Genomic DNA, 72,089 nt, shown 5'->3' on the forward strand with positions numbered 1-72,089 from the left:
GCATGTCCTACCTTATACTTACAATGCACCCTGCCCTTGGGCCTACCATAGGGGTATCTAATATGAAGCAAAGGGAAGGTTTAGGGACTGGCAAGTGGGTGCACTTGCCAAGTCGACATGACAGTACTAGACTGCACACAGGCCTTGCAATGGCACGCCTGAGAAACACTTTACAAGCTGCTTCTGTGGATGGCATAACCAGTGCTACAAGCCCACCAGCAGCATTTGATTTACAAGCCCTGGGCACACATGGTGCACTGTACTAGGGGCTGACAGGTAAATCAAATAACTCAATCATGGAATCACCAATTAGTACATCAATTTAATATAGGGAGCACTTGCACTGTGGCATGAATAACAGTGGCCCAGTGCCCAAAGCATATAACCAGCAAAAACATATCAAAATAGATGAGCAATCCATCAAAATGGAAGGGAGACTCACGCCAATGATGCCAGGTCTAACAATTAACATAAAAAGGAACATGTTGACAAGAAAAATATCTTTTCTGCTTGTCACTTTACAGCTAGAAAAACAGAGCAGAAGAAAGAAAAGCAATGTTTTGTTTTTGTTCTTCAACCAGCTACTTTAGTTATGCTTCATGACTTGCCTTGCCTTTCCTCTCAGCGGGTGGCTGTGACAGCAGGTATTATTACATCAGAACTGTACTAAAATGTTACAGTTGAATTCTGATGTAGTTTCTTTCTTATAGTGGACTAGGTACTTAGGAAGTCGTTCACTATAAATAAGTTAGAGAATATTTTTTAATACTGGGGTTGCAGAATCACTTGTACTATAAAAAGTATTTATCAATATTCATCCTATTTGGTTTACCGATGTCTTATTACATTTCTGCCTTTTACTTTAATGGGAGTAATCTGCTTTTTACCAGTGAATGACACACAAATTGAATCAGAAATATTGTTCTATATAAATATTGTATCAAAATGTCATGACTACAAAAATATCGAGAAACAGAATTGAGAAAGTAAGAATATAATTTTTTCTGTATTGTTTTGAAAATGATTTTTGTACATAATAGCATTTACTTTAATATAGTTGTATCAATCATCATTTTTAAATTAATTTAATATTAATTAGTTAGATGTATTTTAAGTGTTAATAATGTAATTGTTTTAAATTATGTTAAGTATAGTTTGTAATTTTTAATGTATAAGTATTTTTTTAATTAGTCATTTAATATCTAGTAGCTTGCTGTCAGCTTTGCAGTGGAATAAGGTGGGAAATTATTTCATTACAAATTATTGTTTTTTTATTTTTTGATCCATTTCTTTTGGTAATTCATTTTTTAATAGGTGATTAATTGTGTAAATTGTTACATTGATTCATTTATAAATTACTTAAGGGTATTGTGAGACTTGGCCCTTTCCCCAAAATTTTTCGCCTTTTTATTTCCCTTTTAAATCAGAATGCCCTCATGGTAACAACAATGTATAGGCCTTGTGTAGTGAGGAAAGCCCTGTGTACTGTGAAACTGATGTTAAGATGCAGGTGTCTTATACCCCTAACATGGCTGCCACTGACCACTGCTGCTGCAGCGGGGTTTAGTGGGCGCATTCTAGTGGCTAGGGCCTGGCTGGAACCCTCCAAACAATGTATCAACTTAGCCTGCCAGCCTGCCCACAGGTAGAATGGTGGAACCTCCTAGAACCCCCTGGAACCTTCTGGAACAGGTGAGGTGACACCAACTGCCACTGCCAACTGTCAACTGGCACTGTATAAGGAAAGGAAGGTAAACTTTCCTGTCAGAGGGACTAAGGGGAGACCTGGGGAAGTACCTACGCAGGAGGATAGGCAGTGGGGGTCAGGCCAGGGTCTTATGATGCTGGAATGACAGGGCCTAGTGTGCTGCTTTACAAGTATTGAGGCATCCTGTACCCCCCCCCCACTGACCTAACCCCGCGGCAGGGAACCCCCAGGGACCACTTGAAGGGATTGGCTGAGAAGAACTTGGAACACCAGCCACCAAACTATTCCCCCCTTCAAGGAACAAGAAACCAAGCAACAAAACTAAGGGCGTAAGGAACATCACACCAACAAGAAACTAAGCTTCTATTTACAAGGGCGCAAGAAACATCACGCCAACAAGAAACTAAGCCTCTATTTACAAGGGCGCAAGAAACCTAAAGCGCTAAGAAGAAATTAAATCATCACAGGACTTTTGAAGAAGCAAACAGGTATTGTCGCGGTACTGACCCTGCATTTCCTGATGTCACCTGGGGTCTCCCTTGCTAACCTGCTACTGGGGTGTCACCTGTCCTGTATATCTAGCGCTGCCCTTGCTGACCCTGTGAAGAGCGCTGAAGTAATGGAGGGAGTTGCTGCCTTCTGAAGCGCTATATTTGCCTGAACTGCAGCACCCTGAACTGAATGTTATTAGACCTGCTGGTCTTGCCCCCACCTCGTGTGGGCCAAAGCGCTATAGCCCTGCACCCTGCTGTCTGTGAAGCGCTAGAATCCTGGGCGTGATTCCTGCCTGAAGCGCTATATTCTGTGGTGCCCTTCAGCAGCGCTGCCTGGAATGAACTGTCTGCCCAGCGCTACCTCTGCTGTGAATTGCCTGCTATATCGTAGCGCTGTGAATCCTGAAAAGCGCTATCCCCCTGAAGCGCTGTGTCACCAAGAACTTCTGTGGCTCTAGAAGTTGCTGCCTTCTGAAGCGCTGACTCCCTGCTCCCCCAACGCTCCTTTGCTGTCCCTGTGAAGAGTGCTGAGGTACTGAAGGGGGTTGCTGCCTTGTGAAGTGCTGTACCTGCAGGGTGCTATTATCTAAACCTGATTGCCTGCTGAAGCGCTGTCCCCAGCATTGCCTGTGGCCAAGCGCTGTCATGTGAGGAACTGAGGTAGTGCCCAGGGAAGCGCTGTAATTTCACTCCAAGCGCTTTCTTGAATGTCCCATAGAAGCGCTGTAATTGTGCCTCCAAGCGCTCTCTTGTAGGCCCCAGAGAAACGCTGTATTTTTGACCTTAAGTGCCCACCTGTTGGCCCCTATGTGCCTCTAGTGACGTGGAGGCCATTAAGTTACTGTTTATGCCTGAGGACAGGCTTGCCATTCATGAACTGTTTGGGCCCTGGTTCCGGCGTAGGCCTAAAGACATACTGAGTTCATCTGCGATGGCTTAGCCCTGCATAGGGGAGTCCAAGGCATAGTAAAATGCTCATTGAGAATGCTTTACTGAATTGCTTATTGAAATGTTCACCTTAATTAACAGAAATGTTTTACTAATCTAAAGCAAGGCCTGTGCTTACTTAATGAGATGTTGCTCTCTAGCAATGAGTAATGTTCTATTTATAAGTTACTTAATGAAATGCCTATGCCTAATTCCTTCCCTGTAATGTTTACTCCTGATTAGGGGGATGTTACCTATGATTGGGGAAGAGTTTTGAAGTGGTTATTCCTGCTTGGAACCAGGATTATTCTGAACTATAGAAGTTTTATTACACCCCTGCCCCAGTGTTATAACCTCTACTTATTTACAGGATTACTCTTGGGTGCTGAAAGGTTTATGCCTGCTTAATGTAGGAATTAGAATGTTGATCCTGGCCTGGGGGTGGCAACGCCAACAGCTGCATAATGAACTGTGTCTGCTGACTAATGAAACATTTATTCATGTTGGTTGAAAGGTGGAGCACATGCCCACAGTTATGGAGTGAGGTGCTCCTTGCTTTAAAAGAAATGTTTACATTTACTAAAAGGCTTTACATGCATAAACCAAGTCTTCTAAGCTCAGGCTTGCCTGTTAAAAATGGTTCTCTGCCTTGAAGAGTTGTTAACTGTTGATTGCTGAGTAGGGGAACGTTAATGCTATAAGGATATAGTTACACTGCCTAATGAGATGTTTTATCCGCAGTGGCGTGTTTTTATTCCTGCCATAGGAGTTTCATTCCTGCCTAAGGAAATGGTTAATGAAATGTTTTACCCTCAGTGAAGTGTTTTACTTCTGCTAAACTGATTATCTCTATTGCAGGAAATGTTTTACCTGTAAGCTCCTGATTAATAGGGGGAAGGCCCTGCCTGTTCAGGCATCAGGTAATAGGATGGTGTGTGATGCCTAAAGGAATACTTTATGCCTAATGAAAGGTGTTGACCTCATTTGAGGCAATGTTTACTCCTGCCCAGGGAAGGGTCTCATACCCCTGCTATAACAGAGATCTACTTACACCTGCTCAATGTAGGGATTTCTACTTCCATGATGGAATGTTGGTGTAGCCCTGATACAGTTAAACCTGCACAAGGGGATGGTTACCTAGATTGCAATGTTTTCTCCTAGTTAGTGCTGGCTAATGCAATGGTTAGCTGGGCCCAATGAGAAGTTCTCCCAAAGGGATGCCCAACCTTGTTATATGGAATAATTATTCTTAATGAAATGTTTAATTCCTATTACAGGAGGAGAGTTACGTCCACATACTTTTGTGGCAAATGAAATGTTTCATATTTAAGGAAATGTTTGAACTACACTTAACGAATTGTTTATTCCTACAGCGGGGAGATGTTTCTGTTATGGAACTGTCCCTTTGTTTACCTGAGGAAATGGATATTGATGCTTAATGCAGTGTTGTTCTTATGACTTTGAGATGTATTCCTTTCAGGTACTGACCAAGAAGCAAGGCGTAGGTCGGGCCTGTGTCCCACTAAAAATGTATTTAACTATTTATTGATCCAATATTTAATATTTATTGCAGAACGGATATTTATTCATCTAATATTGATCGCAAGTTTTGAGACACATGTATTTTAAATGAATTTATGATTTCCCTGATCCTGCTCTATCTATCTGATTATTTATCTTAATACAAATCACTTGTTTTTCTACAAGCTCTGGAGTGGAGTCATTTATTGCGTGCCCAGGTTTCTGTCTCAGTGTGAGTGTGTGCTGCATGATCGCTTAACACATGTGCTTTCGGATGCCTACCCGCTCGTGCCATGCTACCCTAGGGGACTGGTGACCCCAGTTCCAACAGGTATTTTGTGATTTTTAATATATGAATGATATGTAGCAACAAAAGAAAAACAAAGGTTAAAGCCTACTTATAGTAAGGAAAAATGTTTATTCTTTATATACAAAACCAATTTAAACTACACAAACCTTACAAATGCTACATATATATTTATAACTGACACTTATAACTTGTGCCCTGTCTGAAACATCTTATAACTCACATTTGTGCACAGTGTTGTGGAGTAGAGTGTCGTAAAGTGGAATGGCATAGAATGGAGTGTCATACAGTGATGTAGAGTGGGGTAAAGTGTCATATAGTGGAGAAGAGTGGAGCGAAGTAAATTAAAGTGGTATAGCATAAGGTGGATTAAAGTGTCTTAGAATGGAGTGGCGCATCATAGAGTAGTATGGAGTGTACTAGAATAGAGTGGCGTAGCATAGAGCTGAGAAAAGTGTCATAAATTGGAATGGTGTATCGTACAATAGAGGGGAGTGGCATGTTAGAGAGTGTTTCAAAGTGTTGTAGAATGGGGTAGAGTGGCGTGGCTTAGAGTGAAGCCGAGTGTTGCAGAGTGGAGTGGCGTAGAGTAGAGTATTGTAGAGTGTGGTAGAGTGGAGTGGCATAAAGTGTCATAGACTCTTGTGGCATACAGTGGTGTAGAGTCGAGTGGATTACAATGGAGTAATGGAGTAGAGTGGGGTAAAGTGAGGAGGAGTAGCATAGAGTGAGTTGTGTAGAGTGTTATAGAGTGTCGTAGAAAGGCATATGTGGAGTAGAGTGTCATTGCCATAGAGTGGAGTAGAGTGTTGTTGAATGGAGTGGCAATGAGTGGAGTAGAGTGTCATAGAGTGAGTGTTGTTGAGTGGAGTGTCGTACAGTAGAGTGGAGGAGAGTATTGTAAAGTGTAGTGTTGTAGAGTGAAGTGCCACAGTGTGGTGTGTCGTACAGTGGTAGAGTGGAGTAGAGTGGCATATATTAGAGGGGCATACAGTGGAGTAGAATGTTCTAGAGATGAGTGACATGTTGTAAAGTACACTGGAGAGTTGAGTGTCATTGAGTGGAGTGTCATACAGTGTCATACAGTAGAGTGGGCAGTGGAATGTCATAGAGAGCAGTATCATTGAGGGGAGTGTCTTCAAGAGGAGTGTCAAGTTAAGTGTTGTACAATGGCATAGAGTGGAGTAGTGTTGTAGTGTGGAGTGTCATAGAGTGGAGTAGGGTAGAGTAGAGTGGAGGAGAGTGCTGTAGAGTAGAGTGCCTTGTCAAACAGTGAAGTGGTGTGTAGTATAGATGAATGGAGTGGCGTGTCATAGAGTGTCATACAGTGTAGTAGAGTGGAAGGGCATAGAGTGGAGTAGAGTGTCAATGAGTATCATAGAGTGTAGTAGAGTGTTATATAGAGTGGAGTAGAGTGCCATAAAGTGGAGGGATGTAGAGTGGAATGTCATACAGTGGCGTTGAGTTGGGGTAAAGAGTCATACAGTTGAGTGAGTGTCATAAATTACAGTGGTGTGTCATACAGTAGAGTACAGTGGCATGTAGTAGAGTGTTTGAAAGTGTCATGGTGTGGAGTAGAGTGCAGTGACATAGAGTCGAGTAGAGTGTTGTAGAGTGGGTTGATGTAAATTAAAGTGTTGTAGAGTGTGGTAGAGTGAAGCGGCATAAAGTGTCATAGAGTCGAGTGGCATAGAGTGGAGTGGTGTACAGTGGAGAAGTGGACTAGAGCGTTGTAGAATGGAGTAGTGTGTCATAGAGTGGAGTGTCATACATGTTTCATTCAGTGGAATGTCATACAGCGGCGTGTCATAGAGTCTCATACAGTGTAGTAGAGTGGAAGGGCATAGAGTGGAGTAGAGTGTCAAAGAGTGTCATAGAGTGTAGTAGAGTGGTATAGAGTGGAGTAGAGTGCCATAAAGTGGAGGGATGTAGACTGGAATGTCATACAGTGGCGTAGAGTGGGGTAAAGTGTCATACAGTAGAGTGTAGAGGAATAGCCTTCAGTGGAGTATTTGTCATAGAGTGGAGCAGTGTATAGTGGATTATTATAGTGGAGTGTGTAGTGGAGTAGAGTTGAATGGCATAGCATAGAGTCGAGTGAGTGTCATAAATTACACTGTTGTGTCATACAGTAGAGTACAGTGGCATGTAGTAGAGTGTTTGAAAGTGTCATGGGGTGGAGTAGAGTGGAGTGACATAGAGTGGAGTAGATTGTTGTAGAGTGGGTTTATGTCAATTAAAGTATTGTAGAGTGTGGTAGAGTGAAGCAGCATAAAGTGTCATAGAGTCGAGTGGCATAGAGTGGAGTGGTGTACAGTGGAGAAGTGGACTAGAGTGTTGTAGAATGGAGTAGTGTGTCATAGAGTGGAGTGTCATACATGGGTCATTCAGTGGAATGTCATACAGCGGCGCATCATTCAGAGTAGTGTCATTAAAGGGAAAGTCATCGATGGAGTGTTGTCAAGTAGAGTGTTGTTCAGTGGCATAGAGGGGATTTAAGTGGTGTGGAATGGCATAGAGTGAGTTGCGTAGAAGTACATTGTCATAAAGTGGCATAGGGTGGAGTAGAGTTTCATACATTGGCATTGGGTGGAGTAGAGTGTTGTAAAGTGGAATATTGGAGCATAGATTGGAGTACAGTTTCAGAGTGTTACACAGAGTGGAGTAGAGTGTCATAGAGTGGAAAAGTATAGAGTGTTGTATCGTACAATGAGGTAAAGTGGGAATGGCATACAGTGGAGTAGAGTGGAGTTGAGTGGAGTGGTGTTGTCCTTTAGGAGTTCCGAACATTCAAGTCAATGCACGTTTCAGTGGGAATAGCAATTATCTCCACCTTCATCAGGACCACCCATGTGACTAATGGGCGGTCCTGATGAAAGAGGAAGATAATTGCTATTCCCGCTGAAACATGCTTTGACCTAAATGTTCGGAACTCCTAAAGGACAACAGCAGTGCGGATCATCTTTGAAGTGTTCTCTCCGCTATTCTCATTGGTGTTTGTTATGTTAGGATGGGTAGTTCCATTTGTGAGATACAAATGTGTGAGTATGTTGTGGTTCAGAATGACTGCTGTGTGGTTGATCTTATAGGGGGAGCACCATATGAATTTGAAGTTCTTACTGCTATTGGCATCTTTTCTTATGTTTAGTTTGCAGATTTGTCTCAGCACAATAGATAGAAATTTGCTATGTATCTCAATGAAGACTATTTATGTCTCAGCATAGATGAACATTATGTGCTTTTTTCAACTTCTTTTTAACTTTGTATAATCATCTATTTCTCCGTTTTATTACAATATGAAGTGCATTTTTTTTCTCTCTTCTATTTATAAAAAAAGTTTATATATAAACAATAAAAAACAATAAAATGACTGTATCCATGTTCCTGTCTTAAAATTTTCATGATGGACAGCCCCCAGGGCTTCCTATAGCACCAAAAAAAGCATAAATATAGGTCAGGCGGGAGCATTGTTTAGTGATTTTTGTTTTCTATCCCACTGGCTCCTGGACCTAAAAGTATTTTTAGGGGGCACCTTTGCATATATATGATCAACAGAAAAGGTGCCAAAGATGTCTGCTGAAAAAGAAATATCCATGAAGCAGTCATCTGGGAGTCTCTCCTCTTCTTACTATTCTGTAGCTAGTTCTTTGACATAGCAGATGGAAGATCCATCTTCCTAAGAGATGTGAAAGAGACTTCCCCACAACAAAGATGTGTGCTTCTGAAATGCCCTACTTTTCATATTTCCAATCAACTCAAGAGGTTATAGGCTTAAAGAAATTAAGTATATGACTCATCTTTTCAGAATAAATTACCTATACTTTACAAGTTAACGTTAAATAACCCTTTTCTATCACGTTATGTGAGTTAGGTGTAAAAGGTTTAAAAGTATTTTACAATCTCACTTTATGTTTATTTGTAGAGGGGTAAGACATGCCATTCTCTTTACCAGGATATATCTACACAATGTTCAACTGCATGGGATCCCTGCACACAGACATTTCAAGTATGAGACTGTAACATATGGGAATAAAATGTTTGGACATATAAATGGCACATATGTAGCTCAGATCTTGTCAGCAGGCCATAGCCACCGGATATCTAGAGCAAACTGAAAGGGAATTTACATATCAATTCACCACAATAGGAAAATTATATTTTGCCGTCCATGGGCCTCATCCCTGGAACGTTTTCCTAGCTAATTTGCTGGAGACTTAACCTTATGACCACTGGAGCACATACTTCAAATCCTCTTATTGGAAGAGACTTTCACAAACTTCCACTTGTTACTAGAATCTGCTTTACACATTTACACAGTTGCATGTTGTATGTCTAGTGACCCATCCAAAGCAAACACAAGGAGATGATGGACAGAGCACTGAAATGTTTCAGACACTCACCCCAAGCAACAGATCTGGGTTGAATCCATCATAATTTTTTAGCTCACTTCCTCACCCAGTTCAGACCCCGCCATGTGCAATCTCAGTCTTTACTCTGTTCCTCTTGGAAACAGTCCAGCACCAACTGCCAAGCCAGATCTTCCTGAGACCAGAAACAAGCATTCTGGGACCGGCTTTGGAGGGAACACCCCCTCATCAGCCAGGCTAGTTTGATCCATTGGCAAAGTGAATAAGGGACCCTCGTCTGGGCATACCCTGCCAACTTAGGGCTAACAAATCAAACACAAGGAGACAATGGCCAGAGCACTGAAATGTTTCAGACACTCACTCCCAGTCACAGATCTGGATTGCATCCATCATCATTCTTTAGCTCACTTCTCCACCCGAGTTCAGACCCAGCCATATGTAAATCAGTCTTAACCATGGGAACAGTGCAGCCCAACCTGCCAAGCCAGGTCTTCCCTGGACTAGAAACAAGCATCCGGGGACGGGTTTCGAGGTAACACCCCTCATCAGCCAGTCTAGCTTGAATCCGGTGGGAAAGTGAGCAAGAGACCCACGTCTGGTCATACCATGCCAACTCAGGGCTAACAACGCACTCATTCCATATCTGGTTTTCAATATTTCTGTACATCCTTATTAATCTTCATTGCAATACATTCATTTGAGGGTGCACTCATAAAGCACCTTCATTTAGCAAAATGTGCATTAAACACTTCTCAAACTATACCCATTGTTCTGTAAATTCGAATTCAAATGTTGTACTCATTAAATCCTTGACATCTCTGGTCATACCTAAAAACAGCAAACTGTAATTCTTATAATTTTTTTATAAGTGGAAGCCTGTTTAACACCAACTTTATTCATATAACACTGATTTCAAGTACTTTACAGACCAATATCAATAGTACTAACATCACGTGGTTGCTGCAGCCAAATGATAGTCTGAAATGGGTGACCGAAATGTAAAAATCTTCAAGAGAAAGACAATAGACCATGCAAAGATATTAGTCGGTTCATCAGGATAGATGCTGTTAGTATTTCAAATCACCATTTTACTTGCCAATAAATACCATTTTGTATCAACTGCAATATCTAAAGTATTTGAGTTTTGATATCAGGGTGAAGGGAGGGAGATTGTGTTAGAGAAAGCTAAACAGTGGAATCCATTAGAATCTCAAATCACTCAACCTAATGAGCATCCTGGGTTTTCACAGTGGGCATTGGGCTACTATTCAGATTGGCAGAAAAGTTCAGTGGACTTCTATGACCATGACCATGGCTAGCGCTGTGATTCCTCTACATTACAGGCCGAGGCCCAATGCAGAAATCTAAAAGTATGTTAAAAATCCAAACTAATTTCTTCACTACAAATGATACTGATAAGTAAATAACCACTACGAGTCAGCATCTTTGACACATTTTTCCTGCCTTCTAATCCTCTTCGACCTCTGATAATGTCAAACATGAGAATCTCCTGGACCTTCTGGAATGTAGTATGGGGTTCTCTGTCTCAGTGTTAAAATGGTTTGCATTGTTTCTCCACAATAGAACACAAAGATTTAAAGTCAATCAAACCCTCTCCAATTCCAGTCCTTTCATTCTTGGGGTTTCCCAGGGGTCATCTCTCTCACCCACACTCTTCAATTTATTCATGGAGCCACTTACTGAAATCCTCAAAACATCTAACATCCATTATCACATGTATCCGGATGACACCCAATTGTACCTGAAAATTTCATCACCTGAAGATATCATGGCATCACCTGAAGATATCATGGCACTCAACATAATCCTGCACAAAACCCAAAATTGTCTTACCTCCATCCATCTCAAACTTAATGCACTCAAAACTGAATTCCTCCTATTCTCTTCTCCCAAGCAAGTCCCTATTATGGAAACATATTTGAAAAATCTAACTGCTCTCATCTGCACACCACACATCATAGACTCTATGAGATCTCTGGGGATAGTACTGGATAGAAACTTGAACATGCAGGATCACATCAGCGCAACTACCAAAGGAGCGAACTTCCAACTGAGCATCCTAAGGAAAATATAACCCTTCCTCTCCCGATGACTTCAAGTCCGCTGTGCAAGCATTAGTCATCTCAAAGTTGGAATATGGTAGTGCAACCCTTTGCAGTCTACCTAGGTACAGATTGCCGCCTCTTAGGGTTTCTTTGAACACCGCTGCCAGGCTCATGACAGGTTCACAAAACAGCAACCACATCTCTCCGGATTTGATATCTCTATATTTGTTCCCTTATGAGGCAAGGATACAACTAAAAAATTGCCTGCATGACCCATAAAACCCTTCATTTTAACACCACTCTGTACCTTGCACAAAAGCTAAATCTATCTTTCTGGTGGTGCCTGATCCTCCAAGATCTCCAGTGCCCTGCTGCTTAACACCCAAAAAATTAAAGTGAAAACTTATGTCAGACCTTCTTGGGTATTGCCCCGAGAATCTGGAACTCCCTGCCCAGGGAAACCAGACTGAATCCTTCAATAGTGCCCTTCAAAAAGGAAGTAAATGCCTGAGTGATGAATACTTTTCTGAATTTGACTTTAGCCACAGCCTACTGTCTCGTCAACCTGGCCCTGTCAGGACTTTCTAACTCAATGGGCTTTGCTACATACTATATTATTCCGAATCATTTTGCTGTATTCAACACCCATGTTCTTTTGCTTACTTATTCGTGTTCATTTGCTTACTTATGGTATTTTGTATTATTGTTATACTGGTCCCCTCCATTTGTTCGGAGGTGCTTGCCTGGATAGGTTATGACCATTTTGCTGTTTTACCTTATCTCCTCACATGTGCTCCGCAATTCCCTGTAAAGGGTTCTGATACCCTCTCGGGACATGTTCACGCTGTATACAACTTTTAAATAAATAAAAATGAATACACTAAAAACAATATTGTGTATGTACAGAGCTATAGTCATTTTCTCAATACCTTTGTGAATGGCAAGAGAAAAAAACTAATGCTGAGGTAATTCTTATTAGGTAATCCCCAGAGAAAGCTTTTGCTTTTTCAAACAGACTCAGATAATATGAAAAACCATTAATAAAAATATATACATATGTATATGTATGTACATTTTGGGTACAATTATTGATATCTACAAAAGTATGTTGCCCTTACCCATGGATAATCAATTGTAATTGTTTCTTTTCTCTTTTTATGCACTTTTGCACTTTAAAAATGGAGGTAGGACTGACAACAGATTCCGTGTCTGAACCGAAACGCGCTGATGCTTGACGCTCCTTTTTTAGTCCTCATTTGCCTCTTTAAAAAGAACACCCTTCCACTTGCACATTTGGATGGAATGTCCTGCCCTTATGTGCTGGAAACAAAAAAGAGAGAATTGGGAGGTTTCGCTCATTGCCGCCCTCAGATTTGACCTCCCTCTTCCATAGTTCACTTTTTATCTCTCTCCGCCCGCCCTCAATTATCTGAAAAAGAGCAACGAGGAGGCAGAGAAGGCTTAATCATCTGACCTCTGTTTTTATTTACTTATCTTGTTGCTCACACCATTCAAGCATAGGAAGCCAAAAATCGTGATTTCAAAATACCAAAGGCATGGCAAAATCTTTGAATCTTGGGTTAAATTTCTGTAGGGCCCTGGCAGGTTTCTACGAGGCACCAGAAGCTAGAGTCTTGATCAACGGCTCCTTAACTGACCCTGTACGTGTTACTTGGGGTATGAGGAAGGGTTGCCACTTATCACCACTCCTTTTGAACCTCTATATAGAGCCTCTAGCTAGGAAAATCAGGGAGGATTCTGATATTATACCTTTTAAATACGGCAATTGGAGCAAGAAACTGGGTTTATAGGCGGATGACATTCTCATTTACACTACTAATCTGCAAGACAGCCTGACTCGTATTATGATTTTGATGGCCGACTTCGGAAAGATCTCGGGTTATGACATCAACATGGGCAAGATGGAGATTATGACCTAGAATTTAGACGCAGGAGGTGATGCTAGAAGAGGGGAAATTAGATATTTGGGAGTCATGATATTACAGGATGTCAATAAAATAACTAAAGTTAACTTTGAGAAAGTTAAGAAAGAGATCTGTAGACTTAAAACATTCTGGTCTCTTCTTCAGCTATCTCTTTTGGGACGTGTAAATTTAGTTAAAATGATAGTCCTCCCGAAGCTCATTTTTCTTTTTGATACTATACCCCTGCCTTTTGAGAAGGAATGGTTAAAGAAGATGCAAAGTCAGATCAGTACTTTTATTTGGTCAAGTAAAGGCCGAAGGATAGCATGGAAAAAACTGAGAAGGAGGGTGGAGAAAGGAGGTCTAGCACTTCCAGATTTGTTGTTTTACTAATGGGCCTTTTTATTGAAGAACAGGAGAATGTTGTTTAACACACCAAGACCAACCGAGACTGGGGGCATGTGGGCCATGATGGTGAGTCTAAAGGCACGGGGCAAACAAGGGTTTCTGTTTAAATATGCAGATCCCAAGTATTTTAAAAAGGTCAGGCTAAAGATTTTGAAGGGGCTGGCTGAGACTTGGTACAAGATCAGGAAAGATTTAAAATTACCATATTACAGTCCACTGGCTCCTACCTGGGACTCACCTGGCTCTCCGGAATGGACAAAAGATGCTCTTGCAGTACCATTATTAAAGGCGGGTTTTACACGATGGGAGCATATAATTCAAGATGATCACCTGGTCACTTAGGAAATGTGTAAACAACAAACAGACCATAAAGTATCCAGATTCAAATACCTTCAAATGTGGAGCTGGTATCAAGCCCCAGAAACAATAATAGGGTAACAAAATGAGCTGGAAGTTTGACTAATGCATGAGACATTAGTTAAGAAGGAGATGGCTGTCATCTATTGGTTGGTGGTTGAACTGGAGGATGGAGCTTTTACTTTGCCAACGGAACTGTGGGGAAGATGCTTGCCGGAGGCATCATTGCAACATCAATGGCAAGTATCTATGACCATGTTATTTAAAATAGTTAAACCTGCATTCCTGGGAAGAAATCATCTTTTCTTTATTCACAGAGCCTTCTAGTCCCCCCAGCGATTATCAAAGTGTTGGAGAGGAGGTGAAGTAGCCTGCCCGAAGTGCAGCAGTATGAGAGAGGACAATGTACATATGTTTGTGGTTTATCCAGAGATCCAGACATTCTGGGAAGACGTGAGTAGAGCCTTGTCCAATATGCTGGAGATTAACATCGAGGTTAGCATCATGCTTGTTATTTTCGGATGCGTGGATTAGCTGGTAAAAACTACAAAGAACCAGGCAAGACTGATTTTTTACTGTGTGTTATTGGCACGTAGGGAGATATGCAAACAATGGGTGGCCGCGGTTCCTCCTGGTTTTTTGTTGATGCTCCTGTTGTGTGAGGGATCAATAAAGCAGTTCTTCAGCATCGTGGTGTGCGCTTTGAATACTATTTCAGGAGGGCTGAGATGTTTATGGGTTCCCTGTGCCTGTATCACTGCACCCAGAATCGATATGTCAACACTAAGGAAGGGTCTGTGTCTCAATTACATATGTACCTACATCTCCAGTGGCTTTGGATAAACCCTCTTTATTCATTTGTTGAACTGTCATTTACATTTTGCTTCATCCCACAACAGTATACGTTATTGGGCAATTAGGCAGCCCACTTCAGGCAATGTATTGTAAGTGGCAGTTTTCCTGATCAGAGCTGCACAGCCACCTAAGAAGACGTGCACTTAGCGCCTTTACTGGTGGGACAATACTTCACATTGTAAATGCTTTTTACTTTCTAATCTTTATCATTGTTTAATTTTTTAGCCATCTATGTGTGTTTAAACTCTGTATGCAGGTTACAGTAATTCAAAACCTATAGTACAGCTCATTTTGCCAATAAGAATCTTATTTTCCTTTGATGTGCATTACAATTAACAAGCACTGGCAATGCCAATGGGTCTGCCTTATGAATGCACTGTCAAGCCAGACCTAAAAGTCCATTGAGGTTAATGGCTGTCCTCCTCCCATCTATGTTGCTGCCAAAGAAAAACACCATACATTATCTAGTTATTTAGACACTTTAGTAGCATTGCAACGGCATGTGTGTGCCACTGAAAGTTCAAGCACAGGCAGTTGGATAAATAAACAAAATGAACACAGATGTGTGGAGGACAAGCACTTATTTTTTGCGGAAATACACAACATATGCCCAATCAAAACATGTATTTTTGGCTCCCAACATGTGAGAGGAGCCAAAGCCCCTCTCCTGGTGATTCTCACATAATTGTCTGGCCTACACCTGATCCAAGTCTACTTGCCATCTTGGAAGCACACATACTGTTGTATTGAATTTCAAAACTGAGGGGTATAGTCACAAGAAGGTGTGATAACTACCACTAGAGTAGCGTAACACAAATTTGAACAACGCAGCCTATCACGGGAAAATAACCCTGTGTCAACGTGGAATTCACAACGTGGCGGTAGCTTGCGATAGACACCAGATAAAGTGGCAAATGTCCATGTGAAAATGAACTTCAACGCCACTAAAATGCGATGAGGCCAAACGCGGTACAAAAAGTAGTGAAAACCAGTCACCGGCCTGTAAATTCCACGTGTCTGGCGAGCCAATGCACCATAAAAAGTACAGAAACAAACCCCCAGAAACAAGCCAAAGCACGTAGCAACATGGATGCACCCTGACCCAGCTCAGAGGCCAACTGGAACCCCACAACCCCTACAGACCACCATCAAGGAACAACGGGGTTAGGGAAGGCCAAGGAGAAGAGGGAGAGGAAGACGGGGCGCAGACGGCAGGAAAACAAGACCAGCGTCACGGAGGTGACAGAACACTACCAGCAACTGACCTACTAGCAGACCACCTGGATTGCAGTTGGAGTGCCGAGTAGGCCAGTCCAGGAGGCCAATAGGCGACGGCATGACGTGACTACCTAAACCAGGCACAATCCCGCTGCCAACAGGAAGGCAGCAAGGGCGACAGGAGGTGGCAGTCCAGCACCACCGAAGGAGCTGGAGGAAACCCAGGCCACAGTCATCAGTGTGGTGACGAAGCAAGGAGTAGGGAGTACGGACACAGCTCGAGAGGACCTGACACAACATCAACAGAGAGTGCAACACACAGGGACTGGGGGGACGGGGGAGATGGGCACAATGACATACATGCACAGTGAGGCGTAGCACACCCACAAACACCCAGGAACATGTCCCAGATCCCCTTGGCACACTGCAGCACACACACATGGCACGAACAGCACACCCACATTGACGACAACGTGGAACAATGTGCATAGCCGACACTGCAGAACAGAGGACACAACTGTCTCCGCACATGCACAGAAACATGCCTACTACATCTGACAGAGCCGGAAACAGTGAAATGAAAATGTACACGTACTACCTCACATCTGTCATGTAGTCCAAATGTACACTGTCCCGCAGAAGAATCCAGCACCCCCAAACAGTCACAATGTACATTGCCATACAGCCTGCATGCAAACCAGCACAATGCGTCAATATATATGTCAACACAAAGTCAACACGCACCTCCACTTCACATCGCAGAGGGGCACACAACACCTTCAGCAGAGCACAGAACAATAACACAACACATCAGGGATGCCGGCGAGGACCACCACACTGTCGACACCGACGCTTTACAAAAGCCCATGGATATCTCTTGCAATCCCCCACCAGGACCCGACTAGCCAAGCTACTCGGGGGAACACTGAGCCTACAACAGACCACACAGCAGGAAGCACCCGCAAGCACAGCTGGCTCACAACACTTCACTTACCCACACATGGCACCCCAATGTCATGTGTCAGCATGCCAAAACGAGGTGGCCCAACAGGTGTGGTTGGGGGCAGAACCCATGGAATGCGAACCAGGACACATACGTAGGAGTCTATCACCCTTCAGGGCCCACCCACACCCCACCAAGGAGAACCACACTGCCATAGAGACACATGCAGATGCACGTTCACAGCACAGAACCACGCCCAGGGGCGCTCAAATAGCAGTCGCACACCCATGTTGGCTGTGCTTACGATGGCCCTGGCCACTCCACTTACAAATTGAGTGTGTGACGACAAAGCTACATGTCCAAGCACCAACCCGCTACCTGAGTGACATATCTGCATCCGATGTACACAGCACAATGTAATGTCATAGGGCCCAGGGTCCACATGCATACTACAAGACCACAGGGACACACGCAGATATCATGTTGAACTGGCTACGGGCACATGCGCCCGGCCCCTTTATTGGCAGGGCCACATGTACAGTGACGCCTGTGCTGGATGTGTGTGGGGTGAGTATAAACCATTCCACGCGGAATGTCTGGTGCTGACAACCACTTGAATATTGGACACCAGTGTAACAGAAACAGAAAACACATACAATACAGAGTCAACTGCTGGAGCACCGTGGAGTGAGCCATAGAAAGTCCAGAGGACAGCCAACATTCAAACAGAAGTGTCTGTGAGTTGCAGTGAACTGGGCTTGGGACACTAGAGATGAGCGCGCTCATGTGAAGAGAAAGTCTTGAATTGTGTCCCTTTGATATATTCCTGATGCCCATGCAGTGGGGTGTGTTAGACCTGTATCACCTTCCCCATCAATGTCTCAGGGCCCCCACACTGTTTGAGGTAACATACCCACGCAACCGCTCCACAGCACAAAACACAATCAGCAATGGACAATGACCTGCGGTGCACTGAGTCACTGGCACTTGGAGTGCTGAGCAGGGCATCAGGCTGATGATGGCATCCATGACAGGCCTGAGCAACTCCGTAAGTCTGTCAGGACCACCGTCTCAACTATGGCAGATGATGGTTGAAGGTGGTCCTTGCGGTGGTGGTGTGTGCCTCCTGCGGTGATTCGTCGTCCGGGCCGGTCTGGACTCACTTTGGTGTGTGAGCCCTGGTGGGCCGCATTCGGGCACGGAGTCTGCTTACAGTGCTAGGCCACAGAGAAATGGCGTTGATGACCCCAAGGTTCCGCTTCTGGGCCCATCCCATGTCTCCGGCAAAGGGGTACGGACTTGACTAGCACTGAGTTAGTGGCCCCAGATGCACTGCGGCCAGCACAGGCACCCAGCCACAGGATGGTGAGTTGAGGTGCAGTCAGATGGGCCTTGCGACCTGAGCGGTCCACCATCAATGTCCGAGGTGTATGTTATGGAGGGTTTCGGGGGACAGTGGAAGGTGTCCTCCAGGGCAAGACACCGAAAGGTTTGATTTTATCTGGAAGCAGCAAATGGAAGAGTGGAATGCGTCAGTCTCGTTGTCACTACTAATTCGGTATCAGCTACATGAGGATGAAAACTGCTCCCTTGTCCATAGACTCAGACACCACCAAAGTTCGACCAGTGAGTGTCCATGAATGTCGGGGAACAGACTTAGTGGCACTGGGGCTGAGTGGGGATGATGTCTGTGATGATGCGGGAACACTGTTATGAACTCCGCTGAATCATGACTCTGTGACCTACTGGACCACAGTGTAGGCCGGAGGTCAGCAGTGGCCCACAGCCACGTGTCATTGGCTCACGATGCACAGCACCAGTGACACCAGGGCAGTTGTTGGTAGTATACCAACACCTCCATAACGATGATCCTTTTCTCGCCGCCAAGATGCCAGGCGTCAACCTCTTACACCTCTCCTTGCGTGCAATGATATGTAATCTGCCTTTGCATACTCGATGTTCAGTTCCGTATCTGTGACCTACTCGGGCAGCCTAGGCCGAGAGCAGTGTAGGCCAGAGGCAACGGTCAGCACGGGCCATTCACCGAGTGTCGGCGGCATATGTTGTTGGCCCCTCTGGCCTGCATAGTTCAGGTTCAGTGGCACCACATGTTCGGTCACCACCGTGACTGTGACCCGGCTTTTGTCCGGACTGAGCTGCATCTTCCTCTTACTCCTCTCAGGGCGACCACTGGTGTGGACTCTGCTAATTGTGAATCACAACTAGGTGCTGGATGTGAGACCTACTGGTCCGCAGGGTAGTCCTGGTCCCTCATCCACGTGTTGCCAGCTGGCATTGAACAGGGTTTGTGGCAGCACGTGTCGCTGCCTGGCGTTGAACAGGGTTTGTGGCAGCACGTGTCGCCGGCTGGTGTTGAACAGGGTTAGTGCCACCATGTGTCGCAAGATGCCCATATGGAACTATGCCTCACTGATCGGGGGGTCTGGTGTTGTGGCCGCTGGCCTGGATTTGGGGTCACTGCCATTCAGGAGCCAAGGCACAGTTTCACAAATGGGACGCACTGGGCCGCGGAGGACGCCGGTAGAATATGTCAACTAGGAAGGAGTAATGTGGGCCACGTCGGGGGGACAGCGGTGGTCTGAAAGGCTGGCCGGGTCACGGGCCTCAGGCTTGGAGCTTACACTGGCACGTGGTAGGCTCTCCTTGACACACGCTGTGTCGGCAGCTGATCAGTGTGGCCTGGCTGTGTAGGGTTGGGCCTGATGGGTTTGTAGTCCAGCGGGCCGGGGTACGGCAGGCGCACAGGATCTAAGGCAACTCCGTTGATGAGGACGGCATTGGCCTCATGGTGTGGTGGGAGGTGCTGCCCTGGCAGAGATGTTGGGCTTTCCAGAAGAGGACCACACACCCAGGGCTATGTGCTCTTTATTCACACCCCTATGCTGGCCTGGCATACGCCGGCCCATCCCACTCTGCTCACGCTTACGGGGGCGTAACAGGTGACATTTCCACGAGGACCCCCACTGGCTGTATGTCGCCGTGGATATGGCTGTGTTCTGCATACTGCGGTCTGTCCAGCACTTCGCTGCCATTCTTGGCATTGTGTACTTTCCAAATCATGGTTCTACTGCATCCTTCACACATGCCTGGTTATCTCCTCTCCCACACTTGTCTATTGTGTGGCTGAGGTGCCATGCCGTTGATTGGTCATGTTCACGGCTTGCCCAGGTTACCATTATAAGTTGTTCTTTCGTGTCTGCTGGGTGGGCATGTTGTGCATGTTGGTTGTCAACTTGTGACGTGTGCATTGCCAGAGTTGGGGATTGCATTGTTGTGGAGTTGAGGGGAGTGGGGTGTTAATTGGGTACTTGCCAAGAGGCTGTGCATTTCCCTTGGTGCCATCCTGGGATGGCTGGTTGCTGATGGAATGTCAGAAGGTGAAGGGATCATGCACACTGGCTGTGTATTTGGAAGTGACACTGGTGTCGGTTCTATGGTGTTCTGATGATGCTTACACATTGATGTGTGACGTGTGCTTCCTGTTACGCTTGTGTGCTGAGTCACCAGGGGCACAGGTGGGACACGTGTGCAGTGGGTTGCCCTCAACACTTGTGTGCATCTGGCAATGGCGTATGGTCCTTGCTTGGTCTCCAGCAGTTCCTGTGCATTGTGATGGACGTATGGGGCCTGAGGTGCCAGGCTGATGATGATGTCCAGGACAGATGTGGGGGACTTGGGTGTGGCTGGCTGTGAGACTCCGCCGACTTTGGCAGGTGTTGGTTGGGGTGTGCCAGGTTCCAACAGGTTCAGCACAGCCAGCAGCTTGGTGTGGGGGGGATGTTGGTTGTCCGCTGAGTTGGTGCTGTTGGCCTGTCGGGCGATGATGGCCAGGATGCATAGGATGGTTGTCACTTTCGGCCTGTAGTGGACAGTGACATTGTCAGATGTTGTGTCTGTGAGGCAGGTGCATTTCCTGGTGGGCTGCTGTCTGCGCAGCCTCTGTGGTGGTCCGCGGGGGGGCGAGGGGGGGTTCCGGGTGGGAGTTGTGGCCCTCTTAGGTGTCCGGGCTACTTGTTCAGTTGCTGCATGGCATCTGTTGCCCTTCCAATGACGCCCTGGGCTGGGCTCCCTATTGTGGTGCAGGCTGCCGTCCGACTTTACACCAGGTCAGAGCAGGTGTAAATCTCCTGCTGCTAACGCGCCTTATCGCATGTTATGTGTTCTTATCGCCGATCTGTCTGGTCGTTGTGAATGATGAGGTGTGGTGTTGTCGCAGCTTTGTGCCTCAGAACGCCTACTCTACATCTTGTTAGCGATAGTTGCGGGGGTCCTCTGTGGCGATGCTTTTTGCAGCTGCTATCGTGGGAAAACTGGTGCTGTCGGCTGTTAGCACCATCTTGTGAATGGTGGGGTAAATTTATCACGACTTTGGCTGCGATAAAGTGCCTTTAATTCGGCGATAGCTCCTTGTGAATATGCCCCTAAGAGTTTGATTTCTTTATGTCTACAAGAATCATATTTTCTTTTGTTTTGTATTAAACATAAAAAGGTTTTTTTAACAAAATTTAAGTATCTATTATTATTAATTTTTTTAACTAGTAATATTTATTGAAAAATTGCACGCATCACGAGTTAAGGGAGGCGTCTTTCTTGTTTTCTTTTTCATTTTGTGGAATAAACTTGCAATAAAAGTAGTTACCACACAAGCTTGCTGAGGCCAGACATATTGACTTTGCCAATGCTTTTTTTCCTATTGCAAAATATCATGAAGCTATAAGTTTGCTTATTTTTAATGTAGCTCTAAAAAGTCACATATTTTATTCCAAATGGAAGTTAAATCTGAAAACCATTTTGTTTCAGGAAGCAATGATTATTCTATTTTTAAAGAATGTAAGCTTAAGAAGAATCATAAACATAAAGAAAGAACCAGAATATAGAGAATGTCTGATCGCAGTAAAAGTTGTATTGGCTCAGCCCCATAAATATATACAACTGAAGGAAATAAAACTGCTGAAAATGAAAAAGTGTTATTTTCACCGAATGATGGATGAAAAGACCTAAGCAGTAGACAATACTATCTTTCTGGTTTTTAGATCATTCTGCTGCTTAGTGCAAGAAGTCCTCGAAGCACCCATACTTTTCAGTTGAAGAAATCCGAAAATAAATCAAACGGATTAAATAAGGGATTTTACCTGGTTAAAGAAACGGAGATATTTTTTTTCCACGAACAATAGACACAGTTCATTTAGTTTCATTTAGTTCGGTCATTTCATTGCGCAACAATTGCGTGATGGAATCTGCTCTTCGTTTTTAGGTCTCGCCTTTACCATTCCGCAGGAATGAAATATGGGGAGAATTATAGTGCTCTATCGACTCTTCAAACTACCGCTTTTCCAGTGGCGTTTTCTTCGAGTTCACGTGGGCACATGCACGAGCTTTAGTGGCATAAATTGTTTTCATTGGCTCTTGACTTTGTCCACGCCTCATTCAGGCTGCTTCCTCCGCCCACCATCTCTCTCCCCTGCGCGTTCCTCTTGCTTCTTTTAACATCATCCAGTCGTGCACTTTTTGAAACCGTAACACCCTGTCTTTCACTTCCTGAAACACGAACACTCAAACATCTTTCTCTTTCATTCACGCACCGCAAACATGCACCCAAACACGCACAAACGGGCCAGTAGCTTCACAACATCGCGTCGTCCATTTTTTGAAACCGTAACACCCTGTCTTTCACTTCCTGAAACACGAACACTCAAACATCTTTCTCTTTCATTCACGCACCGCAAACATGCACCCAAACACGCACAAACGGGCCAGTAGCTTCACAACATCGCGTCGTCCATTTTTTGAAACCGTAACACCCTGTCTTTCACTTCCTGAAACACGAACACTCAAACATCTTTCTCTTTCATTCACGCACCGCAAACATGCACCCAAACACGCACAAACGGGCCAGTAGCTTCACAACATCGCGTCGTCCATTTTTTGAAACCGTAACACCCTGTCTTTCACTTCCTGAAACACGAACACTCAAACATCTTTCTCTTTCATTCACGCACCGCAAACATGCACCCAAACACGCACAAACGGGCCAGTAGCTTCACAACATCGCGTCGTCCATTTTTTGAAACCGTAACACCCTGTCTTTCACTTCCTGAAACACGAACACTCAAACATCTTTCTCTTTCATTCACGCACCGCAAACATGCACCCAAATACGCACAAACGGGCCAGTAGCTTCACAACATCGCGTCGTCCATTTTTTGAAACCGTAACACCCTGTCTTTCACTTCCTGAAACACGAACACTCAAACATCTTTCTCTTTCATTCACGCACCGCAAACATGCACCCAAACACGCACAAACGGGCCAGTAGCTTCACAACATCGCGTCGTCCATTTTTTGAAACCGTAACACCCTGTCTTTCACTTCCTGAAACACGAACACTCAAACATCTTTCTCTTTCATTCACGCACCGCAAACATGCACCCAAACACGCACAAACGGGCCAGTAGCTTCACAACATCGCGTCGTCCATTTTTTGAAACCGTAACACCCTGTCTTTCACTTCCTGAAACACGAACACTCAAACATCTTTCTCTTTCATTCACGCACCGCAAACATCCACTCAAACACGCACAAACAGCCCAGCCCAAAATTGTGATCCTACTCTGTTCCCTGCCTTATATTCACTAGCATTCATTTATCTGGACGTTTCTGCCTTTCTCTGTCGGAAATACGCACCAAAACAACGGACATTTTCTAAAGTCTTTCCACAATTATGCACGACATGGCTGTCTTCTTTTTCCCCTCTGTAAGGTGGGGAGGGGCCGAGAGCAAAACGTCTGGGGCCTAACCACCCCAGGAGGCTGAATTGCTTTCATCACAGTCGTAAAGATTGTAATCTGTTGTCGACCATCCGCTGGGAAATGCAAATGTAAACCAAAGAAACCTAACGTCGCCTTCGCCCTGAAAACTATTAAACAAGGGAAGCAACTTTCGAAAGTATGTGTCAAGCACGACTTTTTTTTACACATTAGATTACATGCAAGTACAATGGTATTTTCTTTATTTTTGCACAGTTTGAAAGTGCAAACTTACACACCAACCACGCATAGCAACATCCGTAAGTGGCTGCTTAAGCCATTCACACACTACACTAATTAGATACGGCATAGATTTTGTACGTTACAAAATTACAATACCACATTCAGTATGCCCCTACAAAATAGCAGTATCTTGAGCCTATTCAGATGCTCCCTCTTAAGGGATACACACATCACACCACTTTGCCACATCTCTAAAACTATGTTGCATCTACATTAAACATTTTGGACAACAAATACCAAACTTTGACATACTTGACAATACGTATACACATATTGGAATTCACTAAAAAGTAGAAGTGATCCTTAATGTGATGGGGAGCACACAGTGTTATTAAAATGCCCCTCACACACCAACAGGCCCCTTGGTGTCATGCTTCATCATCGGGGCCTTCGCACCCCTCTACGGGATGCGGCGTGCTACGACTCACGTATACGCAGGAGCACTTATAAGTGAACTATGTGTATGTCTGTAAAGGACAAGGTGTGAGTAATGAGGTGAAGGTGTGAAGAATAAATATCTTGCTCGTAGGAACAAAACAATTTATTATAACCTCGGCTCTTTCTTAAACAGTAACACTCTGTCTTTCACTTGCTGGAACACGTACACATTGAGGAGTGCAAAACATCTCTCTGTTCCATTCATGCATCGCAACACGCACCCGAATACGCACAAACAGCCCAGTAGCTTCACACAAACAGCCTAGTAGCTTCACAACATTGAGGCATACAAAACATCTCTCTGTTCCATTCACGCATCGCAACACGCATCAGAATGGTAAACTTTTATGTGACAGAAATTCTTCTGCCAGAACAATTTAGTGTAACTTCTGCCTCCATAAGGTATGTGTTATTGTTGGGGCACATCCAATACTTAGTGGTGCATTTGCTACATATCAAGCAGACTCCATGTTATTAGTCGAATCCTAGGAGGCAGATATGACCAAACTCGCAGTGCACACAGCACTCACTCACACTGCACGAAGCCCTCACTTGTACTGCATACATCCCTCACTTACACTACACACAGCTCTCACTCACAGTGCACCTAGCACTCAGTTACACTGCACCAAAGCCTCTATGTTGCATGTACATTAAGCATTGTTTGCAACAATACAAAACTTTTACAAACATCACAATTCACAGACACTACATTTATACACACATTAGTCACATGCATGTACAAACTCGTCATCCAAGTCTGTTCCCTGCCTTATATTCACTATCATTCATTCATCTGGACATTTCTGCCTTTCCCTCGCGGAAATACGGACCAAAACAACCAACTTTTTCTAAAGTCTTTTCACAATTATGCACGACATGGCTGTCTTCTTTTTCCCCTCTGTAAGGTGGGGAGGGGCCGAGAGCAAGACGTCTGGGGCCTAACCACCCCAGGAGGCTGAATTGCTTTCATCACAGTCGTAAAGATTGTAATCTGTTGTCGACCATCCGCTCGGAAATGCAAATGTAAACCAAAGAAACCTAACGTCGCCTTCGCCCTGAAAACTATACAACAAGGGAAGCAACTTTCGAAAGTATGTGTCAAGCACGACTTTTTTTTACACATTAGATTACATGCACGTACAATGGTATTTTCTTTATTTTTGCACAGTTTGAAAGTGCAAACTTACACACCAACCACGCATAGCAACATCCGTAAGTGGCTGCTTAAGCCATTCACACACTACACTAATTAGATACGGCATAGACTTTTTACGTTACAAAATTACAATACCACATTCAGTATGCCCCTACAAAATAGCAGTATCTTGAGCCTATTCAGATGCTCCCTCTTAAGGGATACACACATCACACCACTTTGCCACATCTCTAAAACTATGTTGCATCTACATTTAACATTTTGGACAACAAATACCAAACTTTGACATACTTGACAATACGTATACACATATTGGAATTCACTAAAAACTAGAAGTGATCCTTAATGTGATGGGGAGCACACAGTGTTATTAAAATGCCCCTCACACACCAACAGGCCCCTTGGTGTCATGCTTCATCATCGGGGCCTTCGCACCCCTCTACGGGATGCGGCGTGCTACGACTCACGTATACGCAGGAGCACTTATAAGTGAACTATGTGTATGTCTGTAAAGGACAAGGTGTGAGTAATGAGGTGAAGGTGTGAAGAATAAATATCTTGCTCGTAGGAACAAAACAATTTTTTATAACCTCGGCTCTTTCTTAAACAGTAACACTCTGTCTTTCACTTGCTGGAACACGTACACATTGAGGCGTGCAAAACATCTCTCTGTTCCATTCATGCATCGCAACACGCAAACGAATACGCACAAACAGCCCAGTAGCTTCACACAAACAGCCTAGTAGCTTCACAACATTGAGGCGTACAAAACATCTCTCTGTTCCATTCACGCATCGCAACACGCATCAGAATGGTAAACTTTTATGTGACAGAAATTCTTCTGCCAGAACAATTTAGTGTAACTTCTGCCTCCATAAGGTATGTGTTATTGTTGGGGCACATCCAATACTTAGTGGTGCATTTGCTACATATCAAGCAGACTCCATGTTATTAGTCGAATCCTAGGAGGCAGATATGACCAAACTCGCAGTGCACACAGCACTCAGTCACACTGCACGAAGCCCTCACTTGTACTGCATACATCCCTCACTTACACTACACACAGCTCTCACTCACAGTGCACCTAGCACTCAGTTACACTGCACCAAAGCCTCTATGTTGCATGTACATTAAGCATTGTTTGCAACAATACAAAACTTTTACAAACATCACAATTCACAGACACTACATTTATACACACATTAATCACATGCATGTACAAACTCGTCATCCAAGTCTGTTCCCTGCCTTATATTCACTATCATTCATTCATCTGGACATTTCTGCCTTTCCCTCGCGGAAATACGGACCAAAACAACCAACTTTTTCTAAAGTCTTTTCACAATTATGCACGACATGGCTGTCTTCTTTTTCCCCTCTGTAAGTTGGGGAGGGGCCGAGAGCAAGACGTCTGGGGCCTAACCACCTCAGGAGGCTGAATTGCTTTCATCACAGTCGTAAAGATTGTAATCTGTTGTCGACCATCCGCTCGGAAATGCAAATGTAAACCAAAGAAACCTAACGTCGCCTTCGCCCTGAAAACTATACAACAAGGTAAGCAACTTTCGAAAGTATGTGTCAAGCACGACTTTTTTTTACACATTAGATTACATGCACGTACAATGGTATTTTCTTTATTTTTGCACAGTTTGAAAGTGCAAACTTACACACCAACCACGCATAGCAACATCCGTAAGTGGCTGCTTAAGCCATTCACACACTACACTAATTAGATACGGCATAGACTTTTTACGTTCCAAAATTACAATACCACATTCAGTATGCCTCTACAAAATAGCAGTATCTTGAGCCTATTCAGATGCTCCCTCTTAAGGGATACACACATCACACCACTTTGCCACATCTCTAAAACTATGTTGCATCTACATTTAACATTTTGGACAACAAATACAAAACTTTGACATACTTGACAATACGTATACACATATTGGAATTCACTAAAAAGTGTTACCCTAACAAATAGTTCAACTATTATGCTATTCACTTTTATTTTTGGATAATAGTCTTGTGAGTGGTGCTTAAACATGAAGGCACTTTTTTTTCAACATTTTTTGGCCAACTATAATCGTGCAAACATTACGACATTCAACACACACACTGCAGAATGCACACACTCAGTGCACACTGCCCTAACTCACACTGCATACAGCAGTCAGCCACACTGCACCAAGGCCTCAGTGGTACTGCGTACATAAGTTGCAACAAATACAAAACTTTGACAAACATCGAAATACAGCGACACCTTATTTCTACACACATTAGTCACATGCATGTACAAACTCGTGATCCTACTCTGCCGCTCACTCATTTTACGCAGCCAGCTCACACCACTTTGCCACATCTCTTGAACTATTTAACCTGCTATTTACATACGAAACTGCCAAAGACCAGGTCTGCACAGCCTATCGTTCATACTACGCTGCTCCTCCTTTTTGCTAACACACTTGGCACACAATTCCTAAACTTAGTACTAATGCATTTTGAAACAATGATCTACACACAATAACATCCTTCTGTATTTTCCATTAGCACATGCACAAACACTAACACTATACATCGTTTTGTATCACACAGAACTCATCGATACATTAAAAAGTAACAATATCTTTTTTTAAACTTAGAGGGTTGCACGTGCTCCTTTATTATACTTTTTTTAAAACTCCTAATTAGGACATTAAGGGTGATATATTTTTAAATTACATGTAGCCGTACGTTGCTTTGACACCCTTATTTGCCTTATTTATTTTTATATGAAAGCTACATCTTAATATTGCAATATGATAAAAAAAAATTGGTGTTGCTCGTTTCGTTGTTGCGTCATAGTTTGTAGACTGTGAAGTCGGTACAGGCGCCACTACCGAAACGACATCTACATACACATTCACATTTTCACACTTGCAAGTTAGACACATTCTCGTAGGAGACATCTCCTGGGGGCAAGGGGATGGTATTTACCCTTTCATCCTTTGTGCACTTCCAAACACCTTGCCGGCTACATTTGACACTTCAGCCTATTTAAGATCACGAAAGGGTCATTGGGAGCCATAGCCTATTTCGTCTGTTGACACACTACAGTCCCCGACGGAACGACGCTGTATTTGCTCCGAGGAGTACATATTCAAAGACACTACGCTTCCATTAGATCATGTAAGTGCATTTGTGTTCTTTTTTTTTATACAATATTTGCATTTTATTTTACTTTTATAATGACTTATTCGTCTCGACATTTGTATATCTCTTTCTCATATCATCTTCAACATTGCTATTTTTACACATTCTTCACTGTATCTCTCCACTTTCTAAACACATTTCTTTTCTGCTACACTTTTCAGTAGCTTTCACTGCACTCTCTTAACATGTATTTTAGGCTGTGTTTCTGAAACTTTTTTATCATTAGTACTCTCTTATTTGCTCTTCCCGTCCTTTTTATGCTTCCTATAACTCCATTCACAGCTCCGGAATTATGTAAAGATATATAGTTTTCTTGACGTCAAACAAATTCTATCGCTCATACTGGACTTAGCATCAAAAACTAAGGTAATACATGATAATACATTACTCTTTTTCTTTTACAGATACAAGAGACTGTTTTAAAGTCATTCTGTCACAGTTGTGATCGTGTGAAAAAATATTCATTTTAGGTAAGTACATGGGGATGTTAATGTTGTCATAGAATTAACTGTATTCCGGAAACGCTTTTGGAGGGAAGTATTTTTGTGTTCGGTACTATATACTTTTTCTCGCAGGCTGTGTGCTACACATCTCTGAAAATGTACACTACATCTCAACACCTAATTGGCATACACTTTCTTTCCGAAATAGCTCCTCAATCATTTTGGGCAGGCAGCTCACACCACTTCGCCACATCTTACTAACGATTTATCTTGTACAGTAGCGGCTAATATTACCGGACCTTTTTAAGGCCATTTGGACCATGCATGCCAAGCTCATCTTTCCTACTACTCCCTTCCATACATTTTATTCACATACAGTTCACAACACTTTGCAACATTTCATTAACGCGTTTCATGCACGCCAACACGCACAACATGCACAAACAAGCCACAGACTCAATTTCTTTACCATTCACGCATGTTAAGATGCATACCTTGACAACATTTAGAAGTGCAGCTTGCAAGCATACCCTCCCTCTCTTAGCTTCTGTCTCATTCATTCATCTGCACCTTTCTGCCTTACACTCGCCGAAATACGCACAAACACAAGCAGCACACACACACTCTCTCTTTCACCCCCCCTCCCCAACCAACCCCTAAATACAAGTGTCTCGCACGGAAACACGCACACCATAGCTCGTCTCTCATTTATAGACACGTTCGTACACCCCACCCTCTACTTTTAGTTCCGCACTGCAACACGCACGACAAACAGCTCACACACTATCTTGGAAAGCAACACGTTCTTTAACGCAATATATTACATGCTGGGATATTGGTAGTTTGAAAAGCCTACATTTTTTTCGTTCAGTACATTGGGAGGTTAATGTTCTCATCGAATTAACTGTATTCCGGAAACGCTTTAGGAGGAATGCATTTTTTGGGTCTTGGGTACTATAGACTCCTTCTCGATACACATCAAAGAACATGTACAATAGATCTCAACACCTAATTGTCATACACTTTCTTTCCTAAATAGCTGCGAAATCTTTTTGGACAGGCAGCTCACACCACTTCGCCACATCTTACTAACTATTTATCTTGTACATTAGCGGGTAATATTACCGGACCTTTTTAAGGCCATTTGTACCATGCATGGCCAGCTCATCTTTCCTAGTACGCCCTTCCATCCTTTTTATAAACATACAGTTCACAACACTTAGCAACATTTCATTAACGCGTTTCACGCACGCCAACACGCACAACATGCACAAACGGGCCGCAGACTCAATCTCTTTTCCATTCACGCATGTGAACACGCATACCTTCACAACATTTTTAAGTGCAGCTTGCAAGCATACCCTCCCTGTCTTAGCTTCTGTCTCATTCCTTCATTTGCACCTTTCTGCCTTACACTCGCGGAAGTACGCACAAACACAAGCAGCACACACACACTCTCTCTCTCTCACACCCCCCCCCACCCCCCATATACAATACAAGTGTCTCACACGGAAACACACACACCATACCTTGTCCCTCATTCATGGACACGATCGGCCACCCCACCCTCTACTTTTTGTTCCGCACTGCAACACGCACGACAAACAGCCCACAGACTTTCTTGGAAAGGAACACATTCTTTAACGCAATATATAACATGCTGGGCTATTGATAGTTTCAAATGCTTACATTTATTTCGTTAACTACATGGTGATGTTAATGTTAACATCGAATTAACTGTATTGTGGAGACGCTTTTGGACAAATGCATTTTTGTGTTCGGTACTATAGACTCCTTCTCGCTACACATCACATAACATGTACACTACATCTCAACACCTAATAGTCATACACTTTTTAATCTAAATAGATGTCATACACTTTCTTTCCTAAATAAATGCTCAATGATTTTGGACAGCCAGCTCACACCACTTCGCCACATCTTACTAAATATTTATCTTGTACATTTACGGCTAATAATTCCGGACTTTTTAAGGCCATTTGTACCATGCATGCCCAGCTCATCTTTCCTACTACGCTCTTCCACACCACTTTGCAACATTTCATTAACGCTTTTCACACACGCCAACACGCACAACATGCACAAACAGAACATAGACTCAATCTCTTTTCCATTCACGCATGTGAACACGCATACCTTGGCAACATTTAGAAGTGCAGCTTGCAAGCATACCCTCCCTGTCTTAGCTTCTGTCTCATTCATTAATCGGCACCGTTCTGCCTTACACTCGTGGAAATACGCACAAACACAACCAGCACACACGCACTCTCTCTCTCACCCCCCCCAAGCCCCCCCCATACACAATACAAGTGTATCGCACGGAAACACGCACAACATAGCTTGTCTCTCATTCATGGACACGATCAGCCACCCCACCCTCTACTTTTAGTTCCGCACTGCAACACGCACGACAAACAGCCCACACACTTTCTTGGAAAGGAAGACGTTCTTTTACGCAATATATTACATGCTGGGCTATTGCTAGTATGAAATGCGTAATCTTTTTTCTGTAACTACATGGTGATGTTAATGTTATCATAGAATTAACAGTATTGTCGAGACGATTTTGGAGGAATGCTTTTTTTGTGTTCGGTACTATAGACTCCTTCTCGCTACACATCACAGAACATGTACACTAGATCTCAACACCTAATCGTCATACACTTTCTTTCATAAATAGATGTCATACACTTTCTTTAAAAAATAAATGCTCAATAATTTGGGACAGGCAGCTCACACCACTTCGCCACATCGTAATAACTATTTATCTTGTACATTTACGGCTAAAATTTCCGTACTTTTTAAGGCCATTTGTACCATGCATGCCCAGCTCATCTTTCCTACTACGCTCTTCCATTATTTTTATAAACATACAGTTAACACCACTTTGCAACATTTCATTAACGCGTTTCACGCAACCCAACACGCACAACATGCACAAACAGAACATACACTCAATCTCTTTTCAAATCACGCATGTGAACACGCATATCTTGACAACATTTAGAAGTGCAGCTTGCAAGCATATCCTCCCTTCCTTAGCTTCTGTCTCATTCATTCATCTGCACCTTTCTGCCTTACACTCGCGGAAATACACACAAACACAAGCAGCACACACACACTCTCAATCTCGCCCCCCCACCCCCACATTACAAGTGTCTCGCACGGAAACACGCACACCATAGCTTGTCTATCATTCATGGACACGTTCGTACACCACACCCTCTACTTTTAGCTCCTCACTGCAACACGCACCACAACTCACAGACTCTCTTGGGAAGGAACACGTTCTTTTACGCAATAGATTACATGCTGTACTATTGGTAGTTTGAAATGCTTACATTAGTTACACTACAAACATGGCAAATCTGTATTTTAAGCCCATATGTATATTACATGGCCAGCCTATTTTTTCGACTACGCTCTTTCCTCATTTATTTAAAACATACACTTCACACCACTTTGCAACTTGTCAATAATAGTTTGGCCTGGGCACACATTTATTTATAACAGCCGGCTTTCATACTATAGACTTCCTCAAGTTCAACGTGTTCTTAAGTAGCACACCCTTCATTCAGACTTTTTATTCACACAGCTAATTGTAACAACTTCATAATAAAACAATAGTTGGCAGATTGACTTTCTCATTGCTCATCTCTCTCGCATGCAAAATATCATCCACTTCCCCGCTCACTATCCCTCCTCACCATTTTTTTTTTGAATGATGCCTGTAGAAAAATGCTTTAAAATAAATGGCAACTTACTTTAACAGGCTTTGACACTTTCATGCTTACAATCTTTCGCTTCATACTTCTCAGGGTTCTCTTACTCTCATTCTAGCCAAAATGATTTGGATATTTCTCACTTCATTAATTCTCTCTCTACTTCACGCACTCTACTTATTATGCAGGGCAACAAGCATACACTGTACACATCACACTATTTCTCAATACTAAGTTGATTGTAAAAATACTAACAGACACACACATGCAATATATTATCAAAAACCTCTGTCACACTCTGAGACATAAGTATCCAACAATTCGAAACTACTATTGCATTCCCTGTTTTGTTTTAGGATTTAAAGTGTTCCTTAATTTTAAGCATATTCTAACAATTAATGTTACTCTCATTTCAGATCAATCTAGTGAGGTTCAATCAACCACAAAGCAAGGTAACTAATATTATTGTTTCTAAATAAAAGTAAGAGTTATTTATTTGCCTTACTTAAGTTAATATACTTTAGAGTAATAAAGTATAGGGAGACTAAAACAATGCATAGATGCTTAAAAGGCAGTTACCATCAAGGTAATACAAGATTTAATTGTAAATCAAAAGGCAAGCAATGCTTACCAAATAGTACCTTTGCTATTTTGCACCATGTATCAAAACCAGTAAATACATGGAAGTCCACCGATCTAAATTATATAATGGACCTTGGAGATGCTTTATATCTACAAATGCATTCTATTAACAAAGAAACACTTATGCATCCAGATGATTTGCCTAAATATATAGAGCACAATAATATGTTTTATTCACTTACGCTCCGCAACCCTTACTATGGTAATGTCCTAAAATCTTTTGATCACAACTATCCAGATATTAGCACGGCATTACATTTAGGTGTTTCAAAGTACTGTGGGGTACTACTTTGTATGAGTGTATATGTTATTTCAATATTTAGACATATGCAAAAATACTATGTTTTCGATTCACATAGCAGGGACAATGAAGGCATGCCTCATTCAAATGGAACATGTATAACGTTAGAAATAAATTCTTTTGAAGGACTTTTGGAATATGTTGTAAATCTTGCAAAAAAATTAGCAAATGCCTCTCAGAGTTGCATACCATTTGAATTAACACCAATAGATATAAAAATAATCTTAAAAAAAACATTCCAAAGAGCACTTACAGTGCACATGAAAAATAGTCATTTAACTCCAGTTACTAAAATCTTTGTACATACTACTCAAGGAACTGTCAATTCTATTTCAGAAGCGAGTTCTGTTACTTTGTACGCTTTAGCTCTTCAAAGTAAGGGGACTAATAGCAATACTAGTAAGAAAAATCTTTTGGCAGAGACAAGTATTTCCATTTTTGGGACAAATAAACAGTCTCAAATACACTCAGCCAACTGTAGCCTTTCCGAACATAGTGTGCAAAAAACGAGAAATACTACTGCTGCACTAGGAACTCTTGACAATGTTGGCAACGAAGGTGTTGTAGTGGAAAAATCAACTGTAATTTTGCCTATTGTACTAAAACGCAAAGGAAATAAAGATACTTTTGTTTCTTCAGACACTTTACAGACGCAAAGTAAGGGGACTAATAGCTATACTAGTAAGGAAAGTCATTTGCCAGGAACAAGTACTTCTAATATGGGGCCAAATATAAACTTACAAATAAACGTAGATAACTTTAGCACTTCAGAACCTAGTGTGAAAAAAATGAAAAATACAAATGTTGCACTAGGAGCCATTGCAAATAAAGGCGTTGAAACAAACAGACCAACTGTAAAATTAACGCTGGTACAAAAACGGAAAGCAAATAAAGAAATCCATTTAATTATTAATAAATTCCATCGTGAAATCTTGCATGGGCCAGAGTATGTTTGTACTATTTGCAACCAGTTGTGGCATAAACAAACAATTAAAAATACTCGCACCATTTGTGAAAATGAAATATTTAAAAGGTGTGACATTAGTAGCAAGAAAACAAATTTAATTTGTATGACTTGCTATGCTTACATCAAAAAAGATAAAATACCACCATGTTCCGTTCTAAATGGCATGTCATTTCCAAAAGTACCAATTGAATTAGAATTATACGATTTAGAAGAAAGATTAGTTTCTCCTCGGATACCTTTTTTACAAATTCGTAGTTTACCACGTGGATTTCAAAAATCATTATCAGGTGCTGTAGTTAATGTACCTGCAGATGTAATGACAACTGTTACCATTTTACCAAGGCAAATGAATGATGCAATGACCATCCCAGTCAAATTAAAAAGAAAATTAATCTATAAATCGCACACGCATTATGAAAATATTCGGCCAAACACCGTTAAAAAGGCAGCTACATGGCTAGCAACGAATAGTGTCATGTTTAATGAATATGGTGTGACTATTAACCCCGAATGGGAGTATATACCTCCAGAAATGTACAATGTAACTGATAATTCTGAGACAAGCTATTCTTCAGATACATCTGACAACATGGAAGCAGGCAATTTAGATACTATGTTAAATAATGAAACAATTACCAGTAATAGTGTCAATGTATTAAGTTTAGCTCCAGCTGAATATAATACACCAAGAGGTTTATATGAAGATAAAGATTCAGAATTTTGGGCTTTTCCTACCATTTTTTGTGGTGAACGAAGGCCAACCAATAAAGAAAGACATATACCGGTACATTATAGTACAATTTGTCAATGGGAATTAAGAAGTCATGATAGAAGAGTAGCAAAAAATGTGTCTAATGTTTACTTTAAACTTAAAAAATTACATATTAAGCAAATTCAAGGAAAAATTAATATTTCTATACGGAAAAAATATACAGATGGTAAAAATATTACTGCTAAAGACATTAAATATAATCTAGAAAATTTGTTCCAGTTTAATGAAGGTTATAAAGTTTTGAAAACTATACGGAGTTCACCTCCATATTGGGAAAGTTGTAAACGAGATCTATTTGCGATGATAAGACAACTTGGAATCTCAACATTTTTTTTTACTTTATCTGCTGCAGAAACAAAATGGCACCATTTAATCAATATATTATTGAGAGTTAGAAACTTAAATGAATGCACAGAAGAGGAATTCAATAACATGTCTTGGGAAACTAAATGTCGATCAATACAAGAAGATCCTATTACATGTGCTTGACAGTTTGACTATCAAGTGAGGCAATTGTTTAATTGTGTTTTGATGAACGGGACAAATCCAATTGGTGAAATAGTTGACTACTTTTACAGAGTCGAATTCCAACAGAGAGGTTCTCCACATATCCATGCATTACTTTGGATTAAAAATGCACCCGTCTATGGTGTGTCACCATTGGAGAATGTCAATGCTTTTATTGAGCAATATATTCAATGTAATAAGTCAGATGACACTATTTTACAGCCTTTAATAAATTTACAAAGGCATGGCCACACTAAAAATTGCCGTAGAAAAGATAAAAGAACATGTAAATATCAATACCCCAAATATCCTATGTCAAATACTCTCATATTAGAGCCATTGACACTTGAAGGTACAGATAGGCAATGGAAAGATAATATTAAACGTATCCATGAAGCAATGAATACTGCAACTTTTTGCACACTTTCTTTTGATGATTTTTTAGCTGTTATTAAGATGGATAATGAAGAATATATAACTTCTATACAAACTAGTTTAGAAAGGACTACCATATTTTTGAAAAGAACACCAGATGAATGCTTTATTAATAACTACAATAGTACAATTTTGAAAGCTTGGCGAGCAAACATAGACTTGCAGTTTATACTAGATGCTTATGCTTGTGCGGTCTATATTATTTCATATATCAGCAAATCGCAAAGAGGAATTAGCAAACTTATTGCACAAGCTGCTAAAGAAGTGAAAAACAATAGTAATGTCAAAGACCAACTTAAACACATAGCAAACAAATTTCTCAACTGCACAGAAATAAGTGCTCAAGAAGCAGCATATCTCATTCTCCAGATCCCATTACGCAAAAGTTCGCGGGGATTTGTTTTTATTAATACTAGCCGTCCAGAAAAAAGAACTTATTTAATGCGCGATATGGCAAGTATTAATTTGTTGCCAGAAAATTCAACTGATATTCAATGTGAACATATTATTGCGAAGTACTGCAAGAGGCCCAAAAAATTAGAAATGTGTACTTTAGCTGATTATGCTTCAAACTTTAACTCTGCCATCCAAAAAAAGTATACCAGAAAAATAAATGATTCTGAAGATTTACTTGCTGAAACGAACTTTTTCAGCTCAGATGAGGAAGAAATTGAAATAGAATGTACTGAAGAGGATGTAGGAATGCAGAATATAAATAGCAAGTATTGTTTAAGGAAGCGGAGACGGAGGAAAATTATACGCTATTGCAGATTTAACAAAGACAAGGAGCCTGAAGAATATTATAGAGAACTATTAATGTTGCACTATCCATGGAGAGAAGAACATAAAATTATCCTAAACAATGACACTTACTACCAAAGATATCTACAAGTTAGAAATGTTGTTGATTCACAAGTTAAAATATATAACCATAATCACGGGGATGTTAGGAACATTACCAATGAAGAGTGTAATGAAAATATTATATCCCCTCCTCTATCGCCTCTATTAATACAAACAGCCAATGTATGTGATGAAGGGAACAATAAAGAAATTTATCATATATATGACGTGTCATTAGATTTAGGAATTAGAACAATAACTGAAGAACAAAGCTTAACTAACTCCATTCTACCTGATGATAAATACCTAAATATAATGCACAACTTAACTAGTCAACAACTAAATTTTGTTTACCATCACTTGTATTTGTTAAAAACTACAAGTACTCCATGCTATACTTTTTGCACTGGAGGGGCTGGTGTTGGTAAAAGCTTTCTAATAACTGCACTACATCAAACATTACTACGCTACTATAATACAAAGGCAGGTGAAAATCCAGATAATATACATGTCCTACTTACTGCTCCAACAGGCAAAGCAGCACATATTATTCATGGACAAACATTGCATAGTACTTTTAAAATACCTGTCTCACAAAGTTTAAATTATAAACCACTAACTCATGAAAATAGAACTTCTCTGCAAATGAAAATGCTGCATGTTAAAGTTCTCATTATAGATGAAATTTCTATGGTGGGTCAAAATATGTTCAATTTTATACATAACAGACTACAAGAAATAAAATGTTCAAATGAACCGTTTGGAGGAATTTCTATTATAGCTATTGGTGACTTTTACCAATTGAAACCTGTTTGTGACAGATACATTTTTCAGGACTCTAATAATTTGTATGGTCCTTTAAGTATGAACTTATGGAAAGAACATTTTAAACTATTTGAATTGACTAAGATTATGCGTCAAAAAGAAGATCTCCAATTTGCAGAACTACTAAACAGATTAAGAGAAGGAAAGCATACTAAAGAAGATATTCTACTAATTAAGCAAAGAGAAATGCAACCTGATGAGAGTCTATTAGAAACAATACCATATATTATGTCTACTAACGTTGAGGTAAATGAAATTAACAGACTTGTTTTGGATAAACATAGCAAGGAATATCCAGTGTATATTACTGTAGCTAACGATACTGTGAGTTCTGATGTATCAGAAAATGTTAAAAAAACTATACTTAACCAATTGCCTAAGGATCCAACGAAAACTATGGGACTTGCACATACATTACACATTGCTTTACTGCTCCGTTATGATTTAACTTGCAATGTGGATGTAAATGATGGTTTAACTAATGGCGCAACTGGTATAGTACAATTTGTTGACATTATTAACAACACACCTTTTATAGTTTGGGTATCATTTGACAATATTGCTGTGGGTCAAAAAGCAAGGCAAGAATAAAAGCATTTATATCATGGCCAAATAGAAAAGTCATGGACACCAATACATGCTATAGCTAGACATTTCCAATACACCAAGAAATCTATCACTGTCATACGCAAACAATTTCCTTTACGACAAGCATCAGCACGAACTATACATCGCACACAAGGCGACACTATAGAACCACTTTATATACACTTCAATAAATCCAAAATTCATCATTTACATTATGTTGCCATAAGCAGAGCTAAATGTATACAGAACATATATGTTCGAAATTTTGATGAAAGTAAAATTATAATACACCCAAAAGTTCATGAGGAAATGGAAAGATTAAGGACCGAAATGCTACTTGAAATAACTATACCACAATTAGAGACATACACAGCACATTTCAATATTATAACACACACTATACGATCACTTCAGAAGCATTTCACATCAATGATAGCCAATAGTAACATGATGCAAGCAGACATTATTTGCTTAACTGAAATCAACACGACAAGGAAGTCAACTGTCAATGATTTTATGGTAGAACAATATAATCATATTATATTTGATAAATTTCATACATACAACACTATCCATGGGATGATACTGTACTACAAGAAAGATCTTTGTATATTACCTATTTATGAAACACACCAAGGGATAGACATTTTACATTTTACATTACAGATTAATTCGACAGATTACCTTATTATTATAGTCTACAAACCACCACAGAAAAATATTACTGATCTTTTGGAATTTATTACCATTATCACTAATTTTTATCCAGAACACAAATTCATCATTATGGGAGATTTCAATGTGGATGTCTCTCAAAGCAATTCACAAACTCAAAAACTAATTGGATTCTTTGAGACAAAATTGCAATGTATACAACTTATAGACTCTTACACAACAGACTACCAATCTATCTTAGATCATATATATACCAATTACATACTTCAAAATTCTGGAACTTTAGAATGCTATTACAGTGATCATAAAGCACTATGGATTTCTATTTAACACTGTTTATAACATTTATTTCTATTTCAGATGATGACTATTGAAGAAATCAATAACATTGCCTCCAATGACAGCAAACCTTATGAAAAACCCATCAGAGTTAATGTGATCAAGTGCTCAAGTAAAACTAATTACAAGAACGCCAAACAAGAAAATAAAGTTCTATTTCATCTGGCTCTAGCAGATAAAACTGGTACAATAAAAGCAACGTGTTACCAAGAAAGTTTATATCAGCAGACACAGTACAACTGTGGGCTACTAATACGCAATTTTATCATTAAAAACAAAACAATTCTGATAACAAAGCAAAGCAAAGTTACAAAATTTCCGGCAATGTCTCTAACTCAATCCCTAATTCAAGACGCTGAAAACATTTTGCAGCCTCCTGCACCATCCGCTTCGCCAATTAAAGAAATAAAGCGTGCATCTGTGAGAACTCTTATGACAGTGTGTGGGACCGTTTCAGAAGTAAGTAGAGGTCTTTTGTGCTGCGTGTCTCGCTGCTTCTGTTGTCAGTTAGTGTGTGTGGTATTGTCAGTGACATTGCCGAGATTTATGTTTGCTTTGTCAGTGTGCTTGTCTCTGTGTGTGTGTATGTGTGTACACTATTTAGTGCTTAGATCTTTTTTTTTTTGAGTGGTTGCTGTTCTGTGTATAGTCTCTGTAACACATTAGATATGCTGTTATGTTTCAGAGGCTTTCTATCAATTATAAATGATCTGTACAGCATCCAAATATTAAAATTTAACAATGCGTGGAAATAGGTGTGCTATATATACTCTGCTATTAGAAATTTTAATTTCTTAGGTTATCAAAGAGGAGCGCTGTACTCAGACATCAAAGTTCTTATTTTTTTAACATTGTTGGCAACAAGGCCGTTAATTTGAAAATAGCAATAGACCTTAATAACTATGTCTTCAATGCTTGGACAATTATTAAGTCTGACTTCTCTGCTTTTGAATTTTAAACTATAATATTTTGTTTTAGGAAGAGGAAAGTAAACAGGTGCTCATCAATGGACAAAATACTGACATTAAAAGTATTACCTTAAAAGACTCCACTGATGACATCAAAGTCACATTATGGAGAGAAGCTACTCTATTCTCAATAAACATTGGAGAATACGTGATGTTGACTCATGTCACAGTACATGAATTTAATGGACAGAAAATATTGAACACGACAAGGCACAGCAAATTGAAAGTAAGGAACACACCCTCTCTCAGGCACCCCTTACTCTATCACTTCCACACACACACACACTCTCTCTTTCAAGTATACACAGTTTAACTATTCAAGACACTAACACTCTCCCACACATTATCTCTCTACAACAGCCTCTCTCTACAACAGCCACTCTCTACAACAGCCTCTCTCTACAACAGCCTCTCTCTACAACAGCCTCTCTCTACAACAGCCTCTCTCTACAACAGCCTCTCTCTACAACACCCTCCCTGTAGAACACTGTTTCTCTCTAGAAGACACTCTCTCTCTACAACACTCTCTCTTTCAAGTATACAGAGTTTAACTATTCAAGACACTAACTCTCTCCCACACATTATCTCTCTACAACAGCCTCTCTCTACAACAGCCACTCTCTACAACACTCTCTCTCTACAACACTCTCTCTCTACAACACTCTCTCTACAACACTCTCTCTCTACAACACTCTCTCTCTACAACACTCTCTCTCTACAACACTCTCTCTCTACTAAACTCTCTCTAACACACACTGTAACATTTCCGTTGAAAAAAATTTAACTATGTATTTCTTTACTACAACAGGTAACAACGCCACCACAAGAAACTATTGATGTTGAAATATATGGAGTGGAAAGCACAAATGGAGATTGGAGCACTATAACAACTAAAATAACCAACACCGATATTTACCAATCAATCGACGTAGAAAATAAAACACTTATACAGTGGTTTATGTTGGATGAAGAGGTGGATGACATTGGTGAAGCCCTAATTCACTATTTGCCTCAAATATGTGAAGTTATATTTTGTAATGGCAAAATTACGAAAATTGTGAAAGAAAAGTCTGAAGATTTAATTTTAAACTGAACAATAAGAAGATAAAAAATGTGTACAAAGTTCAATAAATAAATATTCTTTTGTGTTTTAAAAAAATAAATATACTAACTTGAATATAGCCACTTGCATGGTCATTTTCGTTGGGGGTGGGTATATTTCTTAAAAAAATGAATTAAATGTACCACTACAAGATACATTACATTAGCAGTTGCAGCTATGCTTTCACGAAGCATACACACCAACAGCCATTACTGCACCATTTCAACATGCATACACACCACCGGTCGTAAGTGCACTCTTTCAACACATATTTTAACATAACACACACACAATTACAGGTATAAAAGCATGCTTTTTGGCTGATGAGTACTGCAGTAGTGTGCATAAATGAAACTGTTGTTGTGCTACATACGGCTGTGGTGGTGCAGAGTGATGCTGTGTAGTTGTTCAATTGTACTGTGGAGGTGCGGAGTGATAATGTTGTGTCGCTGCGTGTTGCATTGGTGGGGCTCAGTGATGCAGTTGTTGTGAGAAGTGCTAGTATTGTGCTGCTGAGTTATGCTGTGGTGGTAATCAATGAACACCATCACAGCAACACTCATCACCAGCACTGCACCACTCATCACCACAACAGCATTACTCAGCACCAAACAAACATCACTCGGCAAAACAACCGCATCACTCCACACCACCACAACAGTATCATTCAGCAACAACACAATATCACTCTACAACGACACAGCAGCACTATCACCACACCAGCACCACTCAGCAGCACAACAGCATTACTCAGCAGACAAATGTCACACAAACACAACATGTACGCTTTCACCAGGCACACACACCAACAGCCATTATTGCACGCTTTCACTAGGCATACACACACACCAACAGCCATTACTGCACGCTTTCAACAGGCATACACACCATCGGCCGTAAGTGCACACTTTCACCACATAACACACACACAATTACAGGTATAAAAGCATGCGTTTTGGCTGATGAGTACTGCAGTAAGGTGCAGAAATGAAACTGTTGTTGTGCTACATACTTCTGTGGTGGTGCAGAGTGATGCTGTGTAGTTGTTCAATGGTACTGTGGAGGTGCGGAGTGATAATGTTGTGTCGCTGCGTGTTGCATTGGTGGGGCTCAGTGATGCAGTTGTTGTGAGAAGTGCTACTATTGTGCTGCTGAGTTATGCTGTGGTGGTAATCAATGAACACCAACACAGCAACACTCATCACCAGCACTGCACCACTCATCACCACAACAGCATTACTCAGCCCCACACGAACATCACTCGGCAACACAACAGCATCACTCCACACCACCACAACAGCATCATTCAGCAACAACACAATATCACTCTACAACGACACAGCAGCACTATCACCACACCAGCACCATTCAGCAGCACAACAGCATTACTCAGCAGACAAATGTCACACAAACACAACATGTACGCTTTCACCAGGCACACACACCAACAGCCATTATTGCACGCTTTCACTAGGCATACACACACACCAACAGTCATTACTGCACGCTTTCAACAGGCATACACACCATCGGCCGTAAGTGCACACTTTCACCACATAACACACACACAATTACAGGTATAAAAGCATGCGTTTTGGCTGATGAGTACTGCAGTAAGGTGCAGAAATGAAACTGTTGTTGTGCTACATACTGCTGTGGTGGTGCAGAGTGATGCTGTGTAGTTGTTCAATGGTACTGTGGAGGTGCTGAGTGATAATGTTGTGTCGCTGCGTGTTGCATTGGTGGGGCTCAGTCATGCAGTTGTTGTGAGAAGTGCTACTATTGTGCTGCTGAGTTATGCTGTGGTGGTAATCAATGAACACCAACACAGCAACACTCATCACCAGCACTGCACCACTCATCACCACAACAGCATTACTCAGCACCACACGAACATCACTCGGCAACACAACAGCATCACTCCACACCACCACAACAGCATCATTCAGCAACAACACAATATCACTCTACAACGACACAGCAGCACTATCACCACACCAGCACCACTCAGCAGCACAACAGCATTACTCATCAGACAAATGTCACACAAACACAACATGTACGCTTTCACCAGGCACACACACCAACAGCCATTATTGCACGCTTTCACTAGGCATACACACACACCAACAGCCATTACTGCAGGCTTTCAACAGGCATACACACCATCTGCCGTAAGTGCACACTTTCACCACATAACACACACACAATTACAGGTATAAAAACATGCGTTTTGGCTGATGAGTACTGCAGTAAGGTGCAGAAATGAAACTGTTGTTGTGCTACATACTGCTGTGGTGGTGCAGAGTGATGCTGTGTAGTTGTTCAATGGTACTGTGGAGGTGCTGAGTGATAATGTTGTGTCGCTGCGTGTTGCATTGGTGGGGCTCAGTCATGCAGTTGTTGTGAGAAGTGCTACTATTGTGCTGCTGAGTTATGCTGTGGTGGTAATCAATGAACACCAACACAGCAACACTCATCACCAGCACTGCATCACTCATCACCACAACAGCATTACTCAGCACCACACGAACATCACTCGGCAACACAACAGCATCACTCCACACCACCACAACAGCATCATTCAGCAACAACACAATATCACTCTACAACGACACAGCAGCACTATCACCACACCAGCACCACTCAGCAGCACAACAGCATTACTCAGCAGACAAATGTCACACAAACACAACATGTACGCTTTCACCAGGCACACACACCAACAGCCATCATTGAACGCTTTCACTAGGCATACACACACACCAACAGCCATTACTGCACGCTTTCAACAGGCATACACACCATCGGCCGTAAGTGAACACTTTCACCACATAACACACACACAATTACAGGTATAAAAGCATGCGTTTTGGCTGATGAGTACTGCAGTAAGGTGCAGAAATGAAACTGTTGTTGTGCTACATACTGCTGTGGTGGTGCAGAGTGATGCTGTGTAGTTGTTCAATGGTACTGTGGAGGTGCTGAGTGATAATGTTGTGTCGCTGCATGTTGCATTGGTGGGGCTCAGTCATGCAGTTGTTGTGAGAAGTGCTACTATTGTGCTGCTGAGTTATGCTGTGGTGGTAATCAATGAACACCAACACAGCAACACTCATCACCAGCACTGCACCACTCATCACCACAACAGCATTACTCAGCACCACACGAACATCACTCGGCAACACAACAGCATCACTCCACACCACCACAACAGCATCATTCAGCAACAACACAATATCACTCTACAACGACACAGCAGCACTATCACCACACCAGCACCACTCAGCAGCACAACAGCATTACTCATCAGACAAATGTCACACAAACACAACATTTACGCTTTCACCAGGCACACACACCAACAGCCATTATTGCACACTTTCACTAGGCATACACACACACCAACAGCCATTACTGCACGCTTTCAACAGGCATACACACCATCGGCCGTAAGTGCACACTTTCACCACATAACACACACACAATTACAGGTATAAAAGCATGCGTTTTGGCTGATGAGTACTGCAGTAAGGTGCAGAAATGAAACTGTTGTTGTGCTACATACTGCTGTGGTGGTGCAGAGTGATGCTGTGTAGTTGTTCAATGGTACTGTGGAGGTGCTGAGTGATAATGTTGTGTCGCTGCGTGTTGCATTGGTGGGGCTCAGTCATGCAGTTGTTGTGAGAAGTGCTACTATTGTGCTGCTGAGTTATGCTGTGGTGGTAATCAATGAACACCAACACAGCAACACTCATCACCAGCACTGCATCACTCATCACCACAACAGCATTACTCAGCACCACACGAACATCACTCGGCAACACAACAGCATCACTCCACACCACCACAACAGCATCATTCAGCAACAACACAATATCACTCTACAACGACACAGCAGCACTATCACCACACCAGCACCACTCAGCAGCACAACAGCATTACTCAGCAGACAAATGTCACACAAACACAACATGTACGCTTTCACCAGGCACACACACCAACAGCCATTATTGCACGCTTTCACTAGGCATACACACACACCAACAGCCATTACTGCACGCTTTCAACAGGCATACACACCATCGGCCGTAAGTGCACACTTTCACCACATAACACACACACAATTACAGGTATAAAAGCATGCGTTTTGGCTGATGAGTACTGCAGTAAGGTGCAGAAATGAAACTGTTGTTGTGCTACATACTTCTGTGGTGGTGCAGAGTGATGCTGTGTAGTTGTTCAATGGTACTGTGGAGGTGCGGAGTGATAATGTTGTGTCGCTGCGTGTTGCATTGGTGGGGCTCAGTGATGCAGTTGTTGTGAGAAGTGCTACTATTGTGCTGCTGAGTTATGCTGTGGTGGTAATCAATGAACACCAACACAGCAACACTCATCACCAGCACTGCACCACTCATCACCACAACAGCATTACTCAGCCCCACACGAACATCACTCGGCAACACAACAGCATCACTCCACACCACCACAACAGCATCATTCAGCAACAACACAATATCACTCTACAACGACACAGCAGCACTATCACCACACCAGCACCATTCAGCAGCACAACAGCATTACTCAGCAGACAAATGTCACACAAACACAACATGTACGCTTTCACCAGGCACACACACCAACAGCCATTATTGCACGCTTTCACTAGGCATACACACACACCAACAGTCATTACTGCACGCTTTCAACAGGCATACACACCATCGGCCGTAAGTGCACACTTTCACCACATAACACACACACAATTACAGGTATAAAAGCATGCGTTTTGGCTGATGAGTACTGCAGTAAGGTGCAGAAATGAAACTGTTGTTGTGCTACATACTGCTGTGGTGGTGCAGAGTGATGCTGTGTAGTTGTTCAATGGTACTGTGGAGGTGCTGAGTGATAATGTTGTGTCGCTGCGTGTTGCATTGGTGGGGCTCAGTCATGCAGTTGTTGTGAGAAGTGCTACTATTGTGCTGCTGAGTTATGCTGTGGTGGTAATCAATGAACACCAACACAGCAACACTCATCACCAGCACTGCACCACTCATCACCACAACAGCATTACTCAGCACCACACGAACATCACTCGGCAACACAACAGCATCACTCCACACCACCACAACAGCATCATTCAGCAACAACACAATATCACTCTACAACGACACAGCAGCACTATCACCACACCAGCACCACTCAGCAGCACAACAGCATTACTCATCAGACAAATGTCACACAAACACAACATGTACGCTTTCACCAGGCACACACACCAACAGCCATTATTGCACGCTTTCACTAGGCATACACACACACCAACAGCCATTACTGCAGGCTTTCAACAGGCATACACACCATCTGCCGTAAGTGCACACTTTCACCACATAACACACACACAATTACAGGTATAAAAACATGCGTTTTGGCTGATGAGTACTGCAGTAAGGTGCAGAAATGAAACTGTTGTTGTGCTACATACTGCTGTGGTGGTGCAGAGTGATGCTGTGTAGTTGTTCAATGGTACTGTGGAGGTGCTGAGTGATAATGTTGTGTCGCTGCGTGTTGCATTGGTGGGGCTCAGTCATGCAGTTGTTGTGAGAAGTGCTACTATTGTGCTGCTGAGTTATGCTGTGGTGGTAATCAATGAACACCAACACAGCAACACTCATCACCAGCACTGCATCACTCATCACCACAACAGCATTACTCAGCACCACACGAACATCACTCGGCAACACAACAGCATCACTCCACACCACCACAACAGCATCATTCAGCAACAACACAATATCACTCTACAACGACACAGCAGCACTATCACCACACCAGCACCACTCAGCAGCACAACAGCATTACTCAGCAGACAAATGTCACACAAACACAACATGTACGCTTTCACCAGGCACACACACCAACAGCCATTATTGAACGCTTTCACTAGGCATACACACACACCAACAGCCATTACTGCACGCTTTCAACAGGCATACACACCATCGGCCGTAAGTGCACACTTTCACCACATAACACACACACAATTACAGGTATAAAAGCATGCGTTTTGGCTGATGAGTACTGCAGTAAGGTGCAGAAATGAAACTGTTGTTGTGCTACATACTGCTGTGGTGGTGCAGAGTGATGCTGTGTAGTTGTTCAATGGTACTGTGGAGGTGCTGAGTGATAATGTTGTGTCGCTGCATGTTGCATTGGTGGGGCTCAGTCATGCAGTTGTTGTGAGAAGTGCTACTATTGTGCTGCTGAGTTATGCTGTGGTGGTAATCAATGAACACCAACACAGCAACACTCATCACCAGCACTGCACCACTCATCACCACAACAGCATTACTCAGCACCACACGAACATCACTCGGCAACACAACAGCATCACTCCACACCACCACAACAGCATCATTCAGCAACAACACAATATCACTCTACAACGACACAGCAGCACTATCACCACACCAGCACCACTCAGCAGCACAACAGCATTACTCATCAGACAAATGTCACACAAACACAACATTTACGCTTTCACCAGGCACACACACCAACAGCCATTATTGCACACTTTCACTAGGCATACACACACACCAACAGCCATTACTGCACGCTTTCAACAGGCATACACACCATCGGCCGTAAGTGCACACTTTCACCACATAACACACACACAATTACAGGTATAAAAGCATGCGTTTTGGCTGATGAGTACTGCAGTAAGGTGCAGAAATGAAACTGTTGTTGTGCTACATACTGCTGTGGTGGTGCAGAGTGATGCTGTGTAGTTGTTCAATGGTACTGTGGAGGTGCTGAGTGATAATGGTGTGTCGCTGCGTGTTGCATTGGTGGGGCTCAGTCATGCAGTTGTTGTGAGAAGTGCTACTATTGTGCTGCTGAGTTATGCTGTGGTGGTAATCAATGAACACCAACACAGCAACACTCATCACCAGCACTGCACCACTCATCACCACAACAGCATTACTCAGCACCACACGAACATCGCTCGGCAACACAACAGCATCACTCCACACCACCACAACAGCATCATTCAGCAACAACACAATATCACTCTACAACGACACAGCAGCACTATCACCACACCAGCACCACTCAGCAGCACAACAGCATTACTCAGCAGACAAATGTCACACAAACACAACATTTACGGTTTCACCAGGCACACACACCAACAGCACACACATCTGTAATTATGTATCTATAATTATTATTGCACGCTTTCACTAGGCATACACACACACCAGCAGCCATTACTGCACTCTTTCAACAGGCATACACACCACCTGCCCTAAGTGAACTCTTTCACATTACTCGGCAACACACCATCATCACTCCACACAACCACACAATATCACTCTACAACGACACAGCAACACTCATCACCGCCACAGCACCTGTCATCACCACGACAGCATTACTCAGCAGACAAACGTCACACAAACAGAACATGTACGCTTTCATCAGGCACACACAACAACAGCTATAAATTCACTCTTTCACAAGGCATACTCCCAATACGCCGATACTACACTACATGACCTGCATCCCAGGACGACACAAGCAAAATAAATGAGTCAATGCATGTCGACATGGACACAAGCAAACTGTGAACACTAGTCGATAATTACATTATCACACAAAAGGTCCTGTATACAACGTACATACTAAAAATAACAAAAGAACGCTTTCATTACATTTGAACAATTTGCATTAAAAGCTCGATCATAGCAGCTCAGTCAGTGAATTCTAATAATAAGACAAACGTGACAAAAAAAAACCTGAGGCAGTGCATACATACTAAGCCAATGGATACTACGACACAAGCCAGATACGGCCCAACAACGATCCAAAGAAGATCCAGGTGCTAAATAAAATTTTTACTAGGTGCGAACTCAGGCGAAACAACACTACAGGACCCGCATACCATAACGACACGCGCAAACTTGACTCAAGGCATGCCGAAGAGACAACATAAATAAGAGCCAGTGATCGCATGAAAAACGGCACTAAGAAGAAAAGAGCCGGACACAAGCACAATTGCAACAGAAATAATTGCAAATTTCTTATTTACATTCAATGCACACTAAAGAACATGATTATATTTTTAATTGTAAATAAACAAAGGCACTTCTTAAATAACAAATTAATGGCAATTACCTGTCGATCGGAGCTGCTCAGTCAGTGAAGTGTAGAGATCAGAGAAACACCACACAAATATTACATAGACAGTGCATACATAATAATCTTTACAATAAAAATAAAACATCACAATAAACACGGAAATGCATAGCGGCGACACAAGCCAGATACGGCCCAACAACGATCCAAACAAGATCCAGGTGCTAAATAAAAATTTTACTAGGTGCGAACTCAGGCGAAACAACACTACAGGACCCAAATACCATAACGACACGCGCAAACATGAGTCAAGGCATGCCGAAGAGACAACCTAAATAAGAGCCAGTGATCGCATGAAAAACGGCACGCGGCACTAAGAAGAAAAGAGCCGGACACAAGCACAATTGCGAAAGAAATAATTGCAAATTTCTTATTTACATTCAATGCACACTAAAGAACATGATTATATTTTTAAGTTTAAATAAACAAAGGCACTTTTTAAATAAAAAATTAATGGCAATTACCTGTCGATCGGAGATGCTCAGTCAGTGAAGTGTAGAGATCAGAGAAACACCACACAAATATAACATTGACAGTGCATACATAATAAGCTTTACAAGAAAATTAAATAACAATAAACACGGCAATGCATAGCAGCGACACAAGCAAGATACGGGCCCACAACGATCCAAAGAAGAAAGAAGATGCGAAATAAACATTTTACTAGGTGCGAACTCAGGCGAAACAACACCACATGACCCGCATACCATAACGACACGCGCAAACATGAGTCAAGGCATGCCGAAGAGACAACCTAAATGCCAGCCAGTGATCGCATGAAAAACGGCACTAAGAAGAAACAAGCCGGACACAAACAAACTGTCAACGAAATTATTTGCAAATTATTTACATTCAATTAAAAAAATAAATGTATACATTTTTAAGTGAACAGTCACAGTTACACTTTCAATAAAATATCAAATTAAGCAATTACCTGTCGATCGGAGCAGCTCATTCAGTGAAGTGTAGAAATCAGACAAACAACACACAAAGAGAACATAAACGTTAATAAACAAAATTGATGTGTGTTGCCGAAAATAGCACTTTGAAGTGACGAAAGATCACAATCAGTACCCAAAAAAAAATAAAGAGACACAGAAGTACTTCGGAAACACAAACATTCCTTAATTAATTCCAAAAGTTATTTTTCGTCCTTACCGTTCACATTTCACATAAACTATCGAAACGTCACTTTGACAGAGTCATACAGGAACGGTACAGTCAAAACCTGTAAATTAAAAATTATTATATAAATTTAACGTATTCAAATACAAGCAAAATACAGGATATCACAGCTATCATTTGGCATTACAGCAAGAATTACAGAAAACATATCGATAGCTGACATTTACAGTTCGAAATGTTCATATAAACACTGCATCCAATAAATTAATTACAGTTGATCATTATACCATTACCATAATCCAATATTTACAGACGCGCAATAAATACATGACACAATATGCAAATAACTGTAAAATATTATATAAAAAGTAGATATCGTAACGAATAAAGAAGGAAGAATCTCAAAAACGCAATAATACATCTAATAAATTGATCTATTTAATAACAATAGATACACAATAAATAATAAATTCATATTCATGTTCTAAATACATTTTTTTTAAGCTTACCTGTGAAACGACGCTGGAACAAGAACGGAAGATGAACACGCCTTTCACGGAATAACATTCACACCAATTTGGAAAGTTACACGTTGACGCACGTCAAACGCAACGCTACGTCACCAAAAAGTAGCAATGCGATTGGCTAGAAATTACGTCACACTTAAATTTACATAAAAACAAATAGACAACTAGAACGCTACATTCTATTACGTAACGGACGTAAAGGGAAAACATAGCCTTCGCCATTTTGAAATAAAGTAAAATTAGACTTTAATTAAAGTCTATAAACATTAACACATATTAATTGCAAAATAATACTTACCACAGGATAAACACTCACACAGCATCAAATATGTTATTTCACAAAATAATATTTTACTCAATAAATACATGAAAAGTACACTAACAAAAAATTACGAAAATATTGATTTAAAAGTTCATTACTCACATTTCGGAAATACTCAGCACAATTTTACATTTTAGCTAAACAAACAACACTATTCGCATATTTCAATTCAAACGAAAATAAACATTAAAAACATTCAATAAAAATATCGACATGTTCATATAAACACTGCATCCAATAAAATATTTACATTTTATCATACCATTATCACATTTTTACATACGCGCAATAAATAAATTTCACAATATGTCAATAACTAAAATATTATATCAAAAGTAGATATGGTCATGAATTAACAAGGAAAAATACCAGAAACTCAATAATACATCTCAAAATATGATACATTTAATAAAAATAGATACACAATAAAAAATACATTCATATTCATGTAGTAAATACATTTATTTTAAGCTTACCGGTCAAACGACGCAGGAACAAGAACGGAAGAAGAACACGCCTTTCCCGGAATAACATTCGCACCAATCTAGAAAGTTCCACGTTGACGCACGTCAAACACAAAGCTACGTCACAAAAAAGTAGCAATGCGATTGGCTAGAAATTACGTCACAATTAAATTTACATAAAAACAAATAGAAAACTAGAACGCTACATTGTCTTACGTAACGGACGTAAAGGGAATACATAGCGTCCGCCATTTTGAAATACGTTACATTTGAAAATTATGACAGTTGATAAACATCAAAAGAAAAATATGTATTAACAAATAATACTTACCACAGGATAAACACTCACACTCACACAGCATCAAATATGTTACTTCACAAAATAATATTTTTGTGACATAGGACATGAAAAGTACACTATCAAAAAATAAAAAATATAAACTGATAACTTCATTAATATTACATTTCGTAAATACTCCGCACAATTTCACATTTTTGCTAAACAAACAACACTATTCGCATATTTCTGTTCACACGAAAATAAACATTACAATGATTCCATAAACAGTTCGACATGTTCATATAAACACTGCATCGAATCAAAAAATTACATTTTATCATACCATTAGACACTTTTTACATACGCGCGATAAATACATTTCACCAAATGTAAATAACTGACAAATATTAGATACATACATATGACATACATAATGTCAGAAATATTAATTTATTTGGACACACTATCAATACTACATTCCCAAACATTAAAAAAAACATACAAATGTACACTTACCTGTCAAACGACGCAGCTACAACACAGGAAACACAACACGCCTTCCTTCCCCTACAATTCTCGATCTTCTGGAAGATTCCCCGGTGACACACGCCAATTGCAACGCCACGTCAAAAACGTAGCGCTGCGATTGGCTGGAAAAAACTTCAATAAGAAATACAACACAGGACTCAAAGGGAAAAAAAATATTGAACGCAAAAAAACATAACGTACATAAAGTCAAGGGGACACATGTAAGTTAAACTTTAACAATTACCTAATAAGAAAACAAAAAACCTGCTAAAGGTGGGCCACACAAATAAACTTTTTTGGAAGTTGAAAAATGAAATAAAACGCACAGACCATCTCCCTCACAAATATTTAAAACACTTTGTTCATTCTCAATGCTATTTCCAAATATTATAATCACAAACACCATTATAAATTCATAATGTGTCCCAGTCTGCCTCCATTTTATGTTTAATCCAACATACATCCTTTTAAGAAATGACCATCTTACACCTCTAACCTACACAAGTGTAGCTCAAAGTCCTGCTATGTACCAAACCACAAACACAAACCACATTTGTGAATGTCACAAATAACATTCCATAAAAATTAAAATAAAAAATTATCTTTTACTCATTAAAAGATATGGAAACTACACTATAACCAAATCACCACACTAACCAATAATACGTTCATTTATATCACCTTGAATTATCACTCACAAAATAAAATGAAAAATAAATTTAAAAAAGGACGTCGCAGGATAAATGGGAATAAAGTGAACATTCAGATAAAACGGCACTGCTAACTCAAAGGAACATCCACATTTGCAGTTTTAAAATGTGTTGACTAACATTATTCGCATATTTCATTTACAACGAAAAAATAAAATAAAAAAATCACAAAAATATACATTTACGCACCTTCATATAAACTATGTGCATCGAATCAAAAGTGAACATTTTCAGGTAATAACACCACAATAATTAATTAATTACATACGCGCAATCAAAAAAATTTAACACAATATAGATTACATACAATGCAATATATACAATAATGTAATACACTAAGAAAATATTCATTAAAACATAGCACATCCAATTAATACATGAATAAACTCTAAGTACATACCCCTTCGAAGGGAAAATACATTTTTTGTACAGAATTCGTCCAATAAAACCAATACATTTTTAAAATTACAGTCCTCAGCAACATATACATAAATATATCACATTTCAAACCATTCAATTAGTTTCAAATTAAGTAAATACGCTATTACTAAGACAGTCGCGAACGAAAAACTAAAAAAAAAATCGACATTCAGTAATAAACATTAGTAAATTTATTCACACTATCAATAGTACATTCAATTAACTTAAAAAAACACATAAAAATACACTCTTACCTGTCAAACGACGCAGCAACAGGACAGGAACAACAACACGCCTTCCGCGCCCCACCATTCTCGATCTTCTGGGGAATTCCCCGGTGACGCACGCCAATCGCAACGCTACGTCAAAAACAGAGCGCTACAATTGGCTGGAAACAAACGTCAATCAAAAATTGAACACGGAACGGGAAAAAAAAAAAAAAACTAGACCGCTGACCTACTTAACGTAAGCAGCGTCAAGAAGACACTTTGCGTCCGCCATTAAAAAAAAAACCTCTCTATCACGGCACACAAACAACCAATTAAACACACACCAGACACTAAATATTACAACACACACACACATACACATACAAAGTTACATAGACATTACATTTATTACATACTACAATAAAACACTTACACACCTTCAATTCTACACATATACACATAACACACTAACAATAGCAACACTACAATACACTCATACAACACCATCAAAGCATAAATTTCAAACACCACAACACAACTCAACACCACCACAATACCACTCAACAAAAATACACCATCACTACAGCGCAACGACAGCATCACTCAGTGCAACAACATCATCACTCAGCACAACAACAGCATCACTCAGCATCCTTACAGCATCACTCTGCACCACCACAGCACCACTCAGCACCACCACATAATCACTCTGCACCACCACATTAGCACTCAGCACCACCACATTATCACTCAGCACCACCACATTATCACTCAGCACCACCACATAATTAAAAAACACATAATTGCACTCTACTAAATGCAACACACACTCCACACAATAACACTCAGTGCCACATAATTAAACACATAATTACAATGCACTCTATGCAACATACACTCAAACTACAACTCAGTGCCACATAAATACACAGCACTCAATGCTACATACACTCAAAATACACCTCAGTGCCACATATTTACACGCAAAATAATTACACTGCACTCAATGCCACATACACTCCAAATAACACTCAGTGCCACATAATTAAAATGCAATCAATGCAACATACATTAGAAATACCGCTCAGTGCCACATAATTAAACACCACAGAATTACACTGCAGTCAATGCAACATACACTCCAAATAACACTCAGTGCCACATAATTACACAGCACTCAATACAACATACAATCCAAATACAACTCTGTGCCACATAATAAAACACCACATATTTACAATACACTCAATGCAACATACACTACAATTACCACTCAGTGCCAAAAAATTACACATCACATAATTACAATGCACTCAATGCCACATACACTCCAAATACCACTCAGTGCCACATAATTACACTCCGAACAATGCAATATACATTACAAATACCGCTCAGTGCCACATAAATAAACACCACATAGTTACACTACACTCTATGCAACATACACTCCAAATACCACTCAATGCCACATATTTACACAGCACTCAATGCAACATACACTCAAAATACCACTCAGTGCCACATAATTACACGCCACATAATTCCAATGCCCTCAATGCAACATACACTCCAAATACAACTCTGTGCCACATACTTATATGCAACATACACTCCAAATACAACTCAGTCCCACATAATTACACACCACATAATTAAACTCTACTTGATGCAACACACACTCCACGCAATACCACTCAGTGCCACATATTTATATGCTACATAATTACACTGCACTCCATGCAACATACACTACAAACAATACCACTCAATACCACATAATTAGACACCACACAATTACACTCTAAAGAATACAATATAAACTCCCCATATTACCACTCAGTGCCACATAATTATATGCAACATAATTCCACTGTACTCAATGCATCAGACACTCCAAATACCACTCAGTGCCATATAATTACACACCACATAATTATACTATACTGAATGCAACACACACTCTCCATATTACCACTCAGTACAACATCATTACAAGCTACATATTTACACTGCAAACAATGCAACATACACTTCAAATTCAAATCATTGTCACATAATTACACGCAACAAAATTACACTTTACTGAATACAATATACACTGCCCTTTTTACAAATCAGTGCCAGACTATTACATGCCACATAATTAGTCTTTTCAATGCAACCTAAATACACTCAAAATAATACCACTCATTGCCATATAATTACACACCTCATAATTACACTCTACTCAATGCAACATAAATACACTTTATCTATCTGTGTATCTATCTCTCACCCTTCTATCTGACTATATCTCTATCACCCTCACTCTATCTATCTATCCCCCTCACTCTATCTATCGCCCAACCTCTATCTATCTATCACACTCACTCTATCTATCTATCGCATCACCACAGCATCACTCACCACCACCACAGCATCACTCAGGGGCACCACAACATCACTATGCGCTACCAGAGCATCACTGAGCGCCACAGCATCACTCGTCACCAACACAACATCACTCTACACCACCACAGCACCACTCAGCACCACCACAGCATCACTCTACACCACCACAGCAACACTCACCAACACCACAACATCACTCAGCGGAACACAGGTTATAGGTGTCACACTTGAAATTGGTAGAACTATTAACATTGTAAATGAGAAAATTATTACTTTAACTAATTTCCAATCCCAAACTGACAAAATGTTTGCTCAATTACAAGACCAATAGCTCAAACTTACATATTGCGAGACCTATTGCATTGCAAATGCTTGTCTGGTAGGGACGTTTACCCCTATTGCGATCCAGGTGTACTCGTAAAAAATGCGTGCGTATATTTGAATGTATATATTTCAGTTTAGGCGTTCAGAATGCCATGTGTGCTTATGCAAAAAAAAGGGGAATTGAAGTCTACACGCACTTGTCAAATAGGAAGGGACTGAAGTGTGTAGCTTGACATCGGCACTGAATATCCAACACGCCCCTCATTAGCAGTCACACGCCCCTCATTAGCAGTTACGTGCCCCTCATTAGCAGTCACATGCTTCGACAGGGACATGCAAAACCTTCTCTGTAAACACAAGCGTCTGGTTAACCATTGGCAAAGCTTTCTGTTTCCAATCAAAAAGCTGATGATTCTCCTTCCACGTCCACCTCCCTTTCACTCGCAGGTTAAAGTAGATGTGGCCAGGGATGAAAGACCCTCCTTTATTCCAAATTATGTGCTACTGTGTTCAGTTTTACATCTTGACCATCTACTGTTTTGGACTATCGACTACACCAATGTATTCCATGAACAAGCAGTACACTTCATCACGATGACGGGGTGGTAGATGTACATTGTGTGACACCCAGGGAATTTTTACTTTGGAAAACTCTTGATAAAATAAGTCGCAATTTCTTACTAAAGACAAAAAAATGCAAAATTAACTAGGGTGACCAGATTGTGGAAACCAATAAACTGATCATTCCACAAACATAGAAGTATGACTACAAATTTGCATCTGCCGATAGGGACAGCATGACTTCATTGACATTGCTCCCCAACCTTGAAAACACAGACAAAGAGGCACTAAGGGGTAATGAAATGTAACCTTTCACACACAGTAGCATCCGTGTCAATGAAATTACTTTCTGATACTTTCTGATAAAAGCTGCTAACTAATCCTGCAGTTAAACACCTGAAATCTCGCCTCCCTCCAGATTCCTCTCTGAAATCCTGTACATCGTCTACATTTACTGAAATCTGCTGGAATAATTAACGAAAAACAGGGACTGCCCCTGCTAATCAGGGATGTCTGGTCTCCCTACATGTAACTAAACAGTCGCTGTGTTGCAGATTTTAAGGCCCATACCATGGGGCCGATTAGGATGGCGGTTTTTCCGCATCCTCCGGGCCGGCGGAAGTGTCCGCCGGCCTGGAGGATGCGGAAAAACCGCGGCGGAGACTCCAAAGACCCACCGCCAAATTAGGATGGCTGGTGGGTCTGGAATTCCGTCCGCCGCTTTTCCGCCGCGGTCGGCTTCCGACCGCGGCGGATAAGCTATAACATGGCAGGCGGTGTCTATGAGACACCGTCCGCCATATCATGATGTGTGTGTAAATATGCTTTTCCACGGCGGCATTGCCGCCATGGAAAAGCATACGGACCTTCACTTCGGGGGCCCGTTGCGGGCCCCCTGGGTGAAGGGGTGGTGGTGGGTGCACATGGGGGGTACCTATGGTACCCCCCTGCATTTGCGTGCACAATGCAGCAGGCACCGCGCGGTGCCTGCCGCTTTGTGCACGCAAATGCTGTGCATGCATTTTTTACATTGGGGCGGGTGCAGCTTGAAGCTGCACCCACCGCAATGTTAGAGATAGAGGATGTGACCGCCACCCTGGCGGTCACATCCTAATCAGATCGGAGGGAACGCCGCAGCCCATGCGGACGTTCCCTCCTCCTCAGGGGTCGCGGACGGACTCAAGTCCGTCCGCGATCCTAATCGACCCCTAAATGTGTGGACAGTTATTGTCTTCATTAATAGAGGCACTCCCTACAGCATCATGTCATATAGTCTGAGTTTCAGGGGGCAAAATCTGGCAAACTGTTCAAAACCAGAGAAGAATGTAAATAGATTTCTACCTGCAGGCATGGCACTCCCAGCAAGTATTGGAGGCAGTGATCCGTGTGACAGTCTGTGATCATGCAGGCATATGAGTCACCTGTAAATGAGACCACCAGTGCATAATTTGTAAAAAATAAAACAAGAAGTGCCAGAGCCCAAAGTACTTCATTGGAGGTCCCCAAATGCAGAGTGTATTGAAGCTCATAACGACCTGCAGATGTGCTCTTATGGAAAATAAACAGACAAGGCCAGGGTTGGATTGGGATTAGAAATCAGCCAGGGCACGCTGAATAAAAGTGGCCCACATTTGCATAGTACCGTACAAAACACTGCTTCGGCGAAGTTTTATTAAAAAAGGGGGGGGAAGGGGGGTAAATAAAAAATGCACGGATTAGTTTACACTGGTGAAACACACTGGAATACAGTGAGGCCACTTTTGCTCCTGCCCCCTGCCCCCACTCAATATGCATATGTTAATGGGCCGGGCCGGCCCCAGCGAGAGAAAGGGAATAACACCTCTGTCCTTTGATAAAAGGTAAGTACTTGAGACCCATCTGCCTCCAGAAAGGCCACTCAGGCAGCCACTGGGCCGCTGGCAGCATCCGAGCAAACTAGAAACCGTCAAATCGCCCCCAGACTGCTCAAAAAGCAGCCCACAACTGGAACTGGCAACGGCCCCTCGGGCATTGCCCGAGTGCCCGTGTTACCAATCCGACGCTGGACAAGGCCACTGTGTGGTGACGGCCAAAAATAAGTGCCTGGGTTTACAAATAAGTGTTGGTGCTGAGCACCAGCCAGCACTAGCACAAATTAAGCATGGTCACACCACCCTCTGCAACCATTCGCTCATCAAAACTAGACATTTCTTTCGAAATTGAATGTACGATTCAAATTTGATGTGACTGAACAGTTATATTGACACAGTTTGCTGGGGCTCATGAGATGCAATGCTTGGTTAAAGCTGCAATCCTATACAACAGTGGTTACACTCTTAACAAGTCGTTACCGCTGACTTTTCATCAAAATCTGTGACACTTATAACCATTCTAATTTTTTAATTCTTGATAGGTCCACAAGTAATACAAGAATATATGTCAAACCTAGGTCTGGACAGAACGATAGTATTTTTTCTGTTCCTTGAATTTTCCGTGGTAAATTGCAAGAAATGTAAAATCATAGTCTGGCACAAGTCTTTGCAACTTAAAATTTGCCAAATAATCTACATTTCTGAAATCAGCTATTAAACCGTTAGCTAGACATTCAGCCACAGTGAAAACCGTAGCACTAATCTAAAGTTTAAACAAATTAAAAAAACAAGATATTTACTTAAATTAAGGATCTTTCCTTGAATAGCTGAAAAAATACCTACCTGGTCCACTATTTTAAACAGCATTGATATGTTCTAATATAATCACAGTGCAATTAGTAAAATGTCATCATTCCCAAAGGCCCTGGGAACGTTCCTACAATTATAACACGAACAGTTAGTTATATGTAATTAACACAAATGAATAGCAACTAAGTTTAGATATTGGCATACTATGTTATTTACAGTCATTACTCTTTTCAAATGAAGTGCAGACGTTAGTATTTGTACTGCACAAAGATATTATTTTGAGTAATACGTCTGTAGGTGTTCCTGAGACAATGCTGTACTTAGCATCACATCGCAGCATATATAATACGCTCTCTGTTATCTCTTGAGGTCGGTAACTAGTTTGCAGAGGGCCGCCTGATTGCAGATGCTCGCAGCTTATGACTAAACAGATGTGAAGGTTCTCCCACCTGCAGATGTTATGATGTTACCTAATGAAGCATCGCCAATGAACGGATGCCAGGAGCACTCTTTATTTGACCCTGGAAGATACAGCAATCAAGAGGCTCCGACAGGAAGTTAGATTAAACTAAATGGCAGCGCTGATCTCCGCTCCCTCTGGTGCCAGCCTTTGCCCCAGAAGGCTTCCAACAGATGTGCTGCAATGGCATCACTTTACTCGTCTACGGAGCTGTGCTTACTGTTCCCGTGTTTGTGTTCGGTTGCTGTTCAACCACAGTTTTTGGCACTTTAGTGTAATTATCTCCTTTTGCAGTTTATTTGCTTCATGATCTGTGGTTTGCGATTTCTTCCACTTCTCTGCCATCTTCTAATATTATGGGCATCACTCAAATTCACTCCCTTGTCGTCTTTGAAAGCTTGTGTAAATGCTATTAATAAATATATTTATTTAGTTTGACATAAGCACTATACATAATTAGTAAAATCCATATATTATAAAAATGACTTGGAATTGTGTGTGCCAATTCGGTACATTTTTAACTGAATGTATTGTAAATGACACATATTATCAGCCATCACTAACAAGATGCATAGATCATAATTACTTAGTGCATTATTTTCCAAGTACAAAGGTGCTAATATTTTAAATGATAATGCTTTAAAAATGATATGCCCGACAAAACGACTTATGTGATCTTCCTCCAGGGTCCTTCAATTTCCCAAGCAAGAACTCTGTCTATTCCTCTGTGACAGTCTGTCTTGATTTAATGTAAAGGCGGCACTAGTGGAAGGTGTAAGACCTAAACATTCTGCGCTCATTTCTCTGTATTTTATTAGATTGCGAAAATTGAACGCATCTGCATGGTGCCCTGTGTCTCACAGAACATTGTAAAGTGAATTGCCAGGTTAGTCCATACTTCAGCTTACTTGCTGCCGTTGCACAATGACTATCGTCCCAAACACCACCAGTAAAATCAGATTACTGTAGCTGAATACGTCTAACTTTCCAAACTGCACAGAACGTCTAATTTTCATTTTTGGCAAGCCACTAGACAGTTGCCAGTTGAAAATGACCCTTGATCTGGGTCAACCAAATTCAACCCTGCCAAAAATGTTCAAACCAACCTCACGCTACAGGAAAACTCAACTAAAATGGGCAACACAGTCTTTCTTGGTGTTATCATAACAGCCTATCCAGTTCAAAGCAGCCCGCTAGTCTGAAGCCAACTGGGAAAATGACCTGGCAGCAGAATGATCAGCCCTCCCCGAGTTTCGCGTATAAATCTGAGGTGGATTTAAACCTCATGGGAACAAGTTGTTAAAAATCTCCCTCACATGTGGCAAACCATAAGCTTTTGCAGCCCGTTTTCAGTTGCGACCTACCAGATGTTGGAGTAAATGTACAATAAGTCATTCTTCACTCGAGATTCATTGGCCTCGGAACCAGGGCTCGAGTCGGGGTACCACGCGGGTGGACGGCATCCCCCCACTTATTTTACCGAATGGACGCCGTCCCCGCTGCCAAACAGCTGGACTTCACTCTTTGGCCTCTCGGGACGAGGAGCTCATAGCTCACAGCACGCTGCTCACGCGCTGACTTCTGAGATGCAATCGCATCTAAGGGGTGAGCGAGGGGAGGCAATGAGCCCGATGGTGCAAGCCACCTTTCGTGACATCACGTCCTGTCGTGAAGGCACTTCCGGTGACAGCGTCCCCCCACTTCTTTTTTAGGACTTGTGCCCTGCTCAGAACACATCAGCTACATCACACTGATGATCCATCCCCATATTGCCTGCAATGCTCTTGCTTGGAATCACAGCAGAGAGAAAGGTGGGCTCTCCACAGTAAAAATGTGCAAGTCCAAACACTTCCTTTAGATGATGGCTTTCCAATGAAATCTGTTGGTCATTGGCAGTCAGATGGTGTGTACCATGTACAGGACCATGGAAATATATTTTGTATCACAGTATAGAAATTATTGAAAATGTTTTTTCATTTTCACTCACCATCCAGTGAAATATTGTGAAAATGCAATGCACAGGAGGTGTGATATCATCTGTGGTGTGTGCAAAAAGGATAGTGCTGAACAGTAGCGGCTCTTAGAGGGAGTGCTGCGGGGCGGTGAGGTGGGGTGAGTGAGGGGCAGGGTGGGGGGTTGTAAACTCCGGCAGATGGCCGATCGAAGTTAGGTAAAGAAATAAATAAATACAACTAATTAAATTGCGCTTGCTGCAACGACAAATGTGTTGCAGCGCTAACAAATTTAAATCATTTTATTTATTTATTTACCTAACTCCGATTGGTCGAATGCTGGAGTTTACTATCCCCCATCCTGCCGATCCCCCACACCTCCCCACCGCTCTGAAGCAGTGCCTCCAGGAGCCGCTACTGGTGCTGAATAATCTTGCAAATAGTTTGATATGCTGAGCCCACATGTATCATGCCATTTAACAGTAAGTTTCCAATTCATAAAATCAGAGCCTTTCGACCACAAAATGGTATTTTTAAATCTACCAAACCCAATTAGTGATTCTGTTATAAGGTAACGAATAATACCAAATCACTATATGGGTTTCGGAATAGCTACGGAATAGGTAGTTTGAAGAGGCTTGAGATGTGCGTCCCCTGTAAATAGCGATTCGTTTAGGGATTTATTAATATTTTGCTACCAAAGTTCTGTTGCAAAATATTAATATTTACCACCTTCTCAATAAAGATCATAAGCCATTCGCAAATAGGAAGGGGTCCACAGGGGACTCTATCCCCTTTGTGAATGTTCACAAATGCATTTTTTTATGAGTACGCTATGGTCCAGAAGAGCCGTGATCCACACCACGCCTGCTAATAAAAAAGTTTTTGTCAAAAAAGACTGCTTTATTTCAAAGCACTCACAGACCTGGTGGTCTGCTGATTCCAGCAGCCCACAAATGCCTGTCATTGATGCTAAACTTAGTGGGTCTCAATGTACGGCATACCTCATGCATATTAATGTGTTTGATCGAATTGCTACCCACTATAAATCAGTATTATGACAACCAACCTATTGATACATCGGTCGGTACTCAAAATAACTATGGGTTCATTAGAAGTCGGTGCGCAAGTTGTGCCCACTACTAACAAATCCATTTTGTACATTCAATTTGAGGAATCACAAATTGCGACTCGTTATTTGTCACAATTTACAATTACTTAAATATAATTTTTCTACATGAGGGCCCTGAAGTGGTGCTGGAGTGCTCACCACTGGACACGGTTTGGTGGTAGAGCCAGGTCCCTCTATGTCCGCAGGTAGTTTTTGGGCCATCACTCCAGAGGGTGAACTAAATTGTCAGGCCCCCCATGGATGAATAAAATTCAGCGAATTCCTGAGGGGTGTCTTTGCCTTTATTCAATCTTCTGTAAAGGGAACAGAAAGGATTGCCTCATTTACAAAGATTCCGACCCACATCTAAATGAATGATCATGCTGTAAAATTTCCAGCCTTAACTGTAAAAAAAACTTGGGCCCCAGGAGGGCAAAGCACTTTTTGTACAAGAGCTTCAACCCATGCACTAGGTCCATCTCGAGAGCTAATTAAAGTGAAAAGAAAAAGCTTATCCTTTTAAGAATTTGGGTCGCTAATTGGTACTAATAACAAGAGGTGTTAAAATGTCTCTTTACTTGATGACATCTGGTTGGGAGGAAAAATTATTGTGATATCATTCAATGTATGGGCCCTTAATGCGCAGTTGGAACAAGGTCTTTACTGTCTGACAGTTACATCCACTAATAGTTTGGAACTAATCATGTACTCTGTTACGCGTGTTTTCAGTTTCGCTTTTCTTGCCATTGTGGATGTTGCCTTATTCTATACAAGTTTGGAGACATCCTTAGTGGCTGCCAGAACTCTGTGACTGCAAAAACTTACTAACTATTTGATTGTGTTTATTTTTGGAGACCTGAATAGGTTCTAAGAGAACCAAATGTATTGGCTTTAATGATAGATGCGATCTTTGACTGCAATCAATTACATTGTATATGAAGAATACAGAATAAAGTATTTACAATGAATTGCACTTTGAACCACTATTAATTTCTTCAAACAAACGTGCATGTTGGATACTGGTCAATATTATGTGAATATCAATGTACTAAAGTGATTTACACATACAGAATGTGAGTAGCATTATCTCATTTTTATTTACTGTTGGTGTTGTAATATAATCGTGCTCACTTCATTTCTTTCTGCTACACACTTCTTCCCTCTCTATCCCCGTCTTCATTTTCCTACTCACTGGCACCAATTTGAAGCAATTTAAGATTGTCCTAAGAGCTGTAACTGCCGTTATCATTATACGTCTTTGTACAATTTGTTTTTGTATGGTTTGGGTAATGTGCCTTAAAGTTATTATTTGAGTCAGACTCTAGATAGAGAGCCCTGGTGTTGCCACCATCTGCTTAGAGCTAGCAACATTCCACAATTCCTGTGACACATCATGGGCTTAGATTATGAAGGAAGACCATTTTGGGATGAGCATTCTTTTTGTCATATAAAGTATGGTTAGAGCTCTAAAAATCGAAAATAAGGATACTATTTTAATTAGTTCTTCCTCATCTATTTTAGCTAAGTAATCTGACAAGCAGAGTGAAACATGTACTTCCAACACCAGCAGCAGTCTGTCAGTTACCTCCCTAGTAATCAAACGTAGTGTCACCATAGAGTACTAATGAACAACTAGAGTGTTATCATTTTATAATCAAGACAACATTGAGACCCTAAAAAATGCTGGAATAGAAGCTGTTGAATGTATAGCCTTTTGTGGGGAAAAGGCTGAAGTAAATGATCATTGAGATGTAAATCCATGCATGAAACCAGCAGGTTAAAAACACTAGGGGCGGTATGGCTTGTTAATAATTTGAGGCATTATGTACAGGCTAAAAGAGTATAAGCAAGAGGTCTGTATAAATACAGTATCCCCTTTCCACATCTGTTCACTCAGTCTACCCATGTCCTCAGTTGCTTATCAAACAGCTTTTTATTTGTGTGTGTGGGTGTGTATCTGAAAAATAAAGGTTAAAATGTTAAAAGGACGTCATAGTTAAGTGAGATTCTAAAACCATAACTAATGTTAAAAAAAAACCTGAAATTCACGGAAAAAACAGCGGTTAAAATGACGCTATATTTAGGTGCTGAAATAAGACATGAGCCAATGGTAAAAAAGAATCCTAAAACTTCAGAAATATGGCAGTTATTGTATAGTGAACTAATGATAACTTGTCTCCTATCATGCACTGCTTATGACCTCACCTATTATAGATAGACAGACAGATAGATAGATATATAGATAGATAGATTTAATCTATACTTACATACCTATATGAACTATACATTTCACTTTATACTAATCATATCAATATTTTTGTTGTCGATATTTAAAATTCAATATTCCAGTATCATACATTCTGCAGAGCCTCCACGAAGCAGCTAGCTTGCCACCTAGAGCTAGACAGTAGCAGATTGCAGGTGTCCTGCGATCAAGGACTTTTTACTTCCTGAATCTTGACTACATTTCTTCATTATGAATGCCTTGGCAGCGGCCCATAATGCCTGGGGATAGGATATTATTGAAAAATTCCTTTCTTTCTTGTTTCATTTCTTTTCAAGTAGACTACTTGGTCAGTGGTGCCGAATTTGTTACTGTTTCCACCGTGCTGATATTTAGAGAGAGATTGCTTCAATTTGCTTTCCTCTGTGGTGCATTAGATTTATTTTTAAAGAAACTGTATGCCAAAATATCTTGGTGAAGAAGAAAAGAAAACATAAGAATGTATTAAGTGAAATTGTATTCTCCCTCTTATTCAATTCAGCACTAACAAATCCCACCGTTAACTACAGCTGCATGCCTGCTTCACATAATTGAGACTCTTTTCACCACAGCAATTAAACAGGACAATTTAGCTGTCTGCCAGAAAACAGAACTTAAAAAGAAATGAAACAGGTCCCATAGGTAAATCCAAGCAAAGTAGCCTAGAATCCAGAAAAAAACATTTTCTGTCAATGAGAAAAAGGGGGCTTGATGCTGTTCGATCCTAATCAGACCTCCTGATGCAGACCTCGGCATGCCAGAAAATCAGTCGTGTCAAATGAAAACTCATCGGAGAATTTCAAGGGTTTGCTCCGAAGTGCAGGAGATGCTGAGAAGGCAGTGACAACTGTTGTTGAAGAACTACGGTCTGAATGCTTGTCCCTCGGCTCAGTGGCCATTCTAAACCACACAACCATCCCAGTGCTTCCCCATGTAATTTAAAAGTCCTGGGTTTGCATTTACTGAAGAGTTTAGGGTAAATACTTACGTCGTGAACGGTGTACCCATGGCGAATTATCCAGGATAGAAATATCAGTTTTGGAGGTCACAAAGTACTATCAGCCTGATTCATGAAGCAAAATTGCACTCGCAAAGGGCAAGATTCTCAGAATCTTGCCTTTTGCGAGTGCAATTTTGGGATTTGGGATTCACAATCCCAAATGCAAAAATCGCTAATGAGGAATTAGCAAATATGCGAGGATTAGCATTTAAGGAATCTCTATTAGAGATTCCTTAAATGCTATTCATGACAATTGCAAAAATTGCGATTTAGCAAAATTGGGCCGCTATTTACCGAGAGGTCAGACCTCTCGGTAAATAGCAAAAACATAGAAAAATGCTTTTAAAAGCATTTTTCTAAGTTGCATGTTGCACACACACACATGTCCTTTGGACATGTGTGTGCGCAACACCTGTTCAAATGTGCATTTTAGGGGTGCTACAGGGTGTCCTTTGGACACCCCTGGCACCCTTAAAATCGCTATCTGATTTGCGAGTAGCAAATTGCTACTCGCAAATAAGGGATACTCCCCATTCATTCCTATGGGCCTTTTGGCCCATAGGAATGAATGGGGAGTTATTCCTTTTTTTGCGAGTAGCAAATTGCTACTCGCAAATAGAGAACATGTAGGAATCGCTATTGATTTAGCAATTCCTACATGAATGCCGTTTTGCGTGTCCTCAATAGCGAGTCGCTATGATTCGCTATTAGGGCCACGCAAAACGGCCCGTACATGAATCAGGCTGTATATCCCATAAAAAAAATATTCGCTTCTGCCTTAACAGTTGTTGAAGAAATTCCTGTATTTGGTTCACTCTTCTTTTTAATGTAAATCGAATGCATTGCCAATGATATGCATTGATTACATAGCTAAGTAGTCCTGTGAATTTATATAAAGCAGATATCCTTGCCTGCAGCAACACCAGACAATCTAGTTAGTCCCAGGCTGCGTTGTTGCTCTCACACTATGATTATTCCACTACCTTGCAGGGGTTTTTAAAAAGATTGATATTTGTCTTTTTGGTTTGGGTGGGTCAAAACGCATTTTCTCCATTCATTTTTCCACAGAAACTTTAGATACAGCTGCATCCCAAACCATTGAATGGATTTACACCAAATTTGGCAGAAAATTAGATCTTGGTCCATAAAGTGAGCTTTTTGTGATTTTGGTATAAATCTGGGACTGGTGGCATCGTGGACTAATGCTTCTACAATAGGAACCTTTGTTTGACCTCATGGTCACAGGTTCTAATCCAGATGGGTCCACTCATCGTTTCTTCCTTCCCACATCGATAAAATGAGTACCATTGAGCTGTGTTACAATAAAAATCTGTATTTCATCAACAAGATACCCTTGGGTGAAAGAGCACTTTACAAATACACACGTTGTGCGAAGTTTTTAAGCAATTAATGCTAAATTCGATTGGCTGCAATGACCTCAAACAGCAAGTGATGGAAGCCATCTTAGGACTCAGTCACAAGTCCTAAAAAATGCAAAACAAAGAAATAGGGCGCAGGGTATCGATACCCTGACCACCTATGCCTGGTACGAAACCCACCTAGGGCTAAAGATATTTTTAAAACAGATTATGCCACAAATTTATGGAGGACCTGCAATGAGATTCTAGAGAAAAGATACAAGCACGGACCCACATGCTTGTTTTATTAAATACCCCCAAACTTGGCCTGGGCTGGGGGGGGGTAATCATGTTGTTTTGTGGGAGAAAAGCAATTTGCCGCCCTTCCTGAGCCTAGAGAGGCTCCGGGGACCCCATGCCCAGTGGCAAAATAATTACCAATAAGGAGGGGGATCCGCAGACCCCTCCTGGGCCTACTTCGGCCCCTGGGACCCCATCCCCAGGGACAACCTTTATGAAAAAGCAGAGAGCCTAATTACCAATAAGGAGGGGGACTTGCAGCCCCACTCCTGGGCCTACTTAGGCCACTGGGACCCCATCCCCAGGGACAACCTGTATGAAAAAGCAGAGAGCACCATGTAGCCATCATCCCCAAGCCTTAAAAAGGTACTGGGGACTCATCTCCCATTGAAGTTACTGAAAACAGAAGGGAGGCTCACTTACTGTGTCCTGGGGAGCTCACATCCAGAGCACAGTAGTTTTCCTCCCCGCACTAGGGCAGCCAGGGAAACATGGGTTTGCCCCCAGCGGGAGGAGGCTTTAAAACTGCTCTCCCTGGCTGGGAGAATACTTGTGATCTGTTTCCCTAACCACACTGATGCGGGCAGGGAAGCAGATGACGCATTGCTCCCACCCGGAGGGAGGAGGAAAAATGCAGTTGCTCCCTCTGTGCAGCAGTAAATCCACCTCATGCACCATGCAGGAAGTCGTCTCGGACCACAGGGGCCCTGGTCCTCCCCCTCAGCCCCAACATTGTGTTTGGTGGGTGCTCAGTAATAAGGATGAAATGTGGAGCACTTGCCCGCTATATTAGTGATTGATGCAATGTACAAACTAGAGGGTGTTCATATTATAACCCCCAACTGTGGATGTCTTAGGTGTTTTGGTATTTGCTAACATGTGGTGTTAATTTGCACTTTTCTTTTGATCTTTTACTTGCATTATTCATGAGCTACCTTGGCTCTATGTAATGTGGAATATTGCATGCCCTAATATACACAGCCTACCGATTGTTGCACACAGCCGCAATATAGCAATATATTGAAATTACATGTACTGTCGACCAGGTTTTTAGGTTTGAATTGTAAGGTGGAAAGAGGTGGATTTGGTTAGGTATGGGCAGTCTTTATGCCACATTTGTAGTTCTCAAAGCGGCATTTGATATGGTCCCTAGGGATAGACTGTGGTGCATTCTTAGCAACCTAGGGTTACATGACCCCTTCTTACCATTATCATGCAGCTTAATTGCAATAACTTCGCTCAAGTCCATTGGGGAACTAAAGGGAAATATACTGATCCCTCTCAGGTTGATAAGTGAATAAGACAAGGTTGGATACTTACCCCAACGCTGTTCTTATTTATCCGTATCTGTATACATTAGTTGTTGACCTGCGACAATCATTTCCTGGTTCTTGGGGGAATCAGGATACCAGCTTTGTTGTTTGCAGATGACATTGTTGATATCTGAGACTCCCAAAGGTCTTGAGATCCTTTTGAACAAGTTCAGTCTCTTTTGTTTTGACTATGGCCTTAAAATAAATGAAAGTGAAACCAAATGTATAGCCATTCATCCAGATATAGGTTTCAGAGGGTCAATACTTCTGGAAGGAGAACAGTTGGTTGGAGAGTGTGCATGAATCTGATTACCTTGGTATCCGTTTGTCCAATACTAATTCCTGGGCAACCCAAGTCACCAAAAGTACTCTCATTTTGAAACACAGAGCAGCAGATCTATTAAAATTTGCAAACATATCCCCCATTCACCCAGTCTCCCCTATTCTTGAAGTTTGAAGGCCCACGCTGTGGCTGCTGCTATCTATTGTGCTGAACTGTGGGCCACATTAAACTAGATGCTCTGAAAGTGCCAGAGAATAATGTTTTGAGAATGGTGCTCAAAATCACCCAAAGTTCCCCTCTAGTTTTTAAATATCACCTAGGAATACGGACCATAGATCAATGATTTCACCTGAGATCGATTTTGTATTAGTTTGAGTTTGGTCAACTCCTAAGTTGGTCCACTATAGAGAGGCACAAGCCGCCTCGGCTAGCCTTTGTAATCAGACCTGTTATTCATTAAGTCTGCAAGAGTATTGGATAGATCCATATACTATTTCTTCACCTACAATAAAAAGCTGAAGGTTACCTACTGAGAACAGAAAGTGTCCAAACTGTCCAACGATGCAGGTTTGAGGAAACTGATCAAATCATTTATTGAGTTTAAGTCATTCTCTTCTTTTGAGAACTTTATGGAGGAAATATATCCACCTTTTACAAAAGCACTATACATTAGGTGCGGTCTGGGTACTCTATCTTTAGCTACAGTTACTGCTAAATGGAAAGCCAAACTTGGGGTACAAGATTTTCCCCTGCATGTAGAAAGGCAGAGGAAATGATAGATCATCTATTATTTTTCTGCCTGAAATACATAAAAAATGTAGGTGCTGGATAGTTCCTTTATGTCGTTTTCTAGGTGTTCGACACTGCAGGGTAGCACTGAGAATTTGCAGAGCTGATACGTCCCCAGTTATAGTTTTTTCAATGGCTAAGTACAGAGAGAGCATCTGTCCCGCCTGGCGTAAAATGTTATCTTTTCTTGCTTACGGGTGATTGTGCGCTTTACAAATGTGGACTTTACTTTTACTTTTTTGCGTCCAACCTATCTTTGGCCATCTCAGTGATCGATGATATTTAATTTGATTTTTTAGAATATCAAACTGTGCGATTTTATAGTTTTAAATTACTGTCAATATTGTGCTTTTTATATATTGTTTTTCAATATGATTTGTGGTAATATGTTTGTATTGTAGTCTGATTCATCAGCTTTATGGTCTA

The sequence above is a fragment of the Lissotriton helveticus genome, chromosome 1_1 (genome assembly GCF_964261635.1).
Source record: "Lissotriton helveticus chromosome 1_1, aLisHel1.1, whole genome shotgun sequence".
NCBI classification, from domain to species: domain Eukaryota; kingdom Metazoa; phylum Chordata; class Amphibia; order Caudata; family Salamandridae; genus Lissotriton; species Lissotriton helveticus.